The sequence below is a fragment of the Somniosus microcephalus genome, chromosome 22 (assembly GCF_052327205.1).
Source record: "Somniosus microcephalus isolate GS21.2 chromosome 22, FLI_Smic_1.0, whole genome shotgun sequence".
Lineage (NCBI taxonomy): Eukaryota > Metazoa > Chordata > Chondrichthyes > Squaliformes > Somniosidae > Somniosus > Somniosus microcephalus.
In genome coordinates, this window is record NC_141008.1 from 5,053,469 (window position 1) to 5,125,557 (window position 72,089).

Below are 72,089 nucleotides of genomic sequence, written 5' to 3' on the forward strand. Positions count from 1 at the left end.
AGGTACTTGGGTGTTTTATGCAATGTTCATGTAAAGTTTTTGTTAATGTGTCAGACATTGAAACATTTATTTTCAATACTTTGTGTTTGTGGGCAGATTTCTGTGCACCTTTGGAAGTGGCTTAATGAGTTGCAGTGAATGGTGAGACATAACGGTACCCCCTGCAATGATGATGAGTGTCAAAGGAATGGCTTGGCATTGTAGGGATGCTTCATGGTGTTGGTGTGGGGTGGTGCCAACCTGGTTCATTATGTGGCAGCCAGGGTGTACAGCATCAAGTGAAGTAAATCTGGCCATGATGAGGCCATACCTGGCGTCCCGGGCAGCAATGTGGTCAGGTGCTGATGTCCTGTGCAGCATCAGTTGATTGCGGAGAAGGTTGGTGTTGTTGTTGGTGCTGGGTGCTTCTTCTTCTTAGGCAGTCCCTCGGACTGAGGATGACTTGCTTCCACACTAAAAATGAGTTCTCAGGTGACTGATGAGTCCAATGTGGGACCTACAGTCTCTGTCACAGGTGGAGCAGATGGTGGTTGAAGGGGCGGTGGGTGGGGTGCTTGGGTTGACATGCGCTCCTTCCGCTGTTTGTGCTTGGCTTCTGCTTGCTCCCAGTGAAGGGACTCGAGGTGTTCTGCGCCTTCCCGGGTGCTTCTCCTCCACTTCGTGCGGTCTTGGGCCAGGGATTCCCAGGTGTCAGTGGGAATGTTGCACTTTTTCAAGGAGGCTTTGAGGGTGTCCTTGAAGCGTTTCCTCTGCCCACCTCGGGCTCTCTTGCTGTGTTGGAGCTTCGAGTAGAGTGTTTGTTTTAGGAGTCTCGTATCAGGCATGCGGACAATGTGACCCGTCCATCAGAGCTGATCGAGCGTGGTCAAAACTTCGATGCTGGGGATTTTGGCTTGAACGAGAACACTGACGTTGGTGTGCCTATCATGCCAATGGATTTGCAGGATCTGCTGTACATGGTCCATGTCTCTGAAGCATTTAGGAGGGTGGGAATCACTAGCTCTGTAGACCAAGAGCTTGGTGCTGGGTTTGAGGTCCTGGTCTTCAAACACTCTCTTCCTCAGGCGACCGAAGGCTGCACTAGCACACTGAAGGTGGTGTTGGACTTGGTCGACGTCTGCCCTTGTTGACAGTAGGCTCCCAAGGTATGGAAAGTGGTCCATGTTGTCCAAGGCCTTGTCGTGGATTTTGATAATCGGGGGGCAGTACTGTGTGGCGGTGGCAGGTTGGTAGAGGACCTTTATCTTACGGATGTTTAGTGTAAGGCCTATGCTCTCATATGCTTCAGTGAAGATGTTGACGATGGTTTGTGTAGTGTATGTGCCTTTAAGAGCCCCCTGTGTACTGTAATGCCGGTAATGGCCACTCTGGCTATATAAGCCTGTATATTGTGCGCAGCGGCTTTGCTTCTCCCAGGACGGTGCTATTTACATTTAATGTTATTTGTACTGGACTCATGGGAGCTTGCAAGACCACATTTCGTTGTTCATGTACTTGTGCATTGTACGACAATAAAGTTGAATTATTATTATTATTCCCCTCCAGACTTTGTTCAGTAAACACCTGTGAAACCAACTCCTGTCTTCAGTGCCTCTATTAACACCCGGATACAACAGTTTGGAGTTTGACCTACGAGTGTGCGCAGACGCAAACTGCGTCTGCATACTGTTATTCGACGACAGAGGATGGGATGACCTTGGATCTGGACTGGAGGCGACGGAGGTTTAGCAGTTTCCTGTTTGTTCTGTAGATTAGCTCCACTCGAGCGGGGAGCTTACTGAGGGTGAGATGGAGCATTGCAGCAAGGAAGATCAAGAAGAGCGTTGGTACGATGAGACAGCCTTGCTTGACCCTGGTCCGTACGTGAATTGGGTCTGTGGTGGATCTGTTGGTCAGGATCACGGCTTGCATGTCGTTGTGAAGCAGGCGGAGGATGGTGACAAACCTTTGAGGGCAGCCGAATTTGAGGAGGACACTCCATGGTTGAGTGTCGAAGGTCTTTGTGAGGTCAAAGAAGACCATGTACAGCGGTTGGTGCTGTTCCCTGCATTTCTCTTGTATTTGACGCGCGGTGAAGATCATGTCCATTGTGCCCCTTAGTGGGCGGAATCCGCATTGCGACTCTGGGAGGAGCTCTTCAGCCACTGGGAGAAGGCGATTGAGGAGGATTCTTGTGATGAGTTTCCTTGTGGCAGACAGCAGTGAAATGCCTCTTTAGTTACTGAGTGCAACTGGAACAGAGTGAAAAACTTGGGAGTTTGAGCGGCGGCAGACCTGAGAGGGAGCAGACCAGGGCCCGAGAGCGGGGAGCAGACCGGGGCCCGAGAGCGGGGATAAAATCAGCAGCAGAACTGCAACTACAAGAGAAATCTGAAGTGTGTCATCACAGGTAAGGCAGGCAAGTGATTGGTAGTGACTGTGGGCTAAGTTTTAAGTTAACATATAGCATATAACTAAATTTAAAAAAAAACTAAACTTAATTTAATTAATTTAATAAACTAACCAAGGTAAATAATTTGATTAACACTAAACTAATTAATAAAATAAATAAAATAATGGGAGAACAGGAGATGTGTTGCTGCTGCAATATGTGGGAGCTTGTGGACAATTTTGTCATGGGTGACTACATCCGCGGTAAGTGTCTGCGGCTCCGAGTTGAGGAGCTGGAGTCCGAGCTGCAGACATTGCGAGACATTAGGGAAAGAGAAAGTTACCTGGACCTTTTGCTCCAGGAGGCAGCCACACCCCTTAGATTAAATACTTTAGAATTGACACGTGGTCAGGGACAGGAGGGTGTGACTGCGAGTGAGGCAGTTACGGGGATCCAGGAGGTAGTATTGCCTCAGTCCCTGCACTTGTCCAATAGATTCGAGGTTCTTGCAACCCTTGTGGACCAGTGCGGGGACTGCGGGGAGGACGAGCAAACTGACCACGGCACCGTGGTACAGGAAGCCGTTCAAGTGGGGGGAGTAAAAAGGAAGGTGGTTGTAGTAGGCGACAGTATAGTTAGGGGGATAGAAACTGTTCTCTGCAGCCAGGAGCGTGAGTGCTGAAGGCTATGTTGCCTAACCTGGTGCCAGGGTAATGAACATCTCCTCCAGGCTGGAGAAGAACTTGGACTGGGAGGGGGAGGATCCAGTTGTCGTGGTCCACGTAGGTACCAACGACATAGGTAGGACAAAGAAAGAGGTTCTGCTGAGAGAGTTTGAGCAGCTAGGGACTAAATTAAAAAGCATAACCACTAAAATCATAATCTCTGGATTATTACCTGAGCCATGAGCAAATTGGCATAGGATCAGGGAGATGAATGCGTGGTTCAAAGATTGGTGTGGGCGAAGTGGGTTTCGATTCGTGGGGCACTGGCACCAGTACTGGGGAAGGAGAGAGCTGTTCAGTTAGGACGGACTACACCTGAACCATGCTGGGACCAGAGTTCTAGCGAATTGACTAACTAGGGAGGTAGATAGGGCTTTAAACTAAATAAGGGTGGGAGGGAGAGGGGGGGGGGGGGTGGCTGCCAGCAGGGGTAGGGTCCCAGTGGAGAGAAATCTAGAATGCTAAAGAGAAAAGACAAGGAAGCAGTGCAGGAAAGTGATTGGGGTAAGGATAACCAGATTGTGTCAGGAAGGGACAGAGCATACACACAAAGGAGTGCACTAACAAACAGGGTCCGGGTAAGAAAAAATGGTAATAAGGCAAATAGGGCCATAGTACAAAAAAAGTTAAGATGTCTAAAAATGTTAAAAAGACAAATCTAAAGGCACTGTATCTGAATGCATGAAGCATTCATAATAAGGTAGACGAATTAACAGCATAATTGCAATTACGGAGACATGGCTACAGGGTGACCAAGGCTGGGAGCTGAATATCCAAGGATATTCGATATTTAGGAAGGACAGGCAAAAAAGAAAAGGAGGTGGAGTGACGTTGTTAGTAAAGGATGAAATCAGAGCAATAGTGAGAAAGGATATTGGCTCAGAAAATCAAGATGTAGAATCAGTCTGGGTGGAGCTAAGAAGCACCAAGGGGCAGAAAACATTGGTGGGCGTTGTCTATAGGCCTCCAAACAGTAGTGGTAATGTAGGGGATGGCATCAAACAGGAAATTAGAGATGCATATAACAAGGGTACTACAGTAATCATGGATGACTTTAATCTACATATAGACTGGCCAAACCAAATTAGCAATAATACTGTGGAGGATGAATTCCTGGAGTGTGTACAAGATGGATTTTTAGACCAGTACATTGAGGAGCCAACTAGGGAACAGGCTATCCTAGATTGGGTATTGTGCAATGAGAAGGGGTTAATTAATAATCTTGTTGTGTGGGGTCCTTTAGGGAAGAGTGACCATAACATGATAGAATTCTTCATTAAGATGGAAAGTGAAGTAGTCCAATCCGAAACTAGGGTCCTAAATCTAAACAAAGGAAACTACAAAGGTATGAGGAGTGAGTTGGCTTTGATAGATTGGGGAGCTTCATTAAAAGGCATGACATGACGGTGGATAGGCAATGGCTAACATTTAAGGAACAAATGTATGAATTGCAACAGTTATACGTTCCTTTCTGGCGCAAAAATACAAAAGGAAAAGCGGCCCAACCATGGTTGACAAAAGAAAGTAAGGATAGTATTAGATCCAAAGCGGAGTCATATAAAGTTGCCAGAAAAAGTAGCAAGCCTGAAGATTGGGAGCAGTTTAGAGTTCAGCAAAAAAAACTAAGAGATTGATTAAGAGGGGAAAAATAGAGTATGAGAGTAAACTTGCAAGGAACATAAAAGCGGATTGTAAAAGCTTCTACAAGTATGTAAAAAGAAAAAGATTAGTGAAGACAAATGTAGGTCCCTTACATTCAGAAATGGGAGAATTTATAATGGGGAACAAGGAAACAGCAGAACAATTAAACAAATACTTTGGTTCTGTCTTCACGGAAGAGGACACAAATAACTTCCCAGAAATGCTAGGGAACCAAGGGTCTAGTAAAGAAGAATTAAAGGAAATTAGTATTAGTAAAAAAATAGTGCTGCAGAAATTAATGGGACTGAAAGCTGATAAATCCCCAGGGCCTGATAATCTGCATCCCAGAGTACTAAAAGAGGTAGCCATGGAAATAGTGGATGCATTGGTTGCCATCTTCCAAAATTCTATAGATTATGGAACAGTTCCTGCAGATTGGATGGAGGGTGGCAAATGTAACCCCAATATTTAAAAAAGGGGAGAGAAAAAAAACAGGGAACTACAGACCAGTTAGCTTAACATCAGTAGTAGGGAAAATGCTAGAGTCTATTATAAAGGATGTGATAACAGGACACTTAGAAAGTAACAATGGGATTAGACAAAGTCAACATGGATTTATGAAAGGGAAATTGTGTTTGATAAACCTACTGGAGTTTTTTAAGGATATAACTGGTAGAATAAATAAGGGAGAACCAGCGGATGTGGTGTATTTGGATTTTCAGAAGGCCTTTGATAAAGTCCCACATAAGAGGTTAGTGTGCAAAATTAAAACACATGGGATTGGGGGTAATATACTGGCATGGATTGAAAATTGGTTAACTGACAGGAACCAAAGAGTAGGCATAAATGGGTCTTTTTCAGGGTGGCAAGCGGTGACATAGAAACATAGAAGATAGAAGCAGGAGTAGGCCATTCGGCCCCTCGAGCCTGCTCCGCCATTCAATGCGATCATGGCTGATCATCCAAATTCAGTACCCTGTCCCTGCCTTCTCCCCATATCCCTTTAGCCTTAAGAAATATATCCAACTCCTTCTTGAATCACAGAAACCCCACAGTGCAGATAGAGGCCATTTCGGCCCATCGAGCCTGCACCGACACATATCCCACCCGATCCCCGTAACCCCTACACCAACACATATCCCACCCTATCCCCGTAACCCCACGTATTTAATCCCCCTAACACTAAGGGTCAATTTATCATAGCCAATCAACCTAACCCGCACATCTTTGGACTGTGGGAGGAAACCGGAGCACCCGGAGGAAACCCACGCAAACACGGGGAGAATGTGCAAACTCCACACAGTCACCCGAGGCCAGATATATTTAATGAATTGGGCTCTACTGCCTTCTGTCCTCCTCCCTCTTTGCCTGGGTTTCATAGGCTGCAGCGTGGTCCTCCCGACCTCGCTGTTCGCCCGTGCTGGGCCTCGACCTCTGCAGCCGCGTTGTAGAAGCCAACCGACCAATATTCCACTCCACCTATTGTTCCTGTACCAAGATGGCAGCATGCTGAACCTCCTGCCTTCCTGCACAAAGATGGCAGCTGCTAGCATGGGCCTGTGACCGGGAGAAGCCCCGAAGCTGCAAACGCAGGACCTTCAGGTTATTATTCGGGGTTGGCAGCCTACTCCAGTTCTTTCTGAAGCCTCCCCGCCCACCCACCAGTCCATTACTCCGCCCTTCCCGGCCACTTCTTACCGCTTGATCCGGAGCCCATGTTGCAGCACAGGAGGCCATTCGGTCCATCGTACCTGTGCTGTCTCTTTAAAAAAGCTATCCAATTAGTTCACTTCCCGATGCTCTTTTCCCATTGCCCTGCAATATTTTCCTTTTCAAGTATATATCCAATTTCCTTTTATAAGTCCGAAGGTCTACACCATCACAGAAGCCAGTCTTCAACCAATTCGATTCACTCCACGTGATATCAAGAAACAGTTGAGCGCACTGGCTACAGCAAAGGCTGTGGATCCCGCCAATATTCCGGCTGTCGTGCTGAAGACTAGCCCTGCCAAGCTGTTCCAGTACAGCTACAACACTGGCATCTATCTGACAATGTGGAAAACTGCCCAGGTATGTCCTGTCCACAAAAAGCAGGACAAATCCAATCCGGCCAATTACCGCTCCATCAGTCTACTCTCAATCATCAGCAAAGTGATGGAAGGTGTCATCGATAGTGCCATCAAGCAGCACTTACTCACCAATAACCTGCTCACTGTCCAAAGATGTGCTGGGTAGGTTGATTGGCTATGATAAATTGACCCTTAGTGTTAGGGGGATTAAATACGTGGGGTTACGGGGATAGGGTGGGATATGTGTTGGTGTAGGGGTTACGGGGATCAGGTGGGATATGTGTCGGTGCAGGCTCGATGGGCCGAAATGGCCTCTATCTGCACTGTGGGGTTTCTGTGATGCTCAGTTTGGGTTCCTCCAGGACCACTCGGCTCCAGACCTCATTACAGCCTTGGTCCAAACATGGACAAAGGAGCTGAATTCTAGAGGTGAGGTGAGAGTGATTGCCCTTGACATCAAGGCAGCATTTGACTGAGTGTGGCATCAAGGAGCCCTAGTAAAACTGAAGTCAATGGGAATCGGGGGAGGGGACTATCTCCAACAAGTGACCGCCTCTTGACATTCAATGGCATTACCATCGCCGAATCCCCCATCAACAACATCCTGGGGGTCACCATTGACCAGAAACTTAACTGGACCAGCCACATAAATACTGTGGCAACAAGAGGTCAGAGGCTAAGTATTCTGCAGCAAGTGTCTCACCTCCTGACTCCCCAAAGCCTTTCCACCATCTACAAGGCACAAGGAGTGTGATGGAATAGTCTCCACTTGCCTGGATGAGTGCAGCTCCAACAACACTCAAGAAGCTCACCCCCATCCAGGACAAAGCAGCCCACTTCATTGGCACCCCATCCACCACCTTAAACATTCACTCCCTCCACCACTGGCGTACTGTGGCTGCAGTGTGTACCATCTACAAGATGCACTGCAGCAACTTGCCAAGGCTTCTTCGGCAGCACCTCCCAAACCCATGACCTCTACCACCGAGAAGGACAAGGGCAGCAGGCACATAGGAACACCACCACTTCCAAGTTCCCCTCCAAGTCACACACCATCCTGACTTAGAAGTATATCGCCATTCCTTCATCGTCACTGGGTCAAAATTCTGGAACTCCCTTCCTAACAGGGAGTACCTTCACCACATGGACTGTAGTGGTTCAAGGCAGCGGCTCACCACCACCTTCTCAAGGGCAATAAGCGATTGACAATAAATGCTGGCCCTACCAACGACGCCTACATCCTATGACCGAATAAAAAAGTTACTACTGAATCTGCTCTCTCAACCCTTTCAGGCAGTGCATCCTATGTGTAAAGTGCACTGAAAGTACTATATAAATGCAAATCTTTCTTTGTATGGCACTTTTTGAAGAGCAAGGGAGCTGTCCCCGGTGTCCTGGTCAATATTTATCCTCCAACCAACATCACATACAGATTAACTGGTCATTATCACCTTGCTGTTTGCTGGATCTTGCTGTGCACAAGTTGGCCGTCAGGTTTCCTATATTATAACCATGACTACACATCAAAAAAAAAAGTATTTAATTGGCTGTAAAGCAATTTGAGATGTCCAGGGGTCATGAAAGGTGCTATATAAATGCAAGTCTGTCTTTCTGTAATCCCACTCTCCTACTTGCTCCCAATATCCTTTAATCTTTTTCAAACTATCAAATTCCCATTTAAAAGAGTTTAACGACTCTACAGGCCACAGCAGAACAGGTGTCCCTTCTCACCAACTTGTCAATGAGCACCTGTAAAGTAATTAGCTATTTTTTGCAGAGTAGTCATTTCTAGGAATCGTAAGGCCTGAAAGCTTGTTGCTATCGTATTAATATTGTTTTACAAATTGTGTGAAGTGTTGAACCTATGAAATGTGTCTAGTCCCACATACAGTAGAACCCCAGATCTCCCCCCCACTCAACACCAACCCGAGAGATCGGGAGAACACACTTCTGACAACGTATTTATTCCAGACTTCATTTTTTTTGGGGAACAGATTAATGACATTATGAAGAGAAAATAATCTGGTCAATGTGTCCACACACTTTGGGTAACACTTCCATAGTTAGTTAATTCAGAGACGTCATCCTGGAGATTTCAGCATCCTAAACCACTTTGTACATAATAAAGAAAGGTGCTAATTACACACAGCAGTTCAGTACCAGAGGATACCCTTGTACAAAATCTATTGTAAAATAATTTAAAGCCTGGGGACATTGACATTTCTCTCAAACATTACCGAAGCAATCTTTGTTAAAAGGCTGGGAGACACTGATCATTGTATTTTCCAATTATTAGCACTTGATAAAACCGTTCAAACTTTCGAGGAACTTGATGTACTCCTGGTGTTCTAAGGCAGTGCTCAGCTCAATCAGTTCATCAGCAAAAGTGTTGTCAACCCCACGGTCACTCAGAAAGTCCATCAGGTGGTCATAGAGGGCCTGCGGGAGGCAAGAGCAGAGTTAGGGTCCGTGTGACTGATTCAGTGTAGGCAATCGGGCCGGAACAAAGCCACCCATTCCAAGTAGCAACGTTACATTTGACAGAAACTGAGCTTTGTCCGTGCAAAAAATTTAAACCGAAGCAATTCTAATCGGGCCATTGGATGAGTAGTGGGAGTAAAGTGTCAAGCTGGCTCAGAGGCATTGCTATTTAAAGATTTGGGCTAATCACTGAAACCAACAGCCGCTTCTCTCCACTCCTGCAACTATCAGCACTACACAGGAAATGGTCAAAACCATTTAATATTAAGTCAATGCATGCTTCCCTTCCCCTGCACTGGCTCCAACTTGAAAATCTTAAGAGCATGATTGATGTGTAGTGGAATCGTATACTGTGCACATCCAGAGGGATGGCAAGTGAAGATGGCCTTTGTAGTTAAATAACCTGCCAACACTCTCACTGCAAAGGCTTATACATGAATAGCCAGCACCAGAGTGCTAGCAGCTCCTGTGGAACCATACCCCAGTGAGCAGCTCCTGTGGAACCATACCCCAGTGAGCGGTCCTGTGGAACCATACCCCAGTGAGCGGTCCTGTGGAACCATACCCCAGTGAGCGGTCCTGTGGAACCATACCCCAGTGAGCGCTCCTGTGGAACCATACCCCAGTGAGCAGCTCCTGTGGAACCATACCCCAGTGAGCGGTCCTGTGGAACCATACCCCAGTGAGCAGCTCCTGTGGAACCATACCCCAGTGAGCGGTCCTGTGGAACCATACCACAGTGAGCCGTCCTGTGGAACCATACCCAAGTGAGCGCTCCTGTGGAACCATACCCCAGTGAGCGCTCCTGTGGAGCCATACCCCAGTGAGCGGTCCTGTGGAACCATACCCCAGTGAGCAGCTCCTGTGGAACCATACCCCAGTGAGCGGTCCTGTGGAACCATACCCCAGTGAGCGGTCCTGTGGAACCATACCCCAGTGAGCGGTCCTGTGGAACCATACCCCAGTGAGCAGCTCCTGTGGAACCATACCCCAGTGAGCAGTCCTGTGGAACCATACCCCAGTGAGCAGCTCCTGTGGAACCATACCCCAGTGATCGGCTCCTGTGGAACCATACCCCAGTGAGCAGCTCCTGTGGAACCATACCCCAGTGAGCAGCTCCTGTGGAACCATACCCCAGTGAGCAGCTCCTGTGGAACCAGACCCCAGTGAGCGGTCCTGTGGAACCATACCCCAGTGAGCGGTCCTGTGGAACCATACCCCAGTGAGCAGCTCCTGTGGAACCATGCCCCAGTGTGCGGTCCTGTGGAACCATACCCCAGTGAGCAGCTCCTGTGGAACCATGCCCCAGTGAGCGGTCCTGTGGAACCATACCCCAGTGAGCAGCTCCTGTGGAACCATACCCCAGTGAGCGGTCCTGTGGAACCATACCCCAGTGAGCGGCTCCTGTGGAACCATACCCCAGTGAGCGGCTCCTGTGGAACCATACCCCAGTGAGCGGTCCTGTGGAACCATACCCCAGTGAGCAGCTCCTGTGGAACCATACCCCAGTGAGCGGTCCTGTGGAACCATACCCCAGTGAGCAGCTCCTGTGGAACCATACCCCAGTGAGCGGTCCTGTGGAACCATACCCCAGTGAGCAGCTCCTGTGGAACCATACCCCAGTGAGCGGTCCTGTGGAACCAGACCCCCTCAGAGGGTGAAGATCGGTGGTAAAATGAGGAAGGAAATACTTAGAAATTCGAAGTGGAGCAGAAAACACAATAACCAGGTGAGAGAGAACATTTCATGGTGTATTAAACTCAGGCCAGAATTCCAACCAAATTCATAACATGGGTTGATATTAACAAACATTCAACAGGGTGTTTTTCTCCCCTACTCACCCAGTCCAGGGAGTCGGTGTTAAGCGTATAGCTGGTGTCTTTCCAGTCGTCCTCTGCAGTGGACTGAAAGCTAACCTCTCTGATGGCAAAGATGTCACTCTCACCCTCATCGCCATGCCCAATCTGTAGCCGATTCAGTCATTTTAGACATAAAAATGGATAATGCATTAATAATTAGCACAGGAATGAGCGCTTCAAACAGTGTACCTAGAGTGGCGATGTTAAGGGTTTATATTCAGACAGTGAACCTAGAGTGGCGATGTTAAGGGTTTATATTCAGACAGTGAACCTAGAGTGGCGATGTTAAGGGTTTATATTCAGACAGTGAACCTAGAGTGGCGATGTTAAGGGTTTATATTCAGACAGTGAACCTAGAGTGGCGATGTTAAGGGTTTATATTCAGACAGTGAACCTAGAGTGGCGATGTTAAGGGTTTATATTCAGACAGTGTACCTAGAGTGGCGATGTTAAGGGTTTATATTCAGACAGTGAACCTAGAGTGGCGATGTTAAGGGTTTATATTCAGACAGTGTACCTAGAGTGGCGATGTTAAGGGTTTATATTCAGACAGTGAACCTCGAGTGGCGATGTTAAGGGTTTATATTCAGACAGTGTACCTAGAGTGGCGATGTTAAGGGTTTATACTGAAATGACAAGTTGGCAAAGTTTAATATCAAGGTGGCAGCAACATTGTGGGAACAGCATCAACTGCAGGGTCTTCTCAAAGTCACACACCATCCTGACTCGGACAGAGATTACCGTTCCTTATGTTGCTGGGTCGATATCCCGGAACTCCCAAACCAACACCATTGTGGGAGCAGCATTACAAGGACTGCAGCGGCTCATGAAGGTCCACCAACACCTTAGCGCAACTAGGAATGGGCAATAAATATGGCCGTCATCTCCCCTGAATTCTTCAAACAGATTCCCCATCTCCTTAAACCTCCCTGCCCCATACTTCCATCTCAAACGCCAAGTATGATGAAAGCACAGATTTCTTCAACAAGATACAGACCATCCATGTAGCTGCCTCCACTACTTCCTCTCATCCCAACCTTCTGCCCACTCTTGCCCTGAACTCCTGCACTCTGAGATCATCTTGTCCATGACATCCACCTCCTGCTCCGACAATCCCCTTCCTACAACTCCTCTTCCTGATCCCACGCTATGTGGCATTGCAAATAGTTCCTCTTCAGGCACCATCCCACCCTCAGAAAACCTACACTTCTGTGAGCTCCTTGAACATGATGTAACCTCCCAATTCCATGCCCATCTCTTCCACTCTTCTAGCACCAAAACTGCCCGAACCAAATGAGTAGCATCCTGTGACCACAGTACACCATCACTCCGCTGCAGTGTTGGACAGGGTTGATCATGTGGTGATCTGGAACGCGCTGCCTTAAAGGGAGCAGGTTCAATAGTAACTTTCAAAAGCAAATTGGATAAATACTAGAAGGGAACCATTTCCAGGGCTATGGGGAAGAGCGGCGGGGGGGGGGGGGGGGAACTAATCGGAGAGCTCGTTCAAAGAGCCAGCACAGGCAGGATGGGCCGAATGGCCTCCTCCTGTGCGGGATCATTCTAGAATCAGGTCAGTCGCCCACACCTGTCCTCCACTGTCCTCGCTGGATTCCATTCCTACCCATCCTAAGATAGCCAATGCAGCTCTGGTGACGGCTTTGCTCATCTCTCACACACCATCACGTCTGGAGTTCCACAAGGATATATCCTTGGCCGCCCTCCCCTTACATACCGCCCCACGGTGACACCACCCACAAACATTGAGCCTAGGCGGCTGAAGGCACAGCCGATCTATGGCGCAGCATGTGTTTTAAGAAGCATTTTCACATTTAGTACTACATAATACCCCGAGCTAAGGCACTGAACAAAACTCTGTTCGTTGGTAGACAAAAACCAACTCCCTCCCATAATCTAGTTTTTGGAGTATCACATGGTAACTCGGTCTCTATTTTCTGTAGAACAAAGGGAAAATCTATGACCGGCTTGTCATCACATTCGGTACAAATACCCACCTCATCCTCGGGATAGTGGCAGTCAAACACCAGGCTCTGGTTATTCGACAGCTTGGTCACTTCCACAACAAAGTTTGGGGTTGAGATGATTTCAGGCTGCAAAGAAATTCAATTGTTTATTAGATACAAGACAACAGGTCCATGACATTTTAGATGCAACTTTTTATTCTACTGCAAGCCTGGCACATCCAAGCAAGTTAGCAACAACCTCCCACCAGACCAAAAGAGTGCTAATTGACAGATGATTGGGGGAGATGGCTTATCGGGGGAAGGCAGCAGCAGCCAACTTCTTGACACCATGGGTGGTTCTGTTGCACAGGACGGGAGGAAAAAGAGCAGGAGAGCTATAGTGATAGGGGATTCTATTATAAGGGGAATAGATAGGCGTTTCTGCGGCCGCAAACTAGACTCCAGGATGGTATGTTGCCTCCCTGGTGCAAGGGTCAAAGATATCTCGGAGCGGCTGCAGGTATTCTGGAGGGGGAGGGTCAACAGCCAGCTGTCGTGGTGCATATAGGTACCAACGATATAGGTAAAAAACAGGATGAGGTCCTAAAAGCTGAATATAGGGAGTTAGGAGGTAAATTAAAAAATAGGATCTCAAAGGTAGTAATCTCAGGATTGCTACCAGTGCCACGTGCTAGTCAGAGTAGAAATAGAAGGATATTTCAGATGAATACGTGGCTAGAGGAATGGTGCAAGGGGGAGGGATTCGAATTCCTGGGACATTGGAGCCAGTTCTGGGGGAGGTGGGACCAGTACAAACTGGACGGTTTGCACCTGGGCAGGACCGGGACCGATGTCCTAGGGGGAGTGTTTGCTAGTGCTGTTGGGGAGGGTATAAACTAAAATGGCAGGGGTTTGGGAACCTGTGCAGGGAGACAGAGGAAAGGGAAGCAAGGATAGAAGCAAAAGACAGGAAGGAGAAAAGCAAAAGTGGAAGGCAGAGACATCAAGTGTGTAAATCAAACAGGGCCACAGTAAATAATAAGTCTAAAAGGACTAAGTTAAAAAAACAAGCCTGAAGGCTTTGTATCTTAATGCGTGGAGCATTCGTAATAAGGTGGATGAATTAGCTGTGCAAATAGATGTAAACGGATATGATATAATTGGGATTACGGAGACATGGCTCCAGGGTGAACAAGGCTGGGAATTCAACATCCAGGGGTATTCAATATTCAGGAAGGACAGGCGAAAAGGAGGTGGGGTAGCATTGCTGGTTAAAGAGATTAACACAATAGTAAGGAAGGATATTAGCTCTGATGTGGAATCTGTACGGGACATATAAATTGGCCATAAAAAGCAGCAAACCTGAGGATTGGGAGCAGTTTAGGATTCAGTTAAGGAGGACAAAGGGATTAATTAAGAGGGGGAAAATAGAGTATGAGTAAGCAAGCTTGCAGGGAACATAAAAACTGACTGTAAAAGCTTCTATAGATATGTGAAGAGAAAAAGATTAGTGAAGTCAAGCGTAGGTCCGAATCAGGGGCATTTATAATGGGGAACAAAGAAATTGCTGACCAATTAAATACATACTTTGGTTCTGTCTTCACAAAAGGAGGACACAAACAAATAACCTCCCAGAGATGTCGGGGAACACAGGATCTAATGAGAGGGAGGAACTGAATGAAATCAGTTTTTGTAGGGAAATTGACGGGATTGAAGGCCGATAAATCCCCAGGGCCTGATAATCTACATCCTAGGGTACTTAAGGAAGTGGCTCTAGAAATAGTAGATGCACTACTGGTCATCTTCCAAAATTCTATAGACTCTGGCACAGTTCCCATGGATTGGAGGGTAGCTAATGTAACCCCACTATTTAAAAAAGGTGGTAGAGAGAAAACGGGGAATTCTAGGCCGGGACGCCTGACCTCGGTAATGGGGAAAATGCTAGAGTCAATTATAAAAGATGTAATAGCAGAGCACTTGGAAAACAGTGACAGGATCGGACAAAGCCAACATGGATTTACAAAAGATAAATCGTGCTTGACTAATCTACTGGAATTTTTTGAGGATGTAACTGGTAGAATAGATAAGGGAGAACCAGTGGATGTGATGTATTTGGACTTTCAGAAGGCTTTCGATAAGGTCCCGCATAAGATATTAGCGTGTAAAGTTAAAGCACATGAGATTGGGGGTAAGGTACTGACTTGGATAGAGAACTGGTTGGCAGACAGGAAGCAAAGAGTTGGAATAAACGGGTCCTTTTCCGAGTGGCAGGCAGTGACTAGTGGGGTACCGCAGGGATCGGTGCTAGGACCCCAGCTATTCACAATATATATTAATGATCTAGACGAGGGAACTAGATGTAATATCTCCAAGTTTGCAGACGACACAAAGCTGGGTGGGCGTGTGTGTTGTGAAGAGGATGCCGAGAAACTCCAGTATGATTTGGACAGGTTGTGGATAAATGTGAGGTTATCCACTTTGGTGGCAAAAACAGGAAGGCAGATTATCTGAACAGCAATAGATTGGGAGAAGGGAAAGTGCAACAAGACCTGGGTGTCCTTGTGCACCAGTCGCTGAAGGTAAGCATGCAGGTGCAGCAGGCGGTTAAGGCGGCAAATGGTATGTTGGCCTTCATAGCGAGAGGATTCGCGTACAGGAGCAAGGATGTCTTGCTGCAGTTGTACAGGTCCTTGGTGAGACCACACCTTGAGTATTGTGTGCAGTTTTGGTCGCCTTATCTAAGGAAGGATGTTCTTGCCATGGAGAGAGTGCAGCGAAGATTCACCAGGCTGATACCTGGGATGGCAGGAATGACATATGAGGAGAGATTGGGTCTATGTTTCTGTTCCATTACCTCAGGTCTTTGTCCTCTAACTATATTCTTTCTTCCAACCACCCTCTCTAGCCAGCCCATTCTTTTACTGATGACTCGACTTTACATTCATCAACTTCCTCCACTGCTTCCCAGATTCAGCCTCCATGCAGTTCAATGCTTCAATCACTACATCTTGCTCTCTGCAATGGGCACTGAACATCTCTTTTCTTTCAATCCTTCCAAGATACAATTTCCACACGTCTCAAGTGGAACCAGGTACTGGCACTTAGCTTTCATGGCTCCATCAATTGTCCTTTATCCATTGACATTCTTGGCCTACTTCCTGTGACTCTGAATGGAACATCCACACCTCCTCCATTGCTAAGGTTGCCTCCCAAGTGTGGTTTCCTCTTTCGCACAACTCAACGCGAATCTCTACAAGGCCCAAATACAGCCCGACAACCACCATAAAAAGCCCAAGTATGTCCAAGCCTTGAATACAGCACCCATATCTGAAGAGGGTCTTCCAGCACCCCTCACATTCCTAGACACGATACAAGAAAAAGCTCCCATCATAGGCAGCCTCCTCCTCCTGCCTCCAACCTCGCTCCATCAGAACCATCAGTCCTTCTCTACGTGGTCATTAATATCAAACAATGCTCCTCTGAACTTTCTCCTTTGATTCCTCAAAGCTCCAAATAGGCTGTCCTATATACTCTTCTGCCTCATAATTCAATTGTGTTGAAATCAAGATTCATTGTGCAATCTCCTACTCTAACTCACTCTTTGCCAAGACCTCCCTTAGTTCCTCCTACAACCTTTAGGCTTTTAAAACACAAGCATGGACTCATTCAATCACTACTGTCTGATTTATCTCATCTTTTACAGTTTTCAACTTTATGGGCCTTGATATTTCAGCTTGGTTTTTCAAAATTACTCGGCTTCTTAAATTGGACAAGCTCTTCATTACAACCCCTGAGCCAAGGGAGACTCAGGAAATACTACATGCCTATTCTCCACAGATTAATTAAATGCAAACAGAACTAGGAGACCGTGGGTCAAAAATGCCAAAAAGAACAAGTTGCAGCTCATGATGTCAAAGCATATTCTGTTAACAGTTATTTCAAGAATATTTATCCAGGCTTTGGTACCATAAAGTTAAGAGTCACTCAGTATGAACCGTCAGAATGATCTGGGAAATATCACAGCAGTTGTTCAAATCAACAACTTCAAGTTCATATCCAATGCTGCAGAGAGGATACAACTAGCCCATTCCCACGCACTGGATTTCACAGGCTGCATTGTTCAAGCTGGAACGAGACCAAACATTGCATTCCATTACTGCATCTTGTTTCACCCACTGAGATCTGTCGATGTGTGGTCAATTTGCTGCAGGCTTTTGGCTGGTTCTCAATACATCTTAACAACATTCCCCTACCTGCTCCTTCTGTCCCTGCAAGGTCTGGGCACTGTTGGCAGGTTTCTTCCATTTACCACCACGCCCCTTAGAAAAGAGGGGGCGAGCGAGGGGGGAGAGGGATGTTGAAAGAGGTGGAGAGGGGTAAAAAGAAATGAAAGGGGAAGATGAAGAGAAAGTTATGAGGATGGAAAGATGACACTCAAGGAATGAAGCACAAACAGTTGGGTGTGGGTGGGGGGAATCAAGTGAATAAAAACTTAAAAAACTGAAGAAAGGTCAGAGGAAAGAATCAGTGAATTAGAGAAAAAGTGGGCTTGTGAGGTGATGAGGTTTAAACGTGGGACAGACCCACTGACCTGCTCTTCCCAAGACTGCTGTCACTACTATAGTCCAGTGGGACATCTCCCAGGGAGAATCCATCACTTCAACGTTACATCTCCCACCGAACTCAATGAAAGGTTTCCGTATGAAAATTACAGCAGGACAGGTTAGACACAGGGCCAACCCAATCTATAGGTTTGCGAAGAAACAGAGCACGAACCCGCCCAATCTGCAGGGTTTACCACCTTCTTTTGCCAAGTCGTCAAACAGGGCGCTGCTGGAGCTTTTAGGGGGGTGGGGGGGGGGGGGGGGGGAAAAGAGGAGAGACACTGTACCGGAGGGTCGGGGGGGGTAGTCTGTACCTATCTCAGCCTTGAAGATACTCAGACTCCAGGTGTGGTCTCACCAAAGCCCTGTATAATTGTAGTAAGACTTCCTAACTCTTGTACTCCAGCCCGTTTGCAATAAAGGCCATTTGCCTTCCTAATTGCTTGCTGTACCTGCATGCTAACTGTGCTTCTTGTACGAGGACACCCAAATCTTGCTGAACAACAACATTTAATAGTTTCTCAATGTTTAAAACATATTGTTTTTCAAATCTTCCTACAAAAGTGACTAACCTCATTTCCTCACATTTACTCCATGTGCCACCTTATTGCACACTCACTTAATCCCTTTGCAGGCCCATTGTGTTCTCCTCAGTTTACTGTCCCACCTAGCTTTGTATCAACAGCAAACTTGGATACATTGCACTTGGTCCCCTCATTGAAGTCATTAATACAGATTGTGAATAGCCGAGGCCCAAGCACTGACCTTGCGGCACCCAACTAGTTACAGCCTACCAACTAGAAAATTACTTGTTTATCCCTACTCCCTTTGTTCTGTCCATTAACCAATCCTCTAGCCATGTTAATATATTACCCCCAACCCCATGTGCCATTAACTAGCGTAACAACTTGTTATGTGGCACCTTATCGAATGCCCTTTGGAAATCCAAATATACTACATCCACTGGTTCCCCTTTATCTACCCTGCTAGTTACATCCTCAAAAATCTGATAAATTTGCTAAACATAAAACCATGTTAACTCTATCCAATCATATTATGATTTTCTAAGTGCCCTGTTACCACTTTCTTAATAATGGATTCCAGCATTTTCTCGATGACTGATGTCAAGCTAACTAGTCTGTAGTTTCTTGTTTTCTCTCCCCCTCTAGGGACTTGTGCCAAAATTGGGAGAGCTGTCCCACAGACTAGTCAAGCAACAGCCTGAGTCATACTCTCAGAATCATACCTTTCAGCCAATGTCCCAGAGTCCTCCATCACCATCCTGGGTATGTCCTGTCCCTCCAGCAGGACAGACCCACCAGGGGTGGTGGCACAGTGGTATACAGACAGGAAGGAGTGGCCCTGGGAGTCCTCAACATTGACTCCAGACCCCATGAAGTCTCATGGCTTCAGGTCAAGCATGGGCAAGGAAACCTCCTGCTGATTACCACCTACCGCCCTCCCTCAGCTGATGAATCAGTACTCCTCCATGTTGAACACCACTTGGAAGAAGCACTGAGGGTAGCAAGGGCACAGAATGTATTCTGGGTGGGGGACTTCAATGTTCATCACCAAGAGTGGCTCGGTAGCACCACTACTGACCGAGCTGGCTGAGTCCTGAAGGACATAGCTGCCAGTCTGGGCCTGCTTGACCTCGTCCTCACCTATCTACTCGTCGCAGATGCATCTATCCGTGACAGTATTGGTAGCAGTGACCACCGCAAGTCCTCGGAGACGAAGTCTCGTCTTCACATTGAGGACACCCTCCATCGTGTTGTGTGGCACTACCTGTGGTAAACCACTTTTATCGTTCACTATCGTTACACTATAGTTATCACTGTTGTATTGTTATCACTGTTCTCACTGTTGTATCACTATACGAGGTCGCCTCTTGTCGCGCTGTTATACCTGGGCTGACCACCTCCGACTCCGCCCATGGCTCCACCTACCTGCCCAGGTATAAAGGTAGTCGACTGGCTGGTATTCCTCCTTGTTGGACCCGATCACCCATGAGGGTGGGCTCTGTTATTTACTCAATAAAAACCTTTAGTTACGTTCCTAACTCGTCGCTTTTTATTGGACGAATTGATAGGTATATCAATTTTATTGACTAAATTTTAAAGATGTCTACTACTGGCCAGCCAGAAGCCCTCCCAGAAGCACAGCCACAGCAGCTTTCAGACACCGGGCTACACCAGCCACACCAGCCGGCTTGGCTGCAAGCCCTCAAACCACCGTACCTGGATCGAAACCCACAGGCAGCAAACTCAGCCCTCGACTTCAAACACTGGCTGGGCTGCTTCGAATCCTACCTGGAAGAATCCGGCATCCCTCAGAGATCCAAACTAAGAGTTCTGAACGCCCAAGCGAGCCCGAGAGTATACGCACTCATCCAGGACACGACTACATATGAGGCCGCTATCAACCTACTGAAACAGCAGTACCGGAGCCCGGTAAATTACATGTACACCAGGCACCTCCTAAGATCCCGCCCGCAACAGCCAGGAGAGTCTGTAGCTGAATTTTTACGGGCGCTAAGAGCACGCGGCAGGAACTGTGACTTTAAAGCGGTGACGGCTGTTGAAAATACGGAAGATAATATCCGTGATGCCTTTGTGAAAGGCCTACGGTCCGACTACTCACAGCAAAGACTGCTTGAAGCTAAAGACCTCGACCTGGACAAAGCTGAAGCCCTCGCTCTCTCCCTAGAGGTGGCCCATCAGGACCAGGAGGCGTTTTCCAGGTACTGCTCGCGACCCTGGGACTCGGGCCCGACCCCTACCGCAATACCCTTCGCAGCGCTGCCCCCGGGACCTACCTCAGCGTCGGCGTCCCGGACCCGACCGGGACCGCCACCGGCTCCGACATCGGGCACCCGCGATCGGGCTGCTTCTTTTGCGGCCAGGAGAAGCACCCGAGGTCGCGCTGCCCAGCCAGGAACTCTACCTGCTCAACCTGCAGGAAGAAAGGCCACTTCTCTAAGGCCTGCAGGAGCGGATCTTCAGAGGCCAGCAGTGCCTCATGCGAACTGTGGGGGCGGCCATCTTCTTTCAAGGCAACTGAGGCCAGCATCCCCACACGTGAGTCATGGGGGCGGCCATCTTTGATCAAGGCAACCGACCCCAATAGTGCCTCATGTGAGTTATGGGAGCAGCCATCTTCTCCGCCATTTTGTCCTACCTCGTGGGAGACGCCATTTTACCCACCACGCCCGACTGCCACCGGGCCTCTGGACCCGACGACCGCCTCGCCTGCAGACGACAACGACTCGCTTACCTACACACTAGCCTCCGTCACTCTGGATCAAGCCCGCCCACACCACCTGTCCAAGTCGATGATGGACATCAAAGTAAACGGCCACGCCACGACCTGCCTGTTCGACAGCGGAAGCACGGAGAGCTTCATCCACCCAGACACGGTGAGCCACAACTCCCTCCCTGTCCTGCCAACGCGCAACCGAATCTCGATGGCATCGAGGTCCCACGCCACGGACATTAGCGGCTACTGTGTTGTGACCTTGTCGGTTAAGGGTACGGAGTATAAAAATTTTAAACTCCTCGTCCTCCCCCAGCTCTGCGCTGCCGTCCTACTAGGGCTGGACTTCCAATCCCACCTCCAAAGTGTAACCCTAGCATACGGTGGACCCCTCCCCCCACTCACAGTCGACAACCAGCGAATGTTAAACCGCCCACCGTGTAACACCTGCAGCCTATCCACCCTCAAGGTGCCGCCACCTTCCCTGTTCGCTAACCTCACCCCCGACTGCAAACCCGTCGCTACCAAGAGCAGGCGGTACAGCACTGGGGACAGAGCCTTCGTTAGCTCTGAGGTGCGGCGCCTCCTGAAAGAGGGCATTATCGAGGGGAGCAACAGCCCCTGGCGTGCCCAGGTCGTGGTCGTTAAGACCGGCGATAAAAATCGCCTGGTCATCGACTACAGCCAGACCATAAACAGATACACCCAGCTGGACGCATACCCCCTTCCCCGCATATCTGACATGGTCAATCAGATTGCACAATACCGCGTATTCTCGACCATCGACCTTAAGTCGGCCTACCACCAACTCCCTATCCACCCCGAGGACCGCCAGTACACCGCCTTCGAGGCGAATGGGCGCCTATACCACTTCCTTAGGGTCCCCTTCGGTGTCACCAACGGGGTCTCGGTCTTCCAAAGGGAGATGGACCGGATGGTTGACCAGAACGGACTGCAGGCCACATTCCCCTATCTAGATAACGTCACCATCTGCGGCCGCGACCGGCAGGACCATGACGTGAATCTGGAGAAATTCCTCCGTACGGCCCAACGGCTGAACCTCACCTACAATAAGGAGAAATGTGTGTTTAACACCTCGCGCCTTGCCATCCTTGGCTGTGTAGTAGAGAACGGACTCATCGGCCCCGACCCCGAAAGAATGCGCCCCCTCATGGAGCTACCCCTCCCCCACTGCCCTAAGGCACTTAAGAGAACCCTGGGGCTCTTCGCCTACTATGCCCAATGGGTGCCCAATTATGCGGACAAAGCCGTGAAGTCCACATCCTTCCCTCTCACGGAGGAAGCGTGCGCGGCCTTCTCCCTCATCAAGGGAGACATAGCCAAGGCCACAATGCACGCAGTGGATGAGTCCATCCCCTTCCAAGTGGAGAGCGATGCATCCGACTTCGCCCTAGCCGCTACCCTTAACCAGGAGGGGAGGCCGGTGGCCTTCTTCTCAAGGACCCTACAGGGCCCCGAGATCCGACACTCGTCGGTCGAGAAGGAAGCCCAGGCAATTGTGGAGGCGGTACGGCGCTGGAGGCATTACCTGGCAGGCAAACGATTTACCCTCCTCACCGACCAACGTTCGGTTGCTTTCATGTTTAATAACAAGCTGAGGGGCAAAATCAAGAATGACAAGATCTTGAGGTGGAGAATCGAGCTATCCACCTACGATTATGATATCTTGTACCGGCCAGCTAAGCTGAACGAACCCCCTGATGCTCTTTCACGAATTACATGCGCCAGCGCGCATATTGATAGACTTCAGACCCTCCACAACGACCTCTGCCACCCCGGGGTCACCAGACTTTACCATTTCATTAAGGCCCGCAACCTGACCTACTCCATCGAGGAGGTCAGGACCATGACCAGGAACTGCCAGACCTGCGCCGAGTGCAAACCGCACTTCTATAGGCCGGACAGAGCAAGCCTGATCAAGGCCACCCGCCCCTTCGAGCGCCTGAGCATCGACTTTAAGGGGCCTCTACCGTCATCTGACCGCAATGTGTACTTCCTCAACATCGTTGATGAGTACTCCCATTTCCCTTTTGCCTTCCCCTGCCCAGACATGACCAGTACCACGGTCATCAAGTGCCTGAGCGACCTCTTCGCCTTGTTCGGGTTCCCGAACTATATACATAGTGACCGGGGCTCCTCCTTCATGAGCGAGGAACTCCGTCAGTTCCTACTAGCGAGAGGTATTGCAGCAAGTAGGACCACCAGCTACAACCCCCGAGGGAACGGCCAGGTGGAAAGAGAGAACGCGACGGTATGGAAGGCCGTCCTCTTAGCCTTAAAGTCTAAGGGCCTCCCAACCTCCCGCTGGCAGGAAGTCCTCCCGACAGCGCTGCACTCCATCCAGTCACTACTTTGCACTGCCGTTAACGCCACCCCCCATGAACGAATGTTTGTTTTCCCCAGGAAGTCGACTACGGGAACCACTCTACCAACCTGGCTGACCTCTCCGGGGCCCGTCTTGCTGCGAAAGCACGTGAGGGCCCATAAAACGGACCCCCTGGTCGAGAGGGTGAACCTCCTGCACGCCAACCCCCAGTACGCCTACGTGGCTTACCCAGACGGGCGGGAGGACACTGTCTCCTTACGAGACCTCGCACCCTCGGGCACTCCGGAGACACCACCTTTACCCCCCCCCACCACCCCCCCAATTCCAGCCCAGGTAGACGGCATGCCGGAACCCCACGAGCCTTCGCCGACCACGCAGACACCAGCATTAACACCGGATAATGCAGCACCGCCGCTGCGACGATCGGAGAGGCTTACGAGGCCTCCGGACAGACTGACATACCAGAACTGGTAGTACACTTCACCCCGCCGGACTCAAATCTAAACAAGGGGTGAATGTGGTAAACCACTTTTATCGTTCACTATCGTTACACTATAGTTATCACTGTTGTATTGTTATCATTGTTCTCACTGTTGTATCACTATACGAGGTCGCGCTGTTATACCTGGGCTGACCACCTCCGACTCCGCCCATGGCTCCACCTACCTGCCCAGGTATAAAGGTAGTCGACTGGCTGGTATTCCTCCTTGTTGGACCCGATCACCCACGAGGGTGGGCTCTGTTATTTAGTCAATAAAAACCTTTAGTTACGTTCCTAACTCGTCGCTTTTTATTGGACGAATTGATAGGTATATCAATACCACCGTGCTAAATGGGATAGATTCAGAACAGATCGAGCAGCTCAAAACTGGGCATCCATGAGGCGCTGTGGGCCATCAGCAGCAGCAGAATTATATTCCACCACAATCTGTAACCTCATGGCCCAGCATATCCCTCACTCTACCATTACCATCAAGCCAAGGGACCAACCCTGGTTCAATAAGGAGTGTAGAAGTGCATGCCAGGACCAGCACCAGGCGTACCTAAAAATGAGGTGCCAAGGTGGGGAAGCTGCAACACAGGACTACATGCATGTTAAAAAGCAGAAGCAGCATGCTATAGACTGGGCTAAGCGATCCCACAACCAATGGATCAGGTCAAAGCACTGCAGTCCTGCCACATCCAGTCGTGAATGGTGGTGGACCATTAAACAATTAACGGGAGGAGGAGGCTCCATGAACCTCAATGATGGTGGAGCCCAGCATGAGTGCAAAAGACAAGGCTGAAGCGTTTGCAATCATCTTCAGACAGAAGTGCCGAGTGGATGATTCACCTTGGCCTCTTCCTGGGGTCCCCACCATCACAGATCCAGCCAAATCGAATTACTCCACAGTAGTAGTGCTGAAACCTTGTGCTACAGTACAGCTAACCGACAAAGGAAAATTGCCCAAGTATGTCCTGTCCACAAAAAAAAAACAAATCCAATCCGGCCAATTACCGCCCCATCAGCCTACACTCAATCAGCAAAGTGATGGAAGGTGTCACTGACAGTGCGATCAAGCGACACTTGCTCACTGATGACCAGTTTGGGTTCTGTCAGGACCACTTGGCTCCAGACCTCATTACAGCCTTGGTCCAAACATGGACAAAGGAGCTGAATTCCAGAGGTGAGGTGAGAGTGATTGCCCTTGACATCAAGGCAGCATTTGACAGTGTGGCATGAAGAAGCCCTAGTAAAACTGAAGTCAATGGGAATCACGGGGAAAACTCTCCACTAGCTGGAGTTATACCTAGTACTAAGGTAGATAGTTATAGTTGTTGGAGGTCAATCATCTCAGCCCCAGGACATCGCTGCAGGAGTTCCTCAGGGCAGTGTCCAAGGCCCAACCATCTTCAGCTGCTTCATCAATGACTTTCCCTCCATCACAAGGTCAGCAGTGGACATGTTCACTGATGACTGCAGTGTTCAGTTACATTCACAACTCCTCAGATAATGAAGCAGTCCATGCCCGCATGCAGCAAGACCTGAATGACATTCAGGATTGGGCTGGTAAGTGGCAGGTAACATTCGTGCCATACATGTGCCAGGCCATAACTATCTTCAACAAGCGAGAGTCTAAACACCACCCCATGACATTCAACGGCATTACCATTGCCAAATCCCCCAACATAATATCCTGGGGGTCACCATAGACCAGAAACTTAACTGGACCAGCCACAAATACTGTGGCAACAAGAGCAGGTCAGAGGCTGGGTATTCTGCGGCAAGTGTCTCACCTCCTGACTCCCCAAAGCTTTTCCACCATCTACAAGGCACAAGTAAGGAGTGTGATGGAATACTCTCCACTTGCCTGGATGAGTGCAGCTCCAACAACACTCAAGCTCGACACCATCCAGGACAAAGCACCCCATCCACCCCCTTAAACATTCACTCCCTCCACCACCGGCGTACCGTGGCTGCAGTGTGTACCATCTACAAGATGCACTGCAGCAACTCACCAAAGCTTCTTCGGCAGTACTTCCCAAGCCCACGACCTCTACCACCTAGAAGGACAAGGGCAGCAGGCGCATGGGAACACCATCACCTCCAAGTTCCCCTCCAAATCACACACCATCCTGACTTGGAAATATATTGCCGTTCATTCATCATTGCTGGGTCAAAATCCTGGCACTCCCTCCCTAACAGCACTGTGGGAGCACCTTCACCACACGGACTGCAGCGGTTCACCACCACCTTCTCGAGGGCAACTAGGGATGGGCAATAAATGCTGGCCTTGCTGGTGACGCCCACACCCCCATAACGAAAAAAAAATGCAATTGATGCTGGTTGATGCAGAAACTATGTTACGATCCAAGATTAGATTGGAGTTGCGGATGAAGGAAAAGGAGATGAATGGGAACAGGTTGGGCAAATGTGATTAGGACTATCTGCTCGTGTGAGGGGTAAACGCGGACACGGACTGGTTGGGCTGAGTGGCCTGTTTCTGTGTTGCAACTTTTACGGGTTTCTATGTGTGGACTAGTTGGCAGAATGTTACAAGTGCAGATTTCCTACATCCGAGCAGCCAAGGACAGGCATGAGGAATCAAAGGTTCAGAGAGCATGCACACACACAACCCTGACTAGAGAACAACGCTGCACACATTACAGCCCACCCTGACTAGAGAATGCTGCACACATTACAGCCCTCACCTGGTTCCATTCATACCTACCCCATCAGCACATTTCCTGCAATGTCTTCTCCACCAGTGTACCTCTTGTTCCTCACCCAAATACTGCCCAGTTAACCGGGGGGGGGGTCATCTTTCACATGTACCTCGATAATACACAGCTCTACTTTTCCACAACCAGTACTGTGTTGTCCACCATCTAAAATCACAGATGAGCCATAACTTTCCATGGTTCAGTACTGACTGGCACGATCGATTCCAACGACTTGCATTTATATAGCGCCTTTAACGTAGTAAGACATCCCAAGGCACTTCACAGGAGCGATTATCAAAGTCACATAAGATAATATTAGGACAGGTGACCAAAAGCTTGGTTTTATGGAGCATCTTAAAAGGAGGAGAGGGAGGAAGTGAGACGAAGAGATTTAGGGCCCTGGTAGCTGAAGATGGTGGAGTGATTAAAATCGTGGATGCGCAAGAGGCCAAAATTGGAGGAACGCAGATAGGGGCGAGGCCAAGAAGTGATTGGAAAATAAGGAGGGAATTTTAGAATCAAGGAGGGAATTTTAGAATCAAGGTGTCACTTAACTGGGAGCCAGTGTAGGTCAGCGAGCACAGGGGTGATGAGTGAATGGGACTTGGTGTGAGCTAGGATACAGGCAGCAGGATGAGCTGAAGTTTATGCAGGGTGGAAGCTGGGAGGCCGGCCAGGAGTGCGTTGGAAGAGTCAATTCTAGAGATAATAAAGGCATGGATGAGGATCTAAGCAGCAAATGAGCTGAGGCAGGGCGGAGTCGAGTGATGTTAGAGGTAGAAATAGGCATCCTTAGTGATGGAGCGGGTATATGGTCGAAAGCTCATTTCGGGGTCAAATATGACACCAAGGTTACGAACAGTCTGGTGCAGCCTCAGTTGCCAGGGGGAGGGATGGAGGGTGGCTCGGGAACGGAGTTTGTGGCAGAAACCGAAGACAATGGCTTCAACCTTCCCAATATTTAGTTGGGAGGAAATTTCTGCCCTTCCAGTATTGGATGTCGGACCAGCAGTCTGACAAATCAGAGACAGTGGAGGGGTCGAGAGAGATGGTGGGGAGGCAGAGCTGGCGGAAACCTGATTGGAGGGATTCAAACATGGAGTTCCGGGATAGATGGGCACAGATTTGGGAGGCGACAACACGTTCAAGGAATTTGGAGGAAAGGGAGGTTGGAGTTCCATCGTATTCGCACCTGCCCCCTCCTCCCAGAAACTCCACACCCATTCCCTGAATCTATTCCCTTTAAAGTCTGCTCATGTACAGCACCTCAGCATGGTCCTTCAGCTCAACTTCAGACTCCACACCCAGCCAGTTACAAAGACCAACCACCTTCACTGTTAAAATATTTCCTACCTTCGTCTTACAGGAAAAGTGGTTATAAAAACAGCGTTTTAAATATCCTGTGTATCCTGTCCAGACAGAACTCCAGCACTGGCTCCCGATCCACACAAAGCCCCACTAACCATCAGCCCGCCTTCGAGGGCAACAAAACGCAGCAAGTGCTCCCGCTGCAATGCCCCCAACTACAAGGCGACTGACGTATAGCACTGGAGGACAATCCAGCTCACCTCATTCTCTGCAGCCTTCTTTCCTTCCTGTGGCTCCTCCTCCATCGTTGGTGGAATACTGTTGTTGATATTAAAGGAGACCGTGACCCTACAAACAGGAAGATGTGAATGGTCATCACCATGAACAAACAGCGAGCGGCCCAGGGCCTCACCTGGTGTGGCACTCAATTACACAGAACAGGAAAGTGACACTCTGATCACAGACTACCCACAGTGATTAGTACATTTAAAAACTAGGGCTGGGGAGTATGTCAGCATGATTCAAGATCAGGACGACGCTGTGATCTGAAGCAGCATGGGATACAATCAGAATGCTGGCACTGCATAGACTGATCAGAACTTTATATTTGCAATGTTCAGCATTGTAATCTCAGTTGGACATTGAAATATATTTATTCTGTAAAGTTTTCAAGAACTTTTCCAAACTTAAAATGGGATTTCTTTTTAATTTGCAATAAGTACATATTTGTATTAAGTAGTTGGCTCAGTGGGCAGCACTCTCGTTTCTGAATCAAAGATCGTGGATTCAAGTCCCACTCCAGGGACTTGTACAATCTAGACTGACATCTCAGCGCAGTGCTGGGGGGGGGGGGGGGGGGGGGGGGGGGGGGGGTGACGGCCTTCTCGCGGCCCATCCTGTTACGTGATCCTAGCTCTTGGATCACAACTAATGTCGTCTCACAAGACATCGAACTTGTTGTTAAATCAACCTCCCGGTGACAATAGCAAACCCAGCGAATCGACCGGCCCTCTCCCAGACCAAAGAAAACTACATGCAGGCCCAGCCGTCCGAATATGCCAACTTAACATCAAAGGCATCTCTCATTCAAAATGCAAATACCTCGTAAGGTTACTGAAGAAACACAGGGTCGATGTCCTGGTGCTTGAAGAAACACACAAAGAAGCACCAGTTCGACAAGAGGACGTATCCCAGGTTTTGACCTAATCGCTTGCACTAACCATCCCAAATATGGCCTGGCGTGCTACGTCAAACAAAGCATCGAAGGCTGCACCGAACTTGAGCGTACCAGGACTGCCGGAGTTTTCACCACAACAATACGCGTGGGAGCGCGAACAATCTCTGATGTCTACAAACCACCACTCACAGTGGCCCGACCCACCGCTCCCTCCTAGTCAACATCCATCTTGCAGATTTAATACCACCACACAATGTGGGGCTCTGCAGACGCCGGCTATAATGGAGAAGCAATTGTACAGTGGGCTTCACTGGAGAATAAATTCCTGCTTTTTGATGCCAAAGGTCGAGGTACGTTTCATTCAAGGTGGTGCAGAGAATATAACCCAGACCTATGTTTCCTCTCTAAAGACAGCAAAGGAAACCACATCTTGAGTATTGTGTGCAGTTTTGGTCACCTTATCTGAGGAAGAATGTTCTTGCCATGGAGGGAGTGCAGCGAAGATTCACCAGGCTGATACCTGGGATGGCAGGAATGATGTACGAGGAGAGTTGGGTCGATTGGGCTTATACTCGCTGGAGTTTAGAAGAATGAGAGGGGATCTCATTGAAACTTATAAAATTCTGACAGGACTGGACAGACTCGATGCAGGATGTTCCCGATGGTCGGGGAGTCCAGAACCAGGGGTCACAGTCTAAGGATAAGGGGTAAGCCATTTAGGACAGAGATGAGGAGGAATTTCTTCACCCAGAGAGTGGTGAACCTGTGGAATTCATTAAATATATTCAAGAAGGAGTTGGATATATTTCTTAAGGCTAAAGGGATCAAGGGATATGGGGAGAAAGCAGGGACAGGGTACTGGATTTGGATGATCAGCCATGATCGCCTTGAATGGCAAGAGCAGGCTCGAGGAGCCGAATGGCCTACTCCTGCTCCTATCTTCTATGTTTCTATGACTTGAACAACATGCCACCAACCCGTCTCAAATCTAGGCCATTTTGGACTGTTGCCGAAGCCCTTCAGCGATCTATCCTCAGCCTTGATGACCGATGGCAAAATGCTTGGAAGAACTGTGACATACGGAATGGATTCCTTATAGAGGACCCCACAGTACAACCTGAAGGATCAAACCTTCCTCGCAAGCAGTGGACAACCATCAGCCGCCTCAGAACCGGTCATGGTAGATGCTGCCACCTTCGCCATCGATGGAAGACTAAAGCATCCCCATCATGTGACTGTGGAGCTCCTAATCAGACTCTGGAGCACATCATTGAACACTGCCCTCAGAGGAAATTCGCAGGCAGTCCACAAGATATCCACGCTGTTACACTGGAAGAGCTGACATTTGATTTGCTTTGCTACTACCATACGAAAGTAGTACTGAGGGAGTGCTACATTGTCACACCTTTTGGATGGGACGGTAAACCAAGACCTTGTCCACATGTTCAGGTGGATGTAAAAGATCCCACGGTACTATTCGAAGAGGAGATGGGTAGTTCTCCTCGTCCTATCCAAAATGTTTTGCTTAATCAACATCACAAACAGATGACCTTACTGTGCACAAAGGGACTGCAATATTTCTAAAGATTTCCATTGGTTGTGAAACACTGGAGCTTCCTAAGGCTCTAGATAAATGCAGGTTCTATCTATCCAAGTACTGTCTTATCCTTTTGAATCAAATAATTTGAATTTAGTGACTGAATTAACAGTAGACGATGTAGCACAATCCAGAAGTGCCTCAATAAAAGACCACACTTTAGGAAGGATGCGAAGGCCCTTGAGAGGGTGCAGAGGAGATTTACCAGAACGCTTCCGGGGAATGGGGGATCTTAGTTACAAGGACAGGTTGGAGAAGCTGGATTTATTTTCATTAGAGCAAAGGAGGTTTAGGGGTGATTTGATAGAGGTGTACAAGATTGACAGGTTTGGATAGGCTAGACCGTGAAAGGCTGTTCCCACTAGTTGATGGTACAAGGACTCGGGGACAAGGGCAAGAGATACAGGGGGGGATATGAGGAAAAACTCTTTTAGGCAGCGAGTGGTGAAGACCTGGAACTCGCTGCCGACGGAAGTGGTGGAAGCCAAGACACTCAATGTTTTCAAGGGGAGACTGGATAGGCATTTGAGGGAAATTATCTTGCAGGGCTACGGGGATAGAGCAGGGGAATGGGACTGACTGGATTGTTCTGTAGAGACCCAGCGTGGACTCGGTGGGCCGAATGGCGGCCTTCTGTGACGTTATGACTTCAAATCTACACTAGTTCATACAGGCAATATTTTCAGTGCGATTACTAAACCACTTGTGTATGTGCAGTATTTATATAGCGCCTTTTAACACACACCTTCCCAAGGCGCTTGGGAAGGAGAGGAATGGAACAGACCCAGGAGAACCAACACTGAATAGCAGCACTGGGGAACCAGGCACTTCACTCACTTTTCACCATCAACTTTTCGTACAAGTTTAGCTTCAGTCCCGTTCAGCCCAATCTCCCAGCCTCCCGACACCTTCGGCAGCGTCGAACTCTTCTGGATTTTTTTCTCCTCCTTGATTTCATCCGTGAGGAATTCTGCAAAAGCTTTATCACCTGCAGAATGAATGAATGAAGAACAAGCTGGTTAAAACTCAACACTGCGCCCTCAGCATGTTCCACAAGCACAGGCCGCACAGCCCCGGGGGCCGCTCCGCTTACCCTCGGTGTGAAGCGCCCCGCAGCCGCACGACAGGCCGTTGAGGGGCCGGCTGGAGCCGAGCGAGCCGCGCCTCGGGCCGGAGCCGCAGAGCAGCCACATGGAGCGGGCCAGGCCGCGGATCCCGGGGCTGCCGCTGCCGCCAGCCGGCCGCAGGAGTGGGAGTGGGAGTGGGAGCGGGGCGGCCCGGGAGCCGAACCGGGAGGCTGAGCACAGAAGCCGGGGCAGAACCTTCAGCATGACGGCCGACCTCTGCACAGAGCATGGAGAGCGACCCGGAAGCGGAACACGCCGCACCACCGCCAACCAGCGGCCGCTGAGGTCACCGCCGCCTGGGCAACCAATCAGGTGGGCGACTGAGCCACCAATCCGGGGCTCGGGCACCAATCCGGGCCGGGGCCGGTCTGAGGCGCAGGCCGGAGGGCGGTGCGGACAGTGACTGATGCTGGTTTGAAGTGATTCATCTCCCGGAGGTTTATTCATCATTTGGATTTCATGGTTTGGGCACTTGTGATGACCCCTGACTCTCCCCAAAGGCTGCACCCTGACCCCTGGCTCTCCCCAGAGGCTGCCCCCTGACCCCGGGCTCACCCCAGAGGCTGCCCCCTGACCCCGGGCTCACCCCAGAGGCTGCCCCCTGACTCTCCCCAGAGGCTGCCCCCTGACCCCTGGCTCACCCCAGAGGCTGCCCCCTGACCCCGGGCTCACCCCAGAGGCTGCCCCCTGACTCTCCCCAGAGGCTGCCCCCTGACCCCTGGCTCTCCCCAGAGGCTGCCCCCGGGCTCTTCCCAGAGGCTGCCCCCTGACCCCGGTCTCTCCTCAGAGGCTGACCCCTGACTCACCCCAGAGGCTGTTCCCTGGTTCACCCCAGAGGCTGCACCCTGACCCCTGGCTCACACCAGAGGCTGCACCCTGACCCCTGGCTCACCCCAGAGGCTGCACCCTGACCCCTGGCTCTCCCCAGTGGCTGCCCCCTGACCCCGGGCTCTCCTCAGAGGCTGCCCCCTGACCCCTGGCTCACCCCAGAGGCTGCACCCTGACCCCGGGCTCACGCCAGAGGCTGCCCCCTGACCTCTGGCTCTCCCCAGAGTCTGCACCCTGACCCCTGGCTCTCCCCAGTGGCTGCCCCCTGACTCCGGGCTCTCCCCAGAGGCTGCACCCTGACCCCGCGCTCTCCCCAGAGGCTGCCCCCTGACCCCGGGCTTTCCCCAGTGGCTGCACCCTGACCCCTGGCTCTCCCCAGAGGCTGCACCCTGACCCCTGGCTCTCCCCAGAGGCTGCACCCTGACCCCTGGCTCACCCCAGAGGCTGACCCCTGACCCGTGGCTCACCCCAGGGGCTGACCCCTGGCTCACCCCAGAGGCTGCACCCTGACCCCTGGCTCACCCCAGAGGCTGCAGCCTGACCCCAGGCTCTCCCCAGATGCTGCCCCCTGACCCCTGGCTCTCCCCAGAGGGTGCCCCCTGACCCACAGGCTCTCCCACAAGGCTGACCCCTGGCTCTCCCCAGAGGCTGCACCCTGACCCCTGGCTCTTCCCAGAGGGTGCCCCCTGACCCCAGGCTCTCCCACAAGGCTGACCCCTGGCTCTCCCCAGAGGCTGCACCCTGACCCCTGGCTCTCCCCAGTGGCTGCCCCCTGACCCTGGGCTCTCCCCAGAGGCTGCACGCTGACTCCGGGCTTTCCCCAGAGGCTGCCCCCTGACCCTCCCCAGAGGCTGCACCCTGACCCCTGGCTCTCCCCAGAGGCTGCACCCAGACCCCTGGCTCACCCCAGAGGCTGACCCCTGACCCCTGGCTCACCCCAGAGGCTGCACCCTGACCCCTGGCTCACCCCAGATGCTGAGACCTGGCTCACCCCAGAGGCTGCACCCTGACCCCGGGCTCACCCCAGAGGCTGCCCCCTGACCCCGGGCTCTCCCCAGAGACTGCCCCTGACCCCGGGCTCTCCCCAGAGGCTGCCCCCTGACCCCGGGCTCTCCCCAGAGGCTGCCCCCTGATCCCGGGCTCACCCCAGAGGCTGCCCCCTGACCCCGGGCTCACCCCAGAGGCTGCCCCCTGATCCCGGGCTCACCCCAGAGGCTGCCCCCTGACCCCGGGCTCACCCCAGAGGCTGCCCCCTGATCCCGGGCTCACCCCAGAGGCTGCCCCCTGACCCCGGGCTCTCCCCAGAACCTGAAAGTCAGCACCATGGGATTTGATGTTCACTTCTGATTCTATTTTCCAGTTCAATATGACAAAAGTTGTCCCAGATTCCTGGTGTCATCAGCAATGAGCACTTTAACCCAGACTCCTAAAGCACAGTGTGTAAAATGAGATATGGGGAACAGTTAACCTGCAAAGTACAAATAAAGTGACTGAAGTATCGACTCTCGCTCAGTTATCATTTCTTTCATTGTGCAAAAGAATTTTATCGGTTAAGTAATTATGCTTTTCCGTGAAAGCAACATAAAAGTTGAACAAAAATCATTCTCCCAACATGGGGCTCGAACCCACGACTAAGAGTCTCGACCGACTGAGCGAGCCGGGCTGGAGAAGCTGATCCGTCCTTGTCTCTGATTGCAGCCAGGCGCCGAGTGGCTCGGCCCCAGGGGTTTAAATTGTTCTGCAAACCACGAACCAGGTTCTTCCTGAATTCCAAGGTGTGTAAGGAAATCAAGCATCAAAAGCCCTTTCATTAACCACAGGGATTCAGGCCATTTTCTGATCGCCAAGCGCTTTCTCACCGTGTCGATATCTCTGGTCTATTTGCCGGTGTTTCCCGAGTCTGCCTGTCTCTCGGGCTCTGTTTATTCTGTGTGACCACCTGCAGCTTGATTTTGAGCGAATACCTGTGCTTGTGTCTTGTCACATTAAATAAATGAGGAATTGTGGCGTTTCTCTCCCTGACACTGGGGAAAGAGTGAGACAGTCTTTGGAGCAAGTGTCTGGTTATTGTGAAACAGCAAAGAAATCATCAATTCCGGGATTTCCGGGATTACCGGGAAGAACAGTGACCCCGACGTGATATGAACACGTAGTCTTCTGATCTGGAAGTCAGACGCGCTACCGTTGCTCCACGAGGTCTACAACATAACCTCAGATGTTTGTAGTTTGTAAATATGCACGTTCCACAAACACTGCTTCATTCCTCCTGCCTTCTCCTGATTTCTCAGTGTCAGGCACAGAAGCGCCTGATGCCCTCATTTGTTTAAAGTAACAAGCAGACACAAACACAGGTATTCGTTCAAAATCAACCCGCAGGCCACAGACACAATAAACAGAGCCAGAGAGACAGACAGAATCGGGAATCTCCGGGAAATAGACAAGAGATATTGACAAGGACTCATTCCGAAACTCTACAAAACAGTCCAAAACTCTCCGAAATACTCCAAAACACTCGCTTTTAAAAATTCAAAACACTCCAAAAGAGCGCAAAGCACTGCACAACACCAAAACACTCCCAAACACTCCAAAACAGTACCAAGCATTCCGAAACTGTACAAAACAGTCCAAAACACTCCAAAATACTCCAAAACACTCGCTTCTAAACACTCAATCCAAAACACTCTAATACACTACAAAACACTCCAATACACGCGAGCACACTCCCAAAACCTCCAAAACAGTCCCATACACTCCAAAACACTAGAATACGCTCCGAAAACCTCTAAAACACATCAAAACACTCGCTTCAAAACAGTCACTCCCAAACACTCCAAACCACTCCAAAACACGACATAAAAACACACCAGAACACTCCAAAACAGTCCAAAACACACCAAAACAGCACAGCACTCCAATACATTACAAAACACTCCCAAACACTCCAAAACTCTACAAAACAGTCCGATATACTCCAAAACACTCGCTCCAAAAATTCAAAGCACTCCAAAGCAGTGCAAAACAGTCCCAAACACTCCAAAACACACCAAAACACTCCCAAGCAGTCCGATACTCTACAAAAAACTCCAAAACACTCCGAAATACTCCAAAACACTCGCTTTTAAAAATTCAAAACGTTCCAAGCAGCGCAAAGCACTGCACAACACCAAAACACTCCCAAACACTCCAAAACAGTGCCAAGCATTCCGAAACTCTACAAAACAGTCCAAAACACTCCGAAATACTCCAAAACACTCGCTTTTAAAAATTCAAAACACTCCAAAAGAGCGCAAAGCACTGCACAACACCAAAACACTCCCAAACACTCCAAAACAGTACCAAGCATTCCGAAACTCTACAAAACAGTCCAAAACACTCCAAAATACTCCAAAACACTCGCTTCCAAACATTCAATCCAAAACACTCTAATACACTACAAAACACTCCACAACACGCGAGCACACTCCCAAAACCTCCAAAACAGACCCATACACTCCAAAACACTAGAATACGCTCCGAAAACCTCTAAAACACACCAAAGGACTCGTTTCAAAACAGTCACTCCCAAACACTCCAATCCACTCCAAAACACGTCAATACACGACATAACTCAAAAACACACCAGAACACTCCAAAACAGTCCAAAACAGACCAAAACACCACAGCACTCCAATACATTACAAAACACTCCAAAACACTCCAAAACTCTACAAAACAGTCCGAAATACTCCAAAACACTCGCTCCAAAAATTCAAAGCACTCCAAAACAGTGCAAAACACAGCACAACACTCCAACACACTCCCAAACTCTCCAAAACAGTCCCATACTCTACGAAACACTTCAAAACACTCCATAACACTCCAAAGCACACCAAAACACTGGCTACTAAGCACTCACTCTAAAACACTCCATAACTCAACAGCACACAAAAACTATCCAAAACACACCAAAAGAGTCCAAAACACTCTCAAACACTCCAAAACAGTCACATACACTCCGAAACCCACTAAATCACTCCAAAACACTCGGTTCAAAACAGTCACTCCCAAACACTCCAATCCACTCCAAAACACGTCAATACACGACATAACTCAAAAACACACCAGAACACTCCACAACACTCCAAAACACCACAACACTCAAAAAATACAAAACACTCCAAAAAACGCTCAATCCAAAACACTCTAATGCACTACAAAACACTCCACAGCACGTCAGCACACTCCCAAAACCTACAAAACAGTCCCATACACTCGAAAACACTCGAATACACTCCGAAGCCCTCTAAAACACTCCAAATCACTCGCATGAAAACATTCACTCCCAAACACTCCAAACCACTCCAAAAACACTCCAAAACACGACATAACTCAAAAACACACAACAACACTCCAAAGCAGTCCAAAACACAGCAAAACACCACAGCACTCCAACACATTACAAAACACTCCAAAACACTCCCAAACACGCCAAAACAGTACCAAGCGTTTCGAAACTCTACAAAACAGTCCAAAACACTCCAAAACAATCGCCTCTAAGCAATCACTCCAAAACATTTGAAAACAGTCCAAAACACTCCGAAACAGTCCATAACTCAAATCACACCGAAACACCCCAAACGATGCAAAACACACCTAAAGACTCCAAAACACTCCAACACACGCCCAAACTCTCCAGAACAGTCCCATACACTTCAAAAATCCTCCAAAACATTCGCTTTTAAACATGCTCTCCCAAACACTCCAAACCACTCCAAAACAGTCCAAAACTCTCCGATACTCTACAAAACAGTCCAAAACACTCCCAAGCACTCCGAAACTCTAGAAAACAGTCCAAAACTCTCCGAAATACTATAAAACACTCGCTACAAAAATTCAAAGCACTCCAAAACAGTGCAAAACACAGCACAACTCTCCAAAACAGTCCCATACTCTACGAAACACTTGAAAACACTCCATAACACTCCAAAGCACACCAAAACACTGGCTACTAAGCACTCACTCTAAAACACTCCATAACTCAACAGCACACAAAAACTATCCAAAACACACCAAAAGAGTCCAAAACACTCTCAAACACTCCAAAACAGTCACATACACTCCGAAACCCACTAAATCACTCCAAAACACTCGGTTCAAAACAGTCACTCCCAAACACTCCAATCCACTCCAAAACACGTCAATACACGACATAACTCAAAAACACACCAGAACACTCCACAACACTCCACAACACTCCAAAACACACCAAAACACCACAACACTCAAAAAATACAAAACACTCCAAAAAACGCTCAATCCAAAACACTCTAATACACTACAAAACACGCCAGCACACTCCCAAAACCTCCAAAACAGTTCCATACACTCGAAAACACTCGAATACACTCCGAAGCCCCCTAAAACACTCCAAATCACTCGCTTCAAAACAGTCACTCCCAAACACTCCAAACCACTCCAAAACACGACATAACTCAAAAACACACCAGAACACTCCAAAACAGTCCAAAACAGACCAAAACACCACAGCACTGCAAAACATTACAAAACACTCCAATCCACTCCAAAACACGTCAATACACGACATAACTCAAAAACACACCAGAACACTCCACAACACTCCAAAACACACCACAACAGTCAAAAAATAAAAAACACTCCAAAAAACACTCAATCCATAACACTCTAATGCACTACAAAACACTCCACACCACGTCAGCACACTCCCAAAACCTCCAAAACAGTCCCATACACTCGAAAACACTCGAATACACTCCAAAGCCCTCTAAACCACTCCAAATCACTCGCATCAAAACAGTCACTCCCAAACACTCCAAACCACTCCAAAACACTCCAAAACACGACATAACTCAATAACACACAAGAACACTCCAAAACAGTCCAAAACACACCAAAAAACCACAGCACTCCAAAACATTACAAAACACTCCAAAACACTCCCAAACACGCCAAAAGCGTTCCGAAACTCTACAAAACAGTCCATAACAGTCCAAAACACTCCAAAAAATCGCCTCTTTGCAATCACTCCAAAACATTTGAAAACAGTCCAAAACACTCCGAAACAGTCCATAACTCAAATCACACCAAAACACTCCAAACGATGCCAAACACACCGAAAGACTCCAAAACACTCCAACACACGCCCAAACCCTCCAGAACAGTCCCATACACTTCAAAAATCCTCCAAAACATTCGCTTCTAAACATGCTCTCCCAAACACTCCAAACCACTCCAAAACAGTCCAAAACTCTCCGCTACTCTACAAAACAGTCCAAAACACTCCCAAGCACTCCGAAACTCTACAAAACAATCCAAAACACTACAAAACATTCCACAACACGCGAGCACACTCTCAAAACCTCCAAAACAGTCCCATACACTCCAAAACACTAGAATACACTCCGAAAACCTCTAAAACACACCAAAACACTTGCTTCAAAACAGTCACTCCCAAACACTCCAAACCACTCCAAAACACGACATAACTCAAAAACACACCAGAACACTCCAAAACAGTCCAAAACACACCAAAACACCACAGCACTCCAATACATTACAAAACACTCCAAAACACTCCAAAACTCTACAAAACAGTCCGAAATACTGCAAAACACTCGCTCCAAAAATTCAAAGCACCCCAAAACAGTGCAAAACACGGCACAACACTCCAACACACTCCCAAACTCTCCAAAACAGTCCCATACTCTACGAAACACTTCAAAACACTCCATAACACTCCAAAGCACACCAAAACACTGGCTACTAAGCACTCACTCTAAAACACTCCATAACTCAACAGCACACAAAAACTATCCAAAACACACCAAAAGAGTCCAAAACACTCTCAAACACTCCAAAACAGTCACATACACTCCGAAACCCTCTAAAACACTCCAAAACACTCGGTTCAAAACAGTCACTCCCAAACGCTCCAATCCACTCCAAAATACGTCAATACACGAAATAACTCAAAAACACACAGAACACTCCACAACACTCCACAACACTCCAAAACACACCACAACACTCAAAAAATACAAAACACTCCAAAAAACACTCAATCCAAAACACTCTAATGCACTACAAAACACTCCACAACACGCCAGCACACTCCCAAAACCTCCAAAACAGTCCCATACACTAGAAAACACTCGAATACATTCCGAAACCCTCTAAAACACTCCAAATCACTCGCGTCAAAACAGTCACTCCCAAACACTCCACACCACTCCAAAACACTCCAAAACACGACATAACTCAAAAACACACCAGAACACTCCAAAACAGTCCAAAACACACCAAAACACCACAGCACTCCAAAACATTAAAAAAACACTCCAAAACACTCCCAAACACGCCAAAACAGTACCAAGCGTTACCAAACTCTACAAAACAGTCCAAAACACTCCAAAACAATCGCCTCTAAGCAATCACTCCAAAGCATTTGAAAACAGTCCAAAACACTCCGAAACAGTCCATAACTCAAATCACACCAAAACACCCCAAACGATGCAAAGCACACCTAAAGACTCCAAAACACTCCAACACACGCCCAAACCCTCCAGAACAGTCCCATACACTTCAAAAATCCTCCAAAACATTCGCTTCTAAACATGCTCTCCCAAACACTCCAAACCACTCCAAAACAGTCCAAAACTCTCCGATACTCTAGAAAACAGTCCAAAACACTCCCAAGCACTCCGAAACTCTAGAAAACAGCCCAAAACTCTCCGAAATACTATAAAACACTCGCTACAAAAATTCAAAGCACTCCAAAAGAGTGCAAAACACAGCACAACACTCCAACACACTCCCAAACTCTCCAAAACAGTCCCATACTCTACGAAACACTTCAAAACACTCCATAACACTCCAAAGCACAACAAAACACTGGCTACTAAGCACTCACTCTAAAACACTCCATAACTCAACAGCACACAAAAACTATCCAAAACACACCAAAAGAGTCCAAAACACTCTCAAACACTCCAAAACATTCACATACACTCCGAAACCCTCTAAAACACTCCAAAACACTCGGTTCAAAACATTCACTCCCAAACACTCCAATCCACTCCAAAACACTTCAAAACACGACATAACTCAAAAACACACCAGAACACTCCACAACACTCCAAAACAGTCCAAACCACACCAAAACACCACAACACTCAAAAAATACAAACCACTCCAAAAAACACTCAATCCATAACACTGTAATACACTACAAAACACTCCACAACACGCCAGCACACTCCCAAAACCTCCAAAGGAGTCCCATACACTCAAAAACACTCGAATACACTACGAAACCCTCTAAAACACTCCAAATCACTCGCTTCAAAACAATCACTTCCAAACACTCCCAACACTCCCAAGCACTCCAAAACACACCAAAACACTCACAAGCACTCCGATATTCTACAAAACAGTCCAAAACACTCCGAAATACTCCTAAACAGTTGCTTTTAAAAACTCAAAACACTCCAAAACACTCCAAAAGCACTGCACAACACCCAAACACTCCAAAACAGTACCAATCATTCCGAAACTCTACAAAACAGTCCAAAACACTCCAAAATACTCGCTTCTAAACACTCAATCCAAAACACTCTAAGACACTACAAAACACTCCACAACACGCGAGCACACTCGCAAAACCTCCAAAACAGTCCCATACACTCCAAAACACTAGAATACACTCCGAAAACCTCTAAAACACAACAAAACACTCGCTTCAAAACAGTCACTCCCAAACACTCCAAACCACTCCAAAACACGACCTAACTCAAAAACAGACCAGAAAACTCCAAAATAGTCCAAAACACACCAAAACACCACAGCACTCCAATACATTACAAAACACAACAAAACACTCCCAAACACTCCAAAACTCTACAAAACAGTCCGAAATACTCGAAAACACTCGCTGGAAAAATTCAAAGCAGTCCAAAACAGTGCAAAACGCGGCACAACAATCCAACACACTCCCAAACTCTCCAAAACAGTCCCATACTCTACAAAACACTTCAAAACACTCCATAACACTCCAAAGCACACCAAAACACTGGCTGCTAAGCACTCACTCTAAAACACTCCATAACTCAACAGCACACAAAAACTATCCAAAACACACCAAAAGAGTCCAAAACACTCTTAAACACTCCAAAACAGTCACATACACTCCGAAACCCTCTTAAACACTCCAAAACACTAGCTTTTAAAAATTGAAAACACTCCAAAACAGCGCAAAGCACTGCACAACACCAAAACACTCCCAAACACGCCAAAACAGTACCAAGCAGTCCGAAACTCTACAAAACAGTCCATTACACTCCAAAATACTCCAAAACACTCGCTTCTAAACACTCAATCCAAAACACTCTAATACACTACAAAACACTCCACAACACGCGAGCACACTCCCAAAACCGCCAAAACAGTCCCATACACTCCAAAACACTAGAATACGCTCCGAAAACCTCTAAAACACACCAAAACACAGTCACTCCCAAACACTCCACACTACTCCAAAACACGACATAACTCAAAAACACACCAGAACACTCCAAAACAGTCCAAAACACACCAAAACACCACAGCACTCCAATACATTACAAAATACTCCCAAACACTCCAAAACACTACAAAACAGTCTGAAATACTCCAAAACACTCGCTGCAAAAATTCAAAGCACGGCACAACACTCCAACACACTCCCAAACTCTCCAAAACAGTCCCATTCTCTACGAAACACTTCAAAACACTCCATAACACTCCAAAGCACACCAAAACACTGGCTACTAAGCAGTCACTCTAAAACACTCCATAACTCAACAGCACACAAAAACTATCCAAAACTATCCAAAACACACCAAAAGAGTCCAAAACACTCTCAAACACTGTTTAGTCATATACACTCCGAAACCCTCTAAAACACTCCAAAACACTCGGTTCAAAACAGTCACTCCCAAACACTCCAATCCACTCCAAAAACACTTCAATACACGACATAACTCAAAAACACTCCAGAACACTCCACAACACTCCAAAACAGTCCAAAACACACCATAACACCACAACACTCAAAAAATACAAAACACTCCGAAAAACACTCAATCCAAAACACTAATACACTACAAAACACGCCAGCACACTCCCAAAACCTCCAAAACAGTCCCATACACTCGAAAACACTCTAAAACACTCCAACACACTCCCAAACCGTCCACAACAGTTCCATACACTCCAAAACCCTCCAAACACTCCAGAACACTCGCTTCTAAACAGTCACTCCCAAACACTCCAGAACACACCAAAAAACTGTCAAGCACTCCGGTACTCTACAAAACAGTCCAAAACACTCCGAAATACTACAAAACACTCGCTACAAAAATTCAAAGCACTCCAAAACAGTGCAAAACACAGCACAACACTCCAACACACTCCCAAACTCTCCAAAACAGTCCCATACACTACGAAACCCTTCAAAACACTCCATAACACACAAAACACACCAAAACACTGGCTACTAAGCACTCACTCTAAAACACTCCATAACTCAACAGCACACCAAAACGATCCAAAACACATCAAAAGAGTCCAAAAAACTCCCAACCACTCCAAAAGAGCCCCATACACTCCGAAACCCTCTTAAACACTCCAAAACAGCGCAAAGCACTGCACAACACCAAAACACTCCCAAACACGCCAAAACAGTACCAAGCAGTCCGAAACTCTACAAAACAGTCCATTACACTCCAAAATACTCCAAAACACTCGCTTCTAAACACTCAATCCAAAACACTCTAATACACTACAAAACACTCCACAACACGTGAGCATACTCACAAAACCGCCAAAACAGTCCCATACACTCCAAAACACTAGAATACGCTCCGAAAACCTCTAAAACACACCAAAACGCAGTCACTCCCAAACACTCCACACTACTCCAAAACACGACATAACTCAAAAACACACCAGAACACTCCAAAACAGTCCAAAACACACCAAAACACCACAGCACTCCAATACATTACAAAATACTCCCAAACACTCCAAAACACTACAAAACAGTCCGAAATACTCCAAAACACTCGCTGCAAAAATTCAAAGCACGGCACAACACTCCAACACACTCCCAAACTCTCCAAAACAGTCCCATTCTCTACGAAACACTTCAAAACACTCCATAACACTCCAAAGCACACCAAAACACTGGCTACTAAGCAGTCACTCTAAAACACTCCATAACTCAACAGCACACAAAAACTATCCAAAACACACCAAAAGAGTCCAAAACACTCTCAAACACTCTAAAACAGTCATATACACTCCGAAACCCTCTAAAACACTCCAAAACACTCGGTTCAAAACAGTCACTCCCAAACACTCCAATCCACTCCAAAAACACTTCAATACACGACATAACTCAAAAACACTCCAGAATACTCCACAACACTCCAAAACAGTCCAAAACACACCATAACACCACAACACTCAAAAAATACAAAACACTCCGAAAAACACTCAATCCAAAACACTAATACACTACAAAACACGCCAGCACACTCCCAAAACCTACAAAACAGTCCCATACACTCGAAAACACTCGAATACACTCCGAAGCCCTCTATAACACGCTATATCACTCGCATCAAAACAGTCACGCCCAAACACACCAAACCACTCCAAAACACTCCAAAACACGATATAACTCAAAAACACACTAGAACACTCCACAACACTGCAAAACAGTCCAAAACAGACAAAAACACCATAACACTCCAAAACAATCCAAAACAATCCAAAACACTCCAAAAAAGTCCCAAGCACTCCAAAACAGTCAGAAACAGTTAGAAACTCTACAAAACAGTGGAAAACACTCCATAACACTCCAAAACATTCGCTTCTAAGCACTCACTCAAAACACACCAAAACACTCCAACACACTCCCAAACCCTCCAGAACAGGCCCATACACTCCAAAACCACACCAAAAGACTCCATAACACACAAAACACACCAAAACACTGGCTACTAAGCAGTCACTCTAAAACACTCCATAACTCAACAGCACACAAAAACTATCCAAAACACACCAAAAGAGTCCAAAACACTCTCAAACACTCTAAAACAGTCATATACACTCCGAAACCCTCTAAAACACTCCAAAACACTCGGTTCAAAACAGTCACTCCCAAACACTCCAATCCACTCCAAAAACACTTCAATACACGACATAACTCAAAAACACTCCAGAATACTCCACAACACTCCAAAACAGTCCAAAACACACCATAACACCACAACACTCAAAAAATACAAAACACTCCGAAAAACACTCAATCCAAAACACTAATACACTACAAAACACGCCAGCACACTCCCAAAACCTACAAAACAGTCCCATACACTCGAAAACACTCGAATACACTCCGAAGCCCTCTATAACACGCTATATCACTGGCATCCAAACAGTCACGCCCAAACACTCCAAACCACTCCAAAACACTCCAAAACACGATATAACTCAAAAACACACTAGAACACTCCACAACACTGCAAAACAGTCCAAAACAGACAAAAACACCATAACACTCCAAAACAATCCAAAACAATCCAAAATACTCCAAAAAAGTCCCAAGCACTCCAAAACAGTCAGAAACAGTTAGAAACTCTACAAAACAGTGGAAAACACTCCATAACACTCCAAAACATTCGCTTCTAAGCACTCACTCAAAACACACCAAAACACTCCAACACACTCCCAAACCCTCCAGAACAGGCCCATGCACTCCAAAACCACACCAAAAGACTCCATAACACACAAAACACACCAAAACACTGGCTACTAAGCACTCACTCTAAAACACTCCATAATTCAACAGCACACCAAAACGATCCAAAACACACCAAAAGAGTCCAAAAAACTCCCAAACACTCCAAAAGAGTCCCATACACTCCAAAACAGTGCAAAACACAGCACAACACTCCAACACACTCCCAAACTCTCCAAAGCAGTCCCATACACTACGAAACACTTCAAAACACTCCATAACACACAAAACACACCAAAACACTCCAAAACACTAGCTTTTAAAAATTGAAAACACTCCAAAACAGCGCAAAGCACTGCACAACACCAAAACACTCCCAAACACGCCAAAACAGTAACAAGCAGTCCGAAACTCTACAAAACAGCCCATTACACTCCAAAATACTCCAAAACACTAGCTTCTAAACACTCAATCCAAAACACTCTAATACACTACAAAACACTGCAGAACACGCGAGCATACTCCCAAAACCGCCAAAACAGTCCCATACACTCCAAAACACTAGAATACGCTCCGAAAACCTCTAAAACACACCAAAACACAGTCACTCCCAAACACTCCACACTACTCCAAAACACGACATAACTCAAAAACACACCAGAACACTCCAAAACAGTCCAAAACACACCAAAACACCACAGCACTCCAATACATTACAAAATACTCCCAAACACTCCAAAACACTACAAAACAGTCCGAAATACTCCAAAAGACTCGCTCCAAAAATTCAAAGCACGGCACAACACTCCAACACACTCCCAAACTCTCCAAAACAGTCCCATTCTCTACGAAACACTTCAAAACACTCCATAACACTCCAAAGCACACCAAAACACTGGTTACTAAGCAGTCACTCTAAAACACTCCATAACTCAACAGCACACAAAAACTATCCAAAACACACCAAAAGAGTCCACAACACTCTCAAACACTCTAAAACAGTCATATACACTCCGAAACCCTCTAAAACACTCCAAAACACTCGGTTCAAAACAGTCACTCCCAAACACTCCAATCCACTCCAAAAACACTTCAATACACGACATAACTCAAAAACACTCCAGAATACTCCACAACACTCCAAAACAGTCCAAAACACACCATAACACCACAACACTCAAAAAATACAAAACACTCCGAAAAACACTCAATCCAAAACACTAATACACTACAAAACACGCCAGCACACTCCCAAAACCTCCAAAACAGTCCCATACACTCGAAAACACTCGAATACACTCCGAAGCCCTCTATAACACGCTATATCACTCGCATCAAAACTGTCACGCCCAAGCACTCCAAACCACTCCAAAACACTCCAAAACACGATATAACTCAAAAACACACTAGAACACTCCACAACACTGCAAAACAGTCCAAAACAGACGAAAACACCATAACAATCCAAAACAATCCAAAACACTCCAAAACAGTCCCAAACACTCCAAAACAGTCAGAAACAGTTAGAAACTCTACAAAACAGTGGAAAACACTCCATAACACTCCAAAACATTCGCTTCTAAGCACTCACTCAAAACACACCAAAACACTCCAACACACTCCCAAACCCTCCAGAACAGGCCCATACACTCCAAAACCACACCAAAAGACTCCAAACCACTCCATAACACTCCAATACACTCGCTTCTACGCAATTACTCAAAACACTCTAAAACACTCCAACACACTCCCAAACCGTCCACAACAGTTCCATACACTCCAAAACCCTCCAAACACTCCAGAACACTCGCTTCTAAACAGTCACTCCCAAACACTCCAGACACACCAAAAACTGTCAAGCACTCCGGTACTCTACAAAACAGTCCAAACACCTCCGAAATACTACAAAACACTCGCTACAAAATTCAAAGCACTCCAAAACAGTGCAAAACACAGCACACACCACCACACACTCCCAAACTCTCCAAAACAGTCCCATACACTACGAAACACTTCAAAACACTCCATAACACACAAAACACACCAAAACACTGGCTACTAAGCACTCACTCTAAAACACTCCATAACTCAACAGCACACCAAAACGATCCAAAACACACCAAAAGAGTCCAAAAAACTCCAAACACTCCAAAAGCGTCCATACATTTTAAACAGTGCAAAACACAGCACAACACTCCAACACACTCCCAAACTCTCCAAAACAGTCCCATTTTCTACGAAACACTTCAAAACACTCATAACACTCCAAAGCACACCAAAACACTGGCTACTAAGCAGTCACTCTAAAACACTCCATAACTCAACAGCACACAAAAACTATCCAAAACCACACACCAAAAGAGTCCACAACACTCTCAAAACACTCTAAAACAGTCATATACACTCCGAAACCCTCTAAAACACTCCAAAACACTCGGTTCAAAACAGTCACTCCCAAACACTCCAATCCACTCCAAAAACACTTCAATACACGACATAACTCAAAAACACTCCAGAATACTCCACAACACTCCAAAACAGTCCAAAACACACCATAACACCACAACACTCAAAAAATACAAAACACTCCGAAAAACACTCATCCAAAACACTAATACACTACAAAACACGCCAGCACAATCCCAAAACCTCCAAAACAGTCCCATACACTCGAAAACACTCGAATACACTCCGAGAGCCCTCTATAACACGCTATATCACTCGCATCAAAAACAGTCACGCCCAAAACACTCCAAACCACTCCAAAACACTCCAAAACACGATATAACTCAAAAACACACTAGAACACTCCACAACACTGCAAAACAGTCCAAAACAGACGAAAACACCATAACACTCCAAAACAATCCAAAACAATCCAAAACACTCCAAAAAAGTCCCAAGCACTCCAAAACAGTCAGAAACAGTTAGAAACTCTACAAAACAGTGGAAAACACTCCATAACACTCCAAAACATTCGCTTCTAAGCACTCACTCAAAACACACCAAAACACTCCAACACACTCCCAAACCCTCCAGAACAGGCCATACACTCCAAAACTACACCAAAAGACTCCAAACCACTCCATAACACTCCAATACACTCGCTTCTACGCAATTACTCAAAACACTCTAAAACACTCCAACACACTCCCAAACCGTCCACAACAGTTCCATACACTCCAAAACCCTCCAAACACTCCAGAACATTCGCTTCTAAACAGTCACTCCCAAACACTCCAGAACACACCAAAAAACTGTCAAGCACTCCGGTACTCTACAAAACAGTCCAAAACACTCCGAAATACTGCAAAACACTCGCTACAAAAATTCAAAGCACTCCAAAACAGTGCAAAACACAGCACAACACTCCAACACACTCCCAAACTCTCCAAAACAGTCCCATACACTACGAAACACTTCAAAACACTCCATAACACACAAAACACACCAAAACACTGGCTACTAAGCACTCACTCTAAAACACTCCATAACTCAACAGCACACCAAAACGATCCAAAACACACCAAAAGAGTCCAAAAAACTCCCAACCACTCCAAAAGAGCCCCCATACACTCCGAAACCCTCTTAAACACTCCAAAACACTAGCTTTTAAAAATTGAAAACACTCCAAAACAGCGCAAAGCACTGCACAACACCAAAACACTCCCAAACACGCCAAAACAGTACCAAGCAGTCCGAAACTCTACAAAACAGTCCATTACACTCCAAAATACTCCAAAACACTCGCTTCTAAACACTCAATCCAAAACACTCTAATACACTACAAAACACTCCACAACACGTGAGCATACTCACAAAACCGCCAAAACAGTCCCATACACTCCAAAACACTAGAATACGCTCCGAAAACCTCTAAAACACACCAAAACACAGTCACTCCCAAACACTCCACACTACTCCAAAACACGACATAACTCAAAAACACACCAGAACACTCCAAAACAGTCCAAAACACACCAAAACACCACAGCACATTACAAAATACTCCCAAACACTCCAAAACACTACAAAACAGTCCGAAATACTCCAAAACACTCGCTGCAAAAATTCAAAGCACGGCACAACACTCCAACACACTCCCAAACTCTCCAAAACAGTCCCATTCTCTACGAAACACTTCAAAACACTCCATAACACTCCAAAGCACACCAAAACACTGGCTACTAAGCAGTCACTCTAAAACACTCCATAACTCAACAGCACACAAAAACTATCCAAAACTATCCAAAACACACCAAAAGAGTCCAAAACACTCTCAAACACTGTTTAGTCATACACACTCCGAAACCCTCTAAAACACTCCAAAATACTCGGTTCAAAACAGTCACTCCCAAACACTCCAATCCACTCCAAAAACACTTCAATACACGACATAACTCAAAAACACTCCAGAACACTCCACAACACTCCAAAACAGTCCAAAACACACCATAACACCACAACACTCAAAAAATACAAAACACTCCGAAAAACACTCAATCCAAAACACTAATACACTACAAAACACGCCAGCACACTCCCAAAACCTCCAAAACAGTCCCATACACTCGAAAACACTCTAAAACACTCCAACACACTCCCAAACCGTCCACAACAGTTCCATACACTCCAAAACCCTCCAAACACTCCAGAACACTCGCTTCTAAACAGTCACTCCCAAACACTCCAGAACACACCAAAAAAACTGTCAAGCACTCCGGTACTCTACAAAACAGTCCAAAACACTCCGAAATACTACAAAACACTCGCTACAAAAATTCAAAGCACTCCAAAACAGTGCAAAACACAGCACAACACTCCAACACACTCCCAAACTCTCCAAAACAGTCCCATACACTACGAAACCCTTCAAAACACTCCATAACACACAAAACACACCAAAACACTGGCTACTAAGCACTCACTCTAAAACACTCCATAACTCAACAGCACACCAAAACGATCCAAAACACATCAAAAGAGTCCAAAAAACTCCCAACCACTCCAAAAGAGCCCCATACACTCCGAAACCCTCTTAAACACTCCAAAACAGCGCAAAGCACTGCACAACACCAAAACACTCCCAAACACGCCAAAACAGTACCAAGCAGTCCGAAACTCTACAAAACAGTCCATTACACTCCAAAATACTCCAAAACACTCGCTTCTAAACACTCAATCCAAAACACTCTAATACACTACAAAACACTCCACAACACGTGAGCATACTCACAAAACCGCCAAAACAGTCCCATACACTCCAAAACACTAGAATACGCTCCGAAAACCTCTAAAACACACCAAAACACAGTCACTCCCAAACACTCCACACTACTCCAAAACACGACATAACTCAAAAACACACCAGAACACTCCAAAACAGTCCAAAACACACCAAAACACCACAGCACTCCAATACATTACAAAATACTCCCAAACACTCCAAAACACTACAAAACAGTCCGAAATACTCCAAAACACTCGCTGCAAAAATTCAAAGCACGGCACAAACACTCCAACACACTCCCAAACTCTCCAAAACAGTCCCATTCTCTACGAAACACTTCAAAACACTCCATAACACTCCAAAGCACACCAAAACACTGGCTACTAAGCAGTCACTCTAAAACACTCCATAACTCAACAGCACACAAAAACTATCCAAAACACACCAAAAGAGTCCAAAACACTCTCAAACACTCTAAAACAGTCATATACACTCCGAAACCCTCTAAAACACTCCAAAACACTCGGTTCAAAACAGTCACTCCCAAACACTCCAATCCACTCCAAAAACACTTCAATACACGACATAACTCAAAAACACTCCAGAATACTCCACAACACTCCAAAACAGTCCAAACCACACCATAACACCACAACACTCAAAAAATACAAAACACTCCGAAAAACACTCAATCCAAAACACTAATACACTACAAAACACGCCAGCACACTCCCAAAACCTCCAAAACAGTCCCATACACTCGAAAACACTCGAATACACTCCGAAGCCCTCTATAACACTCGCATCAAAACAGTCACGCCCAAACACTCCAAACCACTCCAAAACACTCCAAAACACGATATAACTCAAAAACACACTAGAATACTACACAAACACTGCAAAACAGTCCAAAACAGACGAAAACACCATAACACTCCAAAACAATCCAAAACAATCCAAAACACTCCAAAAAAGTCCCAAGCACTCCAAAACAGTCAGAAACAGTTAGAAACTCTACAAAACAGTGGAAAACACTCCATAACACTCCAAAACATTCGCTTCTAAGCACTCACTCAAAACACATCAAAACACTCCAACACACTCCCAAACCCTCCAGAACAGGCCCATACACTCCAAAACCACACCAAAAGACTCCAAACCACTCCATAACACTCCAATACACTCGCTTCTACGCAATTACTCAAAACACTCTAAAACACTCCAACACACTCCCAAACCGTCCACAACAGTTCCATACACTCCAAAACCCTCCAAACACTCCAGAACACTCGCTTCTAAACAGTCACTCCCAAACACTCCAGAACACACCACAAAAACTGTCAAGCACTCCGGTACTCTACAAAACAGTCCAAAACACTCCGAAATACTACAAAACACTCGCTACAAAAATTCAAAGCACTCCAAAACAGTGCAAAACACAGCACAACACTCCAACACACTCCCAAACTCTCCAAAACAGTCCCATACACTACGAAACACTTCAAAACACTCCATAACACACAAAACACACCAAAACACTGGCTACTAAGCACTCACTCTAAAACACTCCATAACTCAACAGCTCACCAAAACGATCCAAAACACACCAAAAGAGTCCAAAAAACTCCCAACCACTCCAAAAGAGCCCCATACACTCCGAAACCCTCTTAAACACTCCAAAACAGCGCAAAGCACTGCACAACACCAAAACACTCCCAAACACGCCAAAACAGTACCAAGCAGTCCGAAACTCTACAAAACAGTCCATTACACTCCAAAACACTCGCTTCTAAACACTCAATCCAAAACACTCTAATACACTACAAAACACTCCACAACACGTGAGCATACTCACAAAACCGCCAAAACAGTCCCATACACTCCAAAACACTAGAATACGCTCCGAAAACCTCTAAAACACACCAAAACACAGTCACTCCCAAACACTCCACACTACTCCAAAACACGACATAACTCAAAAACACACCAGAACACTCCAAAACAGTCCAAAACACACCAAAACACCACAGCACTCCAATACATTACAAAATACTCCCAACACTCCAAAACACTACAAAACAGTCCGAAATACTCCAAAACACTCGCTGCAAAAATTCAAAGCACGGCACAACACTCCAACACACTCCCAAACTCTCCAAAACAGTCCCATTCTCTACGAAACACTTCAAAACACTCCATAACACTCCAAAGCACACCAAAACACTGGCTACTAAGCAGTCACTCTAAAACACTCCATAACTCAACAGCACACAAAAACTATCCAAAACACACCAAAAGAGTCCAAAACACTCTCAAACACTCTAAAACAGTCATATACACTCCGAAACCCTCTAAAACACTCCAAAACACTCGGTTCAAAACAGTCACTCCCAAACACTCCAATCCACTCCAAAAACACTTCAATACACGACATAACTCAAAAACACTCCAGAATACTCCACAACACTCCAAAACAGTCCAAAACACACCATAACACCACAACACTCAAAAAATACAAAACACTCCGAAAAACACTCAATCCAAAACACTAATACACTACAAAACACGCCAGCACACTCCCAAAACCTCCAAAACAGTCCATACACTCGAAAACACTCGAATACACTCCGAAGCCCTCTATAACACGCTATATCACTCGCATCAAAACAGTCACGCCCAAGCACTCCAAACCACTCCAAAACACTCCAAAACACGATATAACTCAAAAACACACTAGAACACTCCACAACACTGCAAAACAGTCCAAAACAGACGAAAACACCATAACACTCCAAAACAATCCAAAACAATCCAAAACACTCCAAAAAAGTCCCAAGCACTCCAAAACAGTCAGAAACAGTTAGAAACTCTACAAAACAGTGGAAAACACTCCATAACACTCCAAAACATTCGCTTCTAAGCACTCACTCAAAACACACCAAAACACTCCAACACACTCCCCAAACCCTCCAGAACAGGCCCATACACTCCAAAACTACACCAAAAGACTCCAAACCACTCCATAACACTCCAATACACTCGCTTCTACGCAATTACTCAAAACACTCTAAAACACTCCAACACACTCCCAAACCGTCCACAACAGTTCCATACACTCCAAAACCCTCCAAACACTCCAGAACATTCGCTTCTAAACAGTCACTCCCAAACACTCCAGAACACACCAAAAAACTGTCAAGCACTCCGGTACTCTACAAAACAGTCCAAAACACTCCGAAATACTGCAAAAGACTCGCTACAAAAATTCAAAGCACTCCAAAACAGTGCAAAACACAGCACAACACTCCAACACACTCCCAAACTCTCCAAAACAGTCCCATACACTACGAAACACTTCAAAACACTCCATAACACACAAAACACACCAAAACACTGGCTACTAAGCACTCACTCTAAAACACTCCATAACTCAACAGCACACCAAAACGATCCAAAACACACCAAAAGAGTCCAGTCCCATACACTACGAAACACTTCAAAACACTCCATAACACACAAAACACACCAAAACACTCCAAGACACTAGCTTTTAAAAATTGAAAACACTCCAAAACAGCGCAAAGCACTGCACAACACCAAAACACTCCCAAACACGCCAAAACAGTACCAAGCAGTCCGAAACTCTACAAAACAGTCCATTACACTCCAAAATACTCCAAAACACTCGCTTCTAAACACTCAATCCAAAACACTCTAATACACTACAAAACACTCCACAACACGCGAGCATACTCCCAAAACCGCCAAAACAGTCCCATACACTCCAAAACACTAGAATACGCTCCGAAAACCTCTAAAACACACCAAAACACAGTCACTCCCAAACACTCCACACTACTCCAAAACACGACATAACTCAAAAACACACCAGAACACTCCAAAACAGTCCAAAACACACCAAAACACCACAGCACTCCAATACATTACAAAATACTCCCAAACACTCCAAAACACTACAAAACAGTCCGAAATACTCCAAAACACTCGCTGCAAAAATTCAAAGCACGGCACAACACTCCAACACACTCCCAAACTCTCCAAAACAGTCCCATTCTCTACGAAACACTTCAAAACACTCCATAACACTCCAAAGCACACCAAAACACTGGCTACTAAGCAGTCACTCATAAACACTCCATAGCTCAACAGCACACAAAAACTATCCAAAACACACCAAAAGAGTCCAAAACACTCTCAAACACTCTAAAACAGTCATATACACTCCGAAACCCTCTAAAACACTCCAAAACACTCGGTTCAAAACAGTCACTCCCAAACACTCCAATCCACTCCAAAAACACTTCAATACACGACATAACTCAAAAACACTCCAGAACACTCCACAACACTCCAAAACAGTCCAAAACACACCATAACACCACAACACTCAAAAAATACAAAACACTCCGAAAAACACTCAATCCAAAACACTAATACACTACAAAACACGCCAGCACACTCCCAAAACCTCCAAAACAGTCCCATACACTCGAAAACACTCGAATACACTCCGAAGCCCTCTATAACACGCTATATCACTCGCATCAAAACAGTCACGCCCAAACACTCCAAACCACTCCAAAACACTCCAAAACACGATATAACTCACACTAGAACACTCCACAACACTGCAAAACAGTCCAAAACAGACGAAAACACCATAACACTCCAAAACAATCCAAAACAATCCAAAAAACTCCAAAACAGTCCCAAACACTCCAAAACAGTCAGAAACAGTTAGAAACTCTACAAAACAGTGGAAAACACTCCATAACACTCCAAAACATTCGCTTCTAAGCACTCACTCAAAACACACCAAAACACTCCAACACACTCCCAAACCCTCCAGAACAGGCCCATACACTCCAAAACCACACCAAAAGACTCCAAACCACTCCATAACACTCCAATACACTCGCTTCTACGCAATTACTCAAAACACTCTAAAACACTCCAACACACTCCCAAACCGTCCACAACAGTTCCATACACTCCAAAACCCTCCAAACACTCCAGAACACTCGCTTCTAAACAGTCACTCCCAAACACTCCAGAACACACCAAAAAACTCTCAAGCACTCCGGTACTCTACAAAACAGTCCAAAACACTCCGAAATACTACAAAACACTCGCTACAAAAATTCAAAGCACTCCAAAACAGTGCAAAACATAGCACAACACTCCAACACACTCCCAAACTCTCCAAAACAGTCCCATACACTACGAAACACTTCAAAACACTCCATAACACACAAAACACACCAAAACACTGGCTACTAAGCACTCACTCTAAAACACTCCATAACTCAACAGCACACCAAAACGATCCAAAACACACCAAAAGAGTCCAAAAAACTCCCAAACACTCCAAAAGAGCCCCATACACTCCGAAACCCTTATAAACACTCCAAAACACTAGCTTTTAAAAATTGAAAACACTCCAAAACAGCGCAAAGCACTGCACAACACCAAAACACTCCCAAACACGCCAAAACAGTACCAAGCAGTCCGAAACTCTACAAAACAGTCCATTACACTCCAAAATACTCCAAAACACTCGCTTCTAAACACTCAATCCAAAACACTCTAATACACTACAAAACACTCCACAACACGTGAGCATACTCACAAAACCGCCAAAACAGTCCCATACACTCCAAAACACTAGAATACGCTCCGAAAACCTCTAAAACACACCAAAACACAGTCACTCCCAAACACTCCACACTACTCCAAAACACGACATAACTCAAAAACACACCAGAACACTCCAAAACAGTCCAAAACACACCAAAACACCACAGCACTCCAATACATTACAAAATACTCCCAAACACTCCAAAACACTACAAAACAGTCCGAAATACTCCAAAACACTCGCTGCAAAAATTCAAAGCACGGCACAACACTCCAACACACTCCCAAACTCTCCAAAACAGTCCCATTCTCTACGAAACACTTCAAAACACTCCATAACACTCCAAAGCACACCAAAACACTGGCTACTAAGCAGTCACTCTAAAACACTCCATAACTCAACAGCACACAAAAACTATCCAAAACACACCAAAAGAGTCCAAAACACTCTCAAACACTCTAAAACAGTCATATACACTCCGAAACCCTCTAAAACACTCCAAAACACTCGGTTCAAAACAGTCACTCCCAAACACTCCAATCCACTCCAAAAACACTTCAATACACGACATAACTCAAAAACACTCCAGAATACTCCACAACACTGCAAAACAGTCCAAAACAGACGAAAACACCATAACACTCCAAAACAATCCACTTTGGGGGTAAAAACAGGAGGGTGGATTATTATCTAAATGGCAATAGATTGGGAGATGGGGAAGTGCAGAGGGACCTGGGTGTTTTTGTGCACCAGTCACTGAAGGAGAGCATGCAGGTGCAACAGGCGATTAAGAAGGCAAATGGTATGTTGGCCTTCATATCAAGGGGGTTCGAGTATAGGAATAGGGATACCTTACTACAGCTGTACAAGGTGTTGGTGAGACCGCATCTGGAGTATTGTGTACAGTTTTGGTCGCCCCATCTGCGGAAGGATGTTCTTGCCATGGAAAGAGTGCAACGGCGATTCACCAGGCTGATACCTGGAATGGCGGGAATGACCTACGAAGAGAGATTAAATAGTTTGGGCTTGTACTCACTGGAGTTTAGAAGATTGAGAGGGGATCTCATCGAAACATATAAAATTATGGCAGGCCTGGACAGGCTGAATTCAGAGAGAATGTTTCCAATGGCCGGGGAGCACAGAACCAGGGGCCACAGTCTAAAAATAGCGGGCAAATCATTTAAAACAGAGATGAGGAAGAATTTCTTCACTCAAAGAGTGGTGAGCCTGTGGAATTCCCTGCCACAGAGGGCTGTGAAGGCTAATTCAATAAATATTTTCAAGAGAGAATTGGATATATTTCTGAAGGCTAAGGGGATTAAGGGTTACGGAGAAAAGGCGGGGACGGGGTACTGAACTGGTAAGATCAGCTATGATCTCAGACGAAGATCAGCCATGATCTCATTGAATGGCGGAGCAGGCTCGAAGGGCCGAATGGCCTACTCCTGTTCCTATCTCTATGTATACTCCCAAACCCTCCAGAACAGGCCCATACACTCCAAAACCACACCAAAAGACTCCAAACCACTCCATAACACTCCAATACACTCGTTTCTACGCAATTACTCAAAACACTCTAAAACACTCCAACACACTCCCAAACCGTCCACAACAGTTCCATACACTCCAAAACCCTCCAAACACTCCAGAACACTCGCTTCTAAACAGTCACTCCCAAACACTCCAGAACACACCAAAAAACTCTCAAGCACTCCGGTACTCTACAAAACAGTCCAAAACACTCCGAAATACTACAAAACACTCGCTACAAAAATTCAAAGCATTCCAAAACAGTGCAAAACACAGCACAACACTCCAACACACTCCCAAACTCTCCAAAACAGTCCCATACACTACGAAACACTTCAAAACACTCCATAACACACAAAACACACCAAAACACTGGCTACTAAGCACTCACTCTAAAACACTCCATAACTCAACAGCACACCAAAACGATCCAAAACACACCAAAAGAGTCCAAAAAACTCCCAAACACTCCAAAAGCGTCCCATACATTCCAAAACAGTGCAAAACACAGCACAACACTCCAACACACCCCAAACTCTCCAAAACAGTCCCATACACTACGAAACACTTCAAAACACTCCATAACACACAAAACACACCAAAACACTCCAAGACACTAGCTTTTAAAAATTGAAAACACTCCAAAACAGCGCAAAGCACTGCACAACACCAAAACACTCCCAAACACGCCAAAACAGTACCAAGCAGTCCGAAACTCTACAAAACAGTCCATTACACTCCAAAATACTCCAAAACACTCGCTTCTAAACACTCAATCCAAAACACTCTAATACACTACAAAACACTCCACAACACGCGAGCATACTCCCAAAACCGCCAAAACAGTCCCATACACTCCAAAACACTAGAATACGCTCCGAAAACCTCTAAAACACACCAAAACACAGTCACTCCCAAACACTCCACACTACTCCAAAACACGACATAACTCAAAAACACACCAGAACACTCCAAAACAGTCCAAAACACACCAAAACACCACAGCACTCCAATACATTACAAAATACTCCCAAACACTCCAAAACACTACAAAACAGTCCGAAATACTCCAAAACACTCGCTGCAAAAATTCAAAGCACGGCACAACACTCCAACACACTCCCAAACTCTCCAAAACAGTCCCATTCTCTACGAAACACTTCAAAACACTCCATAACACTCCAAAGCACACCAAAACACTGGCTACTAAGCAGTCACTCATAAACACTCCATAGCTCAACAGCACACAAAAACTATCCAAAACACACCAAAAGAGTCCAAAACACTCTCAAACACTCTAAAACAGTCATATACACTCCGAAACCCTCTAAAACACTCCAAAACACTCGGTTCAAAACAGTCACTCCCAAACACTCCAATCCACTCCAAAAACACTTCAATACACGACATAACTCAAAAACACTCCAGAACACTCCACAACACTCCAAAACAGTCCAAAACACACCATAACACCACAACACTCAAAAAATACAAAACACTCCGAAAAACACTCAATCCAAAACACTAATACACTACAAAACACGCCAGCACACTCCCAAAACCTCCAAAACAGTCCCATACACTCGAAAACACTCGAATACACTCCGAAGCCCTCTATAACACGCTATATCACTCGCATCAAAACAGTCACGCCCAAACACTCCAAACCACTCCAAAACACTCCAAAACACGATATAACTCACACTAGAACACTCCACAACACTGCAAAACAGTCCAAAACAGACGAAAACACCATAACACTCCAAAACAATCCAAAACAATCCAAAAAACTCCAAAACAGTCCCAAACACTCCAAAACAGTCAGAAACAGTTAGAAACTCTACAAAACAGTGGAAAACACTCCATAACACTCCAAAACATTCGCTTCTAAGCACTCACTCAAAACACACCAAAACACTCCAACACACTCCCAAACCCTCCAGAACAGGCCCATACACTCCAAAACCACACCAAAAGACTCCAAACCACTCCATAACACTCCAATACACTCGCTTCTACGCAATTACTCAAAACACTCTAAAACACTCCAACACACTCCCAAACCGTCCACAACAGTTCCATACACTCCAAAACCCTCCAAACACTCCAGAACACTCGCTTCTAAACAGTCACTCCCAAACACTCCAGAACACACCAAAAAACTCTCAAGCACTCCGGTACTCTACAAAACAGTCCAAAACACTCCGAAATACTACAAAACACTCGCTACAAAAATTCAAAGCACTCCAAAACAGTGCAAAACACAGCACAACACTCCAACACACTCCCAAACTCTCCAAAACAGTCCCATTCACTACGAAACACTTCAAAACACTCCATAACACACAAAACACACCAAAACACTGGCTACTAAGCACTCACTCTAAAACACTCCATAACTCAACAGCACACCAAAACGATCCAAAACACACCAAAAGAGTCCAAAAAACTCCCAAACACTCCAAAAGAGCCCCATACACTCCGAAACCCTTATAAACACTCCAAAACACGAGCTTTTAAAAATTGAAAACACTCCAAAACAGCGCAAAGCACTGCACAACACCAAAACACTCCCAAACACGCCAAAACAGTACCAAGCAGTCCGAAACTCTACAAAACAGTCCATTACACTCCAAAATACTCCAAAACACTCGCTTCTAAACACTCAATCCAAAACACTCTAATACACTACAAAACACTCCACAACACGCGAGCATACTCCCAAAACCGCCAAAACAGTCCCATACACTCCAAAACACTAGAATACGCTCCGAAAACCTCTAAAACACACCAAAACACAGTCACTCCCAAACACTCCACACTACTCCAAAACACGACATAACTCAAAAACACACCAGAACACTCCAAAACAGTCCAAAACACACCAAAACACCACAGCACTCCAATACATTACAAAATACTCCCAAACACTACAAAACAGTCCGAAATACTCCAAAACACTCGCTGCAAAAATTCAAAGCACGGCACAACACTCCAACACACTCCCAAACTCTCCAAAACAGTCCCATTCTCTACAAAACACTTCAAAACACTCCATAACACTCCAAAGCACACCAACACACTGGCTACTAAGCAGTCACTCTAAAACACTCCATAACTCAACAGCACACAAAAACTATCCAAAACACACCAAAAGAGTCCAAAACACTCTCAAACACTCTAAAACAGTCATATACACTCCGAAACCCTCTAAAACACTCCAAAACACTCGGTTCAAAACAGTCACTCCCAAACACTCCAATCCACTCCAAAAACACTTCAATACACGACATAACTCAAAAACAGTCCAAAACACACCATAACACCACAACACTCAAAAAATACAAAACACTCCGAAAAACACTCAATCCAAAACACTAATACACTACAAAACACGCCAGCACACTCCCAAAACCTCCAAAACAGTCCCATACACTCGAAAACACTCGAATACACTCCGAAGCCCTGTATAACACGCTATATCACTCGAACCAAAACAGTCCAAAACAGACGAAAACACCATAACACTCCAAAACAATCCAAAACAATCCAAAACACTCCAAAACAGTCCCAAACACTCCAAAACAGTCAGAAACAGTTAGCAACTCTACAAAACAGTGGAAAACACTCCATAACACTCCAAAACATTCGCTTCTAAGCACTCACTCAAAACACACCAAAACACTCCAACACACTCCCAAACCCTCCAGAACAGGCCCATACACTCCAAAACCACACCAAAAGACTCCAAACCACTCCATAACACTCCAATACACTCGCTTCTACGCAATTACTCAAAACACTCTAAAACACTCCAACACACTTCCAAACCGTCCACAACAGTTCCATACACTCCAAAACCCTCCAAACACTCCAGAACACTCGCTTCTAAACAGTCACTCCCAAACACTCCAGAACACACCAAAAAACTCTCAAGCACTCCGGTACTCTACAAAACAGCCCAAAACACTCCGAAATACTACAAAACACCCGCTACAAAAATTCAAAGCACTCCAAAACAGTGCAAAACACAGCACAACACTCCAACACACTCCCAAACTCTCCAAAACAGTCCCATACGCTACGAAACACTTCAAAACACTCCATAACACACAAAACACACCAAAACACTGGCTACTAAGCACTCACTCTAAAACACTCCATAACTCAACAGCACACCAAAACGATCCAAAACACACCAAAAGAGTCCAAAAAACTCCCAAACACTCCAAAAGCGTCCCATACACTCCAAAACAGTGCAAAACACAGCACAACACTCCAACACACTCCCAAACTCTCCAAAACAGTCCCATACACTACGAAACACTTCAAAACACTCCATAACACACAAAACACACCAAAACACTCCAAGACACTAGCTTTTAAAAATTGAAAACACTCCAAAACAGCGCAAAGCACTGCACAACACCAAAACACTCCCAAACACGCCAAAACAGTACCAAGCAGTCCGAAACTCTACAAAACAGTACATTACACTCCAAAATACTCCAAAACACTCGCTTCTAAACACTCAATCCAAAACACTCAAATACACTACAAAACACTCCACAACACGCGAGCATACTCCCAAAACCGCCAAAACAGTCCCATACACTCCAAAACACTAGAATACGCTCCGAAAACCTCTAAAACACACCAAAACACAGTCACTCCCAAACACTCCACACTACTCCAAAACACGACCTAACTCAGAAACACACCAGAACACTCCAAAACAGTCCAAAACACACCAAAACACCACAAAATACTCCCAAACACTCCAAAACACTACAAAACAGTCCGAAATACTCCAAAACACTCGCTGCAAAAATTCAAAGCACGGCACAACACTCCAACACACTCCCAAACTCTCCAAAACAGTCCCATTCTCTACGAAACACTTCAAAACACTCCATAACACTCCAAAGCACACCAAAACACTGGCTACTAAGCAGTCACTCATAAACACTCCATAACTCAACAGCACACAAAAACTATCCAAAACACACCAAAAGAGTCCAAAACACTCTCAAACACTCTAAAACATTCATATACACTCCGAAACCCTCTAAAACACTTCAAAACACTCGGTTCAAAACAGTCACTCCCAAACACTCCAATCCACTCCAAAAACACTTCAATACACGACATAACTCAAAAACACTCCAGAATACTCCACAACACTCCAAAACAGTCCACAACAGACGAAAACACCATAACACTCCAAAACAATCCAAAACAATCCAAAACAGTCCCAAACACTCCAAAACAGTCAGAAACAGTTAGAAACTCTACAAAACAGTGGAAACACTCCATAACACTCCAAAACATTCGCTTCTAAGCACTCACTCAAAACACACCAAAACACTCCAACACACTCCCAAACCCTCCAGAACAGGCCCATACACTCCAAAACCACACCAAAAGACTCCAAACCACTCCATAACACTCCAATACACTCGCTTCTATGCAATTACTCAAAACACTCTAAAACACTCCAGCACACTCCCAAACCGTCCACAACAGTTCCATACACTCCAAAACCCTCCAAACACTCCAGAACACTCGCTTCTAAACAGTCACTCCCAAATACTCCAGAACACACCAAAAAACTCTCCAGCACTCCGGTACTCTACAAAACAGTCCAAAACACTCCGAAATACTACAAAACACTCGCTACAAAAATTCAAAGCACTCCAAAACAGTGCAAAACACAGCACAACACTCCAACACACTCCCAAACTCTCCAAAACAGTCCCATACACTACGAAACACTTCAAAACACTCCATAACACACATAACACACCAAAACACTGGCTACTAAGCACTCACTCTAAAACACTCCATAACTCAACAGCACACCAAAACGATCCAAAACACACCAAAAGAGTCCAAAAAACTCCCAAACACTCCAAAAGCGTCCCAAACACTCCAAAACAGTGCAAAACACAGCACAACACTCCAACACACTCCCAAACTCTCCAAAACAGTCCCATACACTACGAAACACTTCAAAACACCCCATAACACACAAAACACACCAAAACACTCCAAGACACCAGCTTTTAAAAATTGAAAACACTCCAAAAGAGCGCAAAGCACTGCACAACACCAAAACACTCCCAAACACGCCAAAACAGTACCAAGCAGTCCGAAACTCTACAAAACAGTCCATTACACTCCAAAATACTCCAAAACACTCGCTTCTAAACACTCAATCCAAAACACTCTAAGACACTACAAAACACTCCACAACACGCGAGCATACTCCCAAAACCGCCAAAACAGTCCCATACACTCCAAAACACTAGAATACGCTCCGAAAACCTCTAAAACACACCAAAACACAGTCACTCCCAAACACTCCAATCCACTCCAAAAACACTTCAATACACGACATAAATCAAAAACACTCCAGAACACTCCACAACACTCCAAAACAGTCCAAAACACATCATAACACCAGAACACTCAAAAAATACAAAACACTCCGAAAAACACTCAATCCAAAACACTAATACAGTACAAAACACGCCAGCACACTCCCAAAACCTCCAAAACAGTCCCATACACTCGAAAATACTCGAATACACTCCGAAGCCCTCTATAACACGCTATATCACTCGCATCAAAACAGTCACGCCCAAGCACTCCAAACCACTCCAAAACACTCCAAAACACGATATAACTCAAAAACACGCTAGAACACTCCCCAACACTGCAAAACAGTCCAAAACAGACGAAAACACCATAACACTCCAAAACAATCCAAAAAACTCCAAAACAGTCCCAAACACTCCAAAACAGTCAGAAACAGTTAGAAACTCTACAAAACAGTGGAAACACTCCATAACACTCAAAAACATTCGCTTCTAAGCACTCACTCAAAACACACCAAAACACTCCAACACACTCCCAAACCCTCCAGAACAGGCCCATACACTCCAAAACCACACCAAAAGACTCCAAACCACTCCATAACACTCCAATACACTCGCTTCTACGCAATTACTCAAAACACTCTAAAACACTCCAACACACTCCCAAACCGTCCACAACAGTTCCATACACTCCAAAACCCTCCAAACACTCCAGAACACTCGCTTCTAAACAGTCACTCCCAAACACTCCAGAACACACCAAAAAACTCTCAAGCACTTCGGTACTCTACAAAACAGTCCAAAACACTCCGAAATACTACAAAACACTCGCTACAAAAATTCAAAGCACTCCAAAACAGTGCAAAACACAGCACAACACTCCAACACACTCCCAAACTCTCCAAAACAGTCCCATACACTACGAAACACTTCAAAACACTCCATAACACACAAAACACACCAAAACACTGGCTACTAAGCACTCACTCTAAAACACTCCATAACTCAACAGCACACCAAAACGATCCAAAACACACCAAAAGAGTCCAAAAAACTCCCAAACACTCCAAAAGAGTCCCATACACTCCGAAACCCTCTTAAACACTCCAAAACACTAGCTTTTAAAAATTGAAAACACTCCAAAACAGCGCAAAGCACTGCACAACACCAAAACACTCCCAAACACGCCAAAACAGTACCAAGCAGTCCGAAACATTACAAAACAGTCCATTACACTCCAAAATACTCCAAAACACTCGCTTCTAAACACTCAATCCAAAACACTCTAATACACTACAAAACACTCCACAACACGCGAGCACACTCCCAAAACCGCCAAAACAGTCCCATACACTCCAAAACACTAGAATACGCACCGAAAACCTCTAAAACACACCAAAACACAGTCACTCCCAAACACTCCACACTACTCCAAAACACGACATAACTCAAAAACACACCAGAACACTCCAAAACAGTCCAAAACACACCAAAACACCACAGCACTCCAATACATTACAAAATACTCCCAAACACTCCAAAACACTACAAAACAGTCCGAAATACTCCGAAAGACTCGCTCCAAAAATTCAAAGCACGGCACAACACTCCAACACACTCCCAAACTCTCCAAAACAGTCCCATTCTCTACGAAACACTTCAAAACACTCCATAACACTCCAAAGCACACCAAAACACTGGCTACTAAGCAGTCACTCTAAAACACTCCATAACTCAACAGCACACAAAAACTATCCAAAACACACCAAAAGAGTCCAAAACACTCTCAAACACTCTAAAACAGTCATATACACTCCGAAACCCTCTAAAACACTCCAAAACACTCGCTTCAAATCAGTCACTCCCAAACACTCCAATCCACTCCAAAACAGTCCAAAACACACCATAACACCAGGACACTCAAAAAATACAAAACACTCCGAAAAACACTCAATCCAAAACACTAATACACTACAAAACACGCCAGCACACTCCCAAAACCTCCAAAACAGTCCCATACACTCGAAAACACTCGAATACACTCCGAAGCCCTCTATAACACGCTATATCACTCGCATCAAAACAGTCACGCCCAAACACTCCAAACCACTCCAAAACACTCCAAAACACGATATAACTCACACTAGAACACTCCACAACACTGCAAAACAGTCCAAAACAGACGAAAACACCATAACACTCCAAAACAATCCAAAACAATCCAAAAAACTCCAAAACAGTCCCAAACACTCCAAAACAGTCAGAAACAGTTAGAAACTCTACAAAACAGTGGAAAACACTCCATAACACTCCAAAACATTCGCTTCTAAGCACTCACTCAAAACACACCAAAACACTCCAACACACTCCCAAACCCTCCAGAACAGGCCCATACACTCCAAAACCACACCAAAAGACTCCAAACCACTCCATAACACTCCAATACACTCGCTTCTACGCAATTACTCAAAACACTCTAAAACACTCCAACACACTCCCAAACCGTCCACAACAGTTCCATACACTCCAAAACCCTCCAAACACTCCAGAACACTCGCTTCTAAACAGTCACTCCCAAACACTCCAGAACACACCAAAAAACTCTCAAGCACTCCGGTACTCTACAAAACAGTCCAAAACACTCCGAAATACTACAAAACACTCGCTACAAAAATTCAAAGCACTCCAAAACAGTGCAAAACATAGCACAACACTCCAACACACTCCCAAACTCTCCAAAACAGTCCCATACACTACGAAACACTTCAAAACACTCCATAACACACAAAACACACCAAAACACTGGCTACTAAGCACTCACTCTAAAACACTCCATAACTCAACAGCACACCAAAACGATCCAAAACACACCAAAAGAGTCCAAAAAACTCCCAAACACTCCAAAAGAGCCCCATACACTCCGAAACCCTCTTAAACACTCCAAAACACTAGCTTTTAAAAATTGAAAACACTCCAAAACAGCGCAAAGCAGTGCACAACACCAAAACACTCCCAAACACGCCAAAACAGTACCAAGCAGTCCGAAACTCTACAAAACAGTCCATTACACTCCAAAATACTCCAAAACACTCGCTTCTAAACACTCAATCCAAAACACACTAATACACTGCAAAACACGCCAGCACACTCCCAAAACCTCCAAAACAGTCCCATACACTCGAAAACACTCGAATACACTCCGAAGCCCTCTATAACACGCTATATCACTCGAACCAAAACAGTCCAAAACAGACGAAAACACCATAACACTCCAAAACAATCCAAAACAATCCAAAACACTCCAAAACAGTCCCAAACACTCCAAAACAGTCAGAAACAGTTAGCAACTCTACAAAACAGTGGAAAACACTCCAAAACAGTCCAAAACACACCAAAACACCACAGCACTCCAATACATTACAAAATACTCCCAAACACTACAAAACAGTCCGAAATACTCCGAAAGACTCGCTCCAAAAATTCAAAGCACGGCACAACACTCCAACACACTCCCAAACTCTCCAAAACAGTCCCATTCTCTACGAAACACTTCAAAACACTCCATAACACTCCAAAGCACACCAAAACACTGGCTACTAAGCAGTCACTCTAAAACACTCCATAACTCAACAGCACACAAAAACTATCCAAAACACACCAAAAGAGTCCAAAACACTCTCAAACACTCTAAAACAGTCATATACACTCCGAAACCCTCTAAAACACTCCAAAACACTCGCTTCAAATCAGTCACTCCCAAACACTCCAATCCACTCCAAAACAGTCCAAAACACACCATAACACCACAACACTCAAAAAATACAAAACACTCCGAAAAACACTCAATCCAAAACACTAATACACTACAAAACACGCCAGCACACTCCCAAAACCTCCAAAACAGTCCCATACACTCGAAAACACTCGAATACACTCCGAAGCCCTCTATAACACGCTATATCACTCGCATCAAAACAGTCACGCCCAAACACTCCAAACCACTCCAAAACACTCCAAAACACGATATAACTCAAAAACACACTAGAACACTCCACAACACTGCAAAACAGTCCAAAACAGACGAAAACACCATAACACTCCAAAAAATCCAAAACAATCCAAAACACTCCAAAACAGTCCCAAACACTCCAAAACAGTCAGAAACAGTTAGACACTCTAGAAAACAGTGGAAAACACTCCATAACACTCCAAAACATTCGCTTCTAAGCACTCACTCTAAACCACCAAAACACTCCAACACACTCCCAAACCCTCCAGAACAGGCCCATACACTCCAAAACCACACCAAAAGACTCCAAACCACTCCATAACACTCCAATACACACGCTTCTACGCAATTACTCAAAACACTCTATAACACTCCAACACACTCCCAAACCGTCCACAACAGTTCCATACACTCCAAAATCCTCCAAACACTCCAGGACACTCGCTTCTAAACAGTCACTCTCAAACACTCCAGAACACACCAAAAAACTCTCAAGCACTCCGGTACTCTACAAAACAGTCCAAAACACTCCGAAATACTACAAAACACTCGCTACAAAAATTGAAAGCACTCCAAAACAGTGCAAAACACAGCACAACACTCCAACACACTCCCAAACTCTCCAAAACAGTCCCATACACTACGAAACACTTCAAAATACTCCATAACACACAAAACACACCAAAACACTGGCTACTAAGCACTCACTCTAAAACACTCCATAACTCAACAGCACACCAAAACGATCCAAAACACACCAAAAGAGTCCAAAAAACTCCCAAACACTCCAAAAGAGTCCCATACACTCCGAAACCCTCTTAAACACTCCAAAACACTAGCTTTTAAAAATTGAAAACACTCCAAAACAGTGCAAAGCACTGCACAACACCAAAACACTCCCAAACACGCCAAAACAGTACCAAGCAGTCCGAAACTCTACAAAACAGTCCAATACACTCCAAAATACTCCAAAACACTCGCTTCTAATCACTCAATCCAAAACACTCTAATACACTACAAAACACTCCACAACACGCGAGCACACTCCCAAAACAGCCAAAACAGTCCCATACACTCCAAAACACTAGAATACGCACCGAAAACCTCTAAAACACACCAAACACTCCACACTACTCCAAAACACGACATAACTCAAAAACACACCAGAACACTCCAAAACAGTCCAAAACACACCAAAACACCACAGCACTCCAATACATTACAAAATACTCCCAAACACTCCAAAACACTACAAAACAGTCCGAAATACTCCAAAACACTCGCTCCAAAAATTCAAAGCACGGCACAGCACTCCAACACACTCCTAAACTCTCCAAAACAGTCCCATTCTCTACGAAACACTTCAAAACACTCCATAACACTCCAAAGCACACCAAAACACTGGCTACTAAGCAGTCACTCTAAAACACTCCATAACTCAACAGCACACAAAAACTATCCAAAACACACCAAAAGAGTCCAAAACACTCTCAAACACTCTAAAACAGTCATATACACTCCGAAACCCTCTAAAACACTCCAAAACACTCGGTTCAAATCAGTCACTCCCAAACACTCCAATCCACTCCAAAAACACTTCAATACACGACATAACTCAAAAACACTCCAGAACACTCCACAACACTCCAAAACAGTCCAAAACACACCATAACACCACAACACTCAAAAAATACAAAACACTCCGAAAAACACTCAATCCAAAACACTAATACACTACAAAGCACGCCAGCACACTCCCAAAACCTCCAAAACAGTCCCATACACTCGAAAACACTCGAATACACTCCGAAGCCCTCTATAACACGCTATATCACTCGCATCAAAACAGTCACGCCCAAACACTCCAAACCACTCCAAAACACTCCAAAACACGATATAACTCAAAAACACACTAGAACACTCCACAACATTGCAAAACAGTCCAAAACAGACGAAAACACCATAACACTCCAAAAAATCCAAAACAATCCAAAACACTCCAAAACAGTCCCAAACACTCCAAAACAGTCAGAAACAGATGGAAATTCTACAAAACAGTGGAAAACACTCCATAACACTCCAAAACATTCGCTTCTAAGCACTCACTCAAAACACACCAAAACACTCCAACACATTCCCAAACCCTCCAGAACAGGCCCATACAGTCCAAAACCACACCAAAAGACTCCAAACCACTCCATAACACTCCAATACACTCGCTTCTACGCAATTACTCAAAACACTCTAAAACACTCCAACACACTCCCAAACCGTCCACAACAGTTCCATACACACCAAAACCCTCCAAACACTCCAGAACACTCGCTTCTAAACAGTCACTCCCAAACACTCCAGAACACACCAAAAAACTCTCAAGCACTCCGGTACTCTACAAAACAGTCCAAAACACTCCGAAATACTACAAAACACTCGCTACAAAAATTCAAAGCACTCCAAAACAGTGCAAAACACAGCACAACACTCCAACACACTTTCAAACTCTCCAAAACAGTCCCATACACTACGAAACACTTCAAAACACTCCATAACACACAAAACACACCAAAACACTGGCTACTAAGCACTCACTCTAAAACACTCCATAACTCAACAGCACACCAAAACGATCCAAAACACACCAAAAGCGTCCAAAAATCTCCCAAACACTCCAAAAGAGTCCCATACACTCCGAAACCCTCTTAAACACTCCAAAACACTAGCTTTTAAAAATTGAAAACACTCCAAAACAGCGCAAAGCACTGCACAACACCAAAACACTCCCAAACACGCCAAAACAGTACCAAGCAGTCCGAAACTCTACAAAACAGTCCATCACACTCCAAAATACTCCAAAACACTCGCTTCTAAACACTCAATCCAAAACACTCTAATACACTACAAAACACTCCACAACACGCGAGCACACTCCTAAAACCGCCAAAACAGTCCCATACACTCCAAAACACTAGAATACGTTCCGAAAACCTCTAAAACACACCAAAACACAGTCACTCCCAAACACTCCACACTACTCCAAAACACGACATAACTGAAAAACACACCAGAACACTCCAAAACAGTCCAAAACACACCAAAACACCACAGCACTCCAATACATTACAAAATACTCCCAAACACTCCAAAACACTACAAAACAGTCCGAAATACTCCAAAAGACTCGCTCCAAAAATTCAAAGCACGGCACAACACTCCAACACACTCCCAAACTCTCCAAAACAGTCCCATTCTCTACGAAACACTTCAAAACACTCCATAACACTCCAAAGCACACCAAAACACTGGCTACTAAGCAGTCACTCTAAAACACTCCATAACTCAACAGCACACAAAAACTATCCAAAACACACCAAAAGAGTCCAAAACACTCTCAAACACTCTAAAACAGTCATATACACTCCGAAACCCTCTAAAACACTCCAAAACACTCGGTTCATATCAGTCACTCCCAAACACTCCAATCCACTCCAAAAACACTTCAATACACGACATAACTCAAAAACACTCCAGAACACTCCACAACACTCCAAAACAGTCCAAAACACACCATAACACCACAACACTCAAAATATACAAAACACTCCGAAAAACACTCAATCCAAAACACTAATACACTACAAAACACGCCAGCACACTCCCAAAACCTCCAAAACAGTCCCATACACTCGAAAACACTCGAATACACTCCGAAGCCCTTTATAACACGCTATATCACTCGCATCAAAACAGTCACGCCCAAACAATCCAAACCACTCCAAAACACTCCAAAACACAATATAACTCAAAAACACACTAGAACACTCCACAACACTGCAAAACAGTCCAAAACAGACGAAAACACCATAACACTCCAAAACAATCCAAAACAATCCAAAACACTCCAAAACAGTCCCAAACACTCCAAAAC

The 72,089-nt window shown here is 45.8% G+C and overlaps 1 protein-coding gene across 1 annotated transcript; it reads right to left on the reverse strand.

Annotated features, from left to right (window-relative positions):
* Nucleotides 1–8,754: 8,754 nt before the first annotated feature.
* Nucleotides 8,755–31,991, reverse strand: c1qbp (complement component 1, q subcomponent binding protein). Its single transcript, XM_085964135.1, has 6 exons — nucleotides 31,696–31,991; nucleotides 31,440–31,590; nucleotides 28,089–28,176; nucleotides 13,162–13,257; nucleotides 11,129–11,251; nucleotides 8,755–9,245 (listed from the first exon to the last, which is right to left on the reverse strand). The coding sequence occupies exons 1-6, from the start codon at nucleotides 31,931–31,933 to the stop codon at nucleotides 9,099–9,101; spliced, it is 843 nt and encodes a 280-aa protein (XP_085820261.1). The 5' UTR covers nucleotides 31,934–31,991; the 3' UTR covers nucleotides 8,755–9,098.
* Nucleotides 31,992–72,089: the final 40,098 nt, after the last annotated feature.

What these genes read in the sequence shown, in the direction of transcription:
- c1qbp (XM_085964135.1), bottom strand. Translation starts at nt 31,933, where the DNA reads ATGCTGAAGGTTCTGCCCCGGCTTCTGTGCTCAGCCTCCCGGTTCGGC. An exon ending in CGGGGCGCTTCACACCGAGG is followed by an intron (nt 31,591 to 31,695) that starts GTAAGCGGAGCG and finishes TTCATTCTGCAG; the next exon opens with GTGATAAAGCTTTTGCAGAA. An exon ending in ACACCGACTCCCTGGACTGG is followed by an intron (nt 9,246 to 11,128) that starts GTGAGTAGGGGA and finishes TGCCTCCCGCAG; the next exon opens with GCCCTCTATGACCACCTGAT.